This window comes from Hemiscyllium ocellatum, chromosome 34 (assembly GCF_020745735.1).
Source record: "Hemiscyllium ocellatum isolate sHemOce1 chromosome 34, sHemOce1.pat.X.cur, whole genome shotgun sequence".
NCBI lineage: Eukaryota > Metazoa > Chordata > Chondrichthyes > Orectolobiformes > Hemiscylliidae > Hemiscyllium > Hemiscyllium ocellatum.
Window position 1 is genome coordinate 10044031 of NC_083434.1, and position 60948 is coordinate 10104978.

At 41.2% G+C, this 60948-nt stretch overlaps 1 protein-coding gene across 2 annotated transcripts; it reads left to right on the forward strand.

Annotated features, from left to right (window-relative positions):
• Positions 1-13266: 13266 nt before the first annotated feature.
• Positions 13267-60043, forward strand: LOC132832268 (N-acetyllactosaminide beta-1,6-N-acetylglucosaminyl-transferase-like). 2 transcript variants are annotated; one of them, XM_060850116.1, is made up of 3 exons: positions 13267-14441; positions 35782-35871; positions 58179-60043. In XM_060850116.1, the coding sequence occupies exons 1-3, from the start codon at positions 13478-13480 to the stop codon at positions 58361-58363; spliced, it is 1239 nt and encodes a 412-aa protein (XP_060706099.1). In that variant the 5' UTR covers positions 13267-13477; the 3' UTR covers positions 58364-60043. The 2 variants fall into 2 exon arrangements, with proteins under 2 accessions (XP_060706099.1, XP_060706100.1); XM_060850117.1 differs by lacking the exon at positions 35782-35871.
• Positions 60044-60948: the final 905 nt, after the last annotated feature.

Below are 60948 nucleotides of genomic sequence, written 5' to 3' on the forward strand. Positions count from 1 at the left end.
CTCAAGGAGTCAAAGTGAAAGCATTGCCTTCTTGCAAAGTGAAACCTCCAGTGATGAGGCTCTCTCAAACCTTGTCCTGCCACCAATATCTGCTGTGGTCCTGGAACATACTTTTCTATAAACAATACTTCTCTTTGACCCCACTATCTTCAGAGGCTCCAAACTTCAGTGTCTCTTTTTGAAGACAGAAACTGCAGACAGCTTCACAGTACAGCTGTCAGTTCCTTCCATAACACAAATGCCACTCAGCTCTCTGGGTCTGAATCTCTGGGCATCCTGCGCATCATGCATAAAATTAGAAAATAGTTGGAAAATACCTCAGAATTTGTTGTTCAACGGACTAAATTAACTGCTGTCATCAATGTATCTGTCATTGATCAGTCTCATATTCAGGGAGGATCAGGGAGCTGAACTGATGCAAGCCATACCAGAGTATTCTCCATTCTGTCTCCATTCTTGTATCCATGGAGGCAGCAACATTCTGCTCTGTATCCTTCTCACAACTTGACTTCTTACATATACCTACAGAGGCAGAAAATTTGGCTATAATTCACTAAATCCTAACCTCTATGCTTAAGACAAACTGTAAATAATAGAGGCCCCAGCTCTGACCTCTTTGATACTCCAGAACTTTCATATTTTGAAAACTGTATGACTTATTTATCACAAGTCTCTTTTCTGGCAGCTAGCCAATTCTCTACCTGCACTAATACGTTACTAATAATACATGTACTTGTGCAGTAATTTTTTACGCAACACTTATAGGAAGATTATTATTAAACTGGAAAGGGTTCAGAAAAGATTTACCAGGATATTGCTGAGAATAGAGGGTTGAAAAGAAGACTGGGTAGACTGGGATTCTTTTCACTTGAGTGTAGGAAGTTGAGGGGTGACCTTATAGAGATTTATAAAATCATGAGGAACATAGATAAGGTGAATAGCAAAGGTATTTTCTCACTGGCTTAAAACAAGGGGGCATATTTTTAAGATGAGAGGGGGAAAATTGAAAAAGGACATGAGGGGCAACCTTTTTTCTAGAGAGGGTGATTAGTGCATGGAATGATCTGCCAGAGGAAGGTATTGGTCAGTGTCAGTAGTTGAATATAGGAGTTGGGAGGTGATGTTGCAGCTGTATAGGACACTGGTTAGGCCACTTTTGGAATGCTGCATTCAATTCTGGTCTCCCTGCTGTGGGAAAGATATTGTGAAACTTGAAAGGGTTTAGAAAAGTTTTACAAGGATATTCAGAGGGTTGGAGAGATTGAGCTATTGGGAGAGGCTGAATAGGCTGGAGTTATTCTCTCCAGAGAGTTAGGGATGACCTCATAGATGTTCATAAAATCATGAGGGGCATGGATAGGGTGAATAGCCAAGGTCTTTTCCCCAGGGTAGGGGAGTCCAAAACTAGAGGGCATAGCTTTACGGTGAGAGGGAAAGAATTTAAAAGGTACATAAGGGGCAACATTTTCACAGAGGGATGTGTGTGGAACTAATCACCAGAGGAAGAGGTGGAGGCTGGTACAATTACAACATTTTAAAGGCATCTAGACTGGTATATGAATAGGAAGACTTTGGAAGGATATGGACCAAATGCTGGCAAGTGAAACTAGATTAATTTAGGATATCTGGTCAGCATGGATGAATTGGACTAAAGAGTCTGTTTCCATGCTGTATAATTCTGTGACTCTATTTAAAAGGCATTTATAAAAGTACATGAAAAGGAAAAGTTTGGAGGGTTAAAGGCCAAATTCAGGCAGGTGGGATTAGTTTAGTTTTGGGAACATGGTTGGTGTGGACTGGTTGGACCGAAGGGTCTGTTTCCATGCTGCATGATTATGATTTTATCAATTACCTTTTGAGGGTGTGACAAGAAGGTAAATAAGGGGGTACCAGTGGATATGGTATGACTGGAGTTTCAAAAAGTATTCAGTAAGATCTCATAGAAGAGTTTTTTGTGCAAGAGGGGGAAGGTTCATAGGGCTGGGCAATACAATACAAGCATTGAGAACTAGACAGAGAATAGAGAGCAGGAATAAAAGTGCCATTTGCAGCATTGCAGTGTCTGAGATCAAATGAACTCTTCTTCTGCCAAGGGTACCTTCAGAGAAAAAGGAAGTGTCTACCTCAATTTTGTCAAGAGTTTCTCTTTGGTTTTCAGGGGCTCCTTTTTTCATTTTCACACGAGTTAAGGATCAATGTCCCCAATGATCCCTTGGCATTTTCTCAGATTTGGATTCTAAATACAACTCTCAATTTACAACAATAAGATCATATTCATCTTAAATTCCAACTATTTGATGCAATGGAACAGAAATATGATCGACATAAGAAACAATTGATGCCTGTTAGTAACAGACCAAATGAATTTCAGCATGGTTTGGTCATGGTACTACATACCATAATCTCTGGAGACTCGAGTAACGATGATGCAGCTTCACATAACTCATGGATGATGAAATCAAACATTTGTGGAAAGATGCAGAATATAGAATTTGGATATGGAGTACAATATCAGAAAAATAATCAGTGTAGCTGGCATGAATGAAATCAATCACAATTAGAATAAATTAATTATCCAGTAGCTTGTCTGTTGACTACACAAGCTATTCTAGAATTGGATCACAACATAAGCAAATGGATAGTGGTTTCTACAAGAGGAACTTGTTCAATATTTGGAGTTCCTTCACCAGCTGACTGTAGTGTACATTTACATTCTGTAGTATTTACATTTCAGCTTAAGAAAACTGTTTAAATTCAAGAAGGATTGATAGAGTAAACTGTTTCCAGTGACCTAAGGGTTGGTCAGCAGAAGACACAGACTTAAGATAATTTGAAAAATAATAAAGAATGGCGTGGAAAAAAAACCCCAGTAATTTATGATCTGAATGGAAGCAGAATAATTAGTTTTGAAAGGATATGATAAATATTAAAAAATAAAAGAATTGCAGGGCTCTAAGAAACGAACATGGGCGCAAGCCTAATTAGATAACTCTTTCAGGAGTTGAACAGGTTTAATGGGTCAAGTTAATTGCCTCAATCCATGAGGCTTTATTTTACCCTTGAATGTATTCAACTCATTTCTTCTGCACTTACCAGCGCACTTATCACATTTCTATTGAGGAGACTGAATGAATGACTTCCCAGTCATTACATTGATTTGTAATCTCACACAAGACGGCATCAATTGAAACAATGTATTCACATGCTGATTGACTTTTTTTCCCCTGTATTCTCAGTCAAAAAAAGTTACTCAGTTGCTTACTCTGTTTTTAAGTTAAACATATTCCAATAGGATACCAACAATGTTATGGCCCAATGTGTAAATATAGAAATAATACTGCCCCTGTCTTAGGGGAAAACTGGGCCTAGGGTGTGGTAGAGGGAGGCTGATGGAACCAGGAGTGCAGCCTCAGAATGAGGGATCATGTATTTATTAACTTCTTTACTCAAAAATTGAGCGTCTCTATAATTGTCTATTCAGGAGGGCTGTGGAAGCTTATTCATTGAACAGGCTCAAGACAGAAATTGATAGATTTCCAGATACTAATCTCATCACGAAAATGGGGATATATTAGTAAAAAGGGCATGCCCACTATTCACCTTGAGCTCTCCCGTTTTTACAAATATCTCGACCACTCCACCACCACCCCATATTCCCCACTTCAACACCCACACCCCTTCTGGCAGTGATCCCCATTGAGATGCAAAAGAGAATCTCAAAAAGGGCAACCCACTAACAAGCAAGGCATGACAAGTAGGTGCTAAGTGAGCCAGTAGGTAGGCAGCAAGTGAGTGAATCAGATGCAGCCTGATTCAATTTGTGAGCTGTCTGCATGTACAAAGTGGATATGCTGCAGCCTTTCTATCTTAGGCATCAGTTTTTTTTAATTCATTCATGGGATGAGGGCATCACTGTCTGGGCATTTATTGCCCCTCCCCAATATCCCAGACAGCAGTTAAGAATCAGCCACATTACTGTGGGTCTGGAGTCACATGTAGATCAGACCATGTAAGGATAGAAATTTCCTTCCCTCAAAGACATTAGTGAACCAGATGGGTTTTTCCAACAATCGATAATGGTCGCATGGTCATTATTGAATTCAAATTCCACCATCTGCCATAGCGGGATTTGAACCATTATCTGAGTCTTTGGGTTAACAGTCTGGCAATAATTCCACTAGGCCATCACCTCACCCTGAGTGCACCCTGCATTGCACGACTGCACATCATGAGTGGCCTGAAAGTGAGCTGAATCTGTCATGCATCCACCTGTCAAGTTGTCCTGGTGTCATCCTTACCTCAATCTCAAGGTGTCAAAGTAAGTAACTATGTAAATCTATAAAATCAGAAATTTTCAAGCCTCTAATGATAACATTGGTTAGAGACAAAAGAAACTCCAATGCTGGAATCCAAAGTAGACAAGCAGGAGGCTGGGAGAACACAACAAACCAGGCAGCATCAGGAGGCGGAGAAGTTGACGTTTTGGATGAGAAGGGAGTCAAGGAAAGGAAAGGGATTTTACTTGAAATTGGAGAACTCTATGTTGAATCCTCTGGGCTATAGGCTGCCCAGGTGGAAGATGACGTGTTGTTCCTTCAATTTGCAGTTGGTTTGTTGTAGCAATGGAGGAGGCCAAGGATCGTCATGTCAGAATGGGGGTGGGAAGGGGAATTAAAATGGATGGTGACTGGGAGGTCTAGTTGCCCCTGCGGGCCTGGCTGAAATGCTTGGCAAACCCTTCCCTAAGTTTACGTTTGGTCTTCCCGAAGTAGAGAAGACCACATCAGGAGCACCTGATACAGTAAACTAGGTTGGAGGAGAGGCAGGTGAACCTCTGTCTCACCTGGAAGGACTGTCTGGGGCCCTGGATGGAAGGGAGGGGGGTGGTGTGCCGGCAGGTCTTGCATCTTTTCCGTTTGCAGGGGTAGGTACCTGGGGGTTCAGGGAGTTGGTAGGAAGAGTGGCGCAAACCAAGGACTGTCAAAGGGAACAGTCCATGTGGAAGGTAGAGAAGGGTGGGGGAAGGGAAGATGTTCTTGGTAGTGGGGTCTATTGGAATTGGCGGAAATGTTTAAGGATGATGTGTTGGATACGGAGACTGGTGGGGTGGTACGTGAGGACAATAGGGATCCTGTCTTAAATGCGTTTGGGGGGTTATTTAGAGCAGTATAATGGGGAATGGAAGAGGTGCAGTGAGGGGCTGTCTGGATGACAGAGGGGGAAAAGCACATTGTTTGAATTAGGTGGACATCTGGGATACTTGGGAGTGGAACATCTCCTTGTCTAAGCAGATGCGATGAAAGCGGAAGAATTGGGTGGATGGGATGAAGTTCTTGAAGGATACTGTGAGGGAATTGTTACTTCCTCAAAAAAGCTCCAAAGGGTTAGTCAAACATGACTTCCCTTTCACACACTATGTTGACTCTGCCTGATTGCTATCAGATTTTCTTGTGCACCACTATATCTTCCTTAAGAAAAGATACCAGCATTTTCCCAATTGCAGATGTTAAAATAATTATCTTGTTGTTTTCTGCTTTGTCTTTTCCCCACTTCTTCAGTAAAGGAGTTACATTCATGCTTGCCAATCTGATGGGACCTTCACCAAATCCTGACAGCTTTGGAAAATTAAAAACCACAAATCTACTATTTCAGTAACCACATCTTTTAATACCCTATTTCAAAGTCCTTCAAGATCATGGGACTCATCAGCTTTTAGTTTTAATAATTTCCTCAATACTTTTTCCCTGGTGAATGTAATTTCTTAAATTTCTTAATTCCTTTTCCTCCCAGATTCACAATTATCTCCAGTATGTTGTTTATATTTTCCACAGTAACGTAAAGCTGAAGTTGCTATAGTCCCAGAGGACTAGTATCTCATTAGAGAGAGATCATTTAACCCAAGGGTCAGTGTGCATCAGGCAAGAGATGAGGGTGAGAAGACGGGACTGTCATGGTAACCTTAGCTGGTATGGGAATTGAACAGTTTGAAGATGGGAGGACATGGAGTTTTTGTTGAAACTGCAACTATGATGGGCTGAAAGGCTTCTGACTTTTCAGTAAATTGTATAGTCATTATTTTCTTTTATTGATTTGCTGACAACTATACAACTCCCTCTGTGTGCAAGTTCAAGGAATTTTCTGTACAGCATTAGAAGATTCTGCTAGAAAATCCAGAAAATAATTGTCCAAGATGGCAGTGCCAGCAAAGTAGGCAACATTTGGGCTCCTGGACCTGTCTGCTCCAGACCAACCACTTCCTCCCTTCTTTCCTTATCCTTGTTGTCTTCTTTTTGGTTTTTCATCATCTTCCTGTTGGTGTCAGTGGAAAAGGTGACAGCACAGAGGAGGGTGGCCAGAGCAGGACTCTCGACGAGGTGTTGGCTTGGTCTGGCAGTGGAGGCAGGACTCCTGGCTGCAGTAGGCCCAGACCAGGGCTCCTGGTTATCAGTGAGGCGGTAGCAACAGCAGAGCAAGGGGGTCCTGGTTGCGGGACAAGTGTGGGTCCAGCACAAGACCTGGCATCAGCAGCCTGTTGGCGATGTGGGCCCAGTGACAAAAAGATGGCACCTGAGGAGTAATGACTCTGACATTGGTAGATTGGGCACAGGCAACAGAGGGATAGTGGTGCAGGTTTCATTGGTGATCCAATTTAGGGCTTACGGTCGAGGCAGCAGACGGATGATGGACTTTCTTTCAGCTATAGCTTTCAATATTTTCCATAGAATCCCTGCAGATTGGAAGCAGGCCATTCAGCCCATCGAGTCCACAACCACCCTCCAAAGAGCATTCCACCCGGAACCACCCACTTATGCTATCCCTGGACACGGTGGGTAATTTAGCATGGCCAATCCACCTAACATGTACATCTTTGGTTAGAGTACTGCTGGAAAAGCACAGCAGGTCAGGCAGCATCCGAGGTGCAGGAAAATCGACGTTTCGGGCCAAAGCCCTTCATCAGGAATTTCAGGCTTTGTCCCAAAACATTGATTTTCCTGCTCCTTGGAAGCTGCCTGACCTGCTGTGCTTTTCCAGCACCACTCTAATCTTGAGTCGAATCTCCAGCATCTGCAGTGAGCTGAACTAAAAAGTTGTTCTTTTTAAAACATCTTTCATGTGCAAATTATAAACCAAAATCTGTTCTAGCTCCATCCAGAATTAAATTATTCAGAGTGAACTATTAATTGCAGCTTATAATTGTATTTATTGATGAAGAACTGGGTAATTAGTATCATCCTATCATAATTATTCTGTGAATGAATACACATGTATGCCTTAGAAATCACATCACCTCTAACATTTATATCTTCCTGAATTTATTTTTTGTATGCACAACAAAAACCTAAAGTTTTTAGTGTTGCAAACTCTAAACAAAGGATGATAATACTTGGTAGCTAAAGCACATGTGCTTGCTGCTTAGAGATTTGGTCACAATAGCTGAGGTTGACAACACACCCATGGAATGAAATCTAGAGCAGAGGCAATTTTAACATTTCTTTTAAATTGGGCATCTCTATCCTTCGCTTCATCCTCCCACGTGACTCTGCCTCATTTCTGATGACTCCTTGCATTAGAACGAATGGCCACAATCTACAAATTACAGTTCATTATTGGCAGCAACAGCCCCACACGATCACTTTAGTGACTTCTTTAAAAACATGTCTCCTCCATCATGCTGGCCTCCCCTAAACATGTATCCACCTGGAAAACCTTCTGACCAATGTAGTAATTATCTGCTAATATGTTAATCAGAAAGTAAATTCACCATAGCCCCAGAGGACCATTGGGTTGCTCTTTCATTAGAGAGATGACTAGTGGTGTTTTAACCAGAGGGTCACCATCCGTCAGGCTAGGGGAGAGGTTCAGAAGGACTCCTTTATGGTAAGCTCAGCAGGAATTGAACCTAGACTACCACAATGCCTCTGATCGCAAATCAAACATCCAGCCAACTGCTGTTGAGATGTATTCCCTATCAGAATGATGAGCAAAATGTAAACAGAAGACAAATATTATTCGAATATCGCAGGTGAGCAACTGGAGGAGACGTGTGCGCATAAATATTGTGCTCATAGTTGGGATTGTATATGGTTGATAGAAGACATATGATTGGAGGTAAACACGTGGGTTTTATTTAATGGCAGCGATGGAGATCTTATCTTTGGCTGGACAGCAGTGACAGTTCTTCATTCTCTCTTTTTTACAGGATGTAGCATATTAAATTAACTGGACAGCAGCAGCTGTTCCCTAGGACCTAGAGTTTGACTGCAGCCTGTTTGATCTTCCCTGCATGCCATTGGCAATGACTGGTTTCTCACAGGCATAGCACTTCAAGATTGGGATCCTACCAAGCTGTGAACTATTTTATAAATGTACTTGGAATACAAAGTATAATTCAAATTATCACAGTCCAGAGAGCAATTAAAACTTTTGAAAGGATATGGAAACAAGCAACCAGAATGATTAAAAGGATAGAGGGATTGGATTACACAGGAAAATTATTTATATTGGGTATATTTTCATCAAAATACAGAGAATAAGTGATGAAATTATTCCTGTTTTTAGGATTCAGATAAGACAGGATTACGTAAACCAGAACATAAAGGCAAACTTAAATAAAAACACAAAATGCTGGAAATACTGTTCCGATCACTGATGTGAAACACTAACTATTTTTTCTCTAGACGCATCAGCAAGGGGCAACATCCATCTGGTCATGCCCTATAAGAATTTTGTAGGTTTGAATGAGATTAACTCTCAATCTCCATGCTGGATCCATTCTCCTCATAAAAAATCCTACCATCCAGGGATTAATCTAGTGAACCTGTATTAGACTGCCTCAATTGCAAAAGTATCCTTCCTTAGATAAGGAAACAAGAACTGTACACTATACTGTAAAGTGAGGTCTCACCAACATACTTTACAATTGCAGCAAGACATCCTTACTCTGTAATCAAATGCTTTGAAAAGAACACCAATGGATAGTTTGCCTTTGTAATTGCTTGCCTCAGCAACATACTAGTTTTTGATGACTCATGAATAAGGTTCCAGACCACTTTGGATACCCATATTTCCTAATCCCTCATCATTTAAGCAGTTTTATTCTGATTCTCTATTCTTACTAAATAAATAACTTTATGTTTATTTACATTATATTCCATCACGAGAATGTGGTGCTGGAAAAGCACAGCAGGTAAGGCAGCATCTGAAGTGCAGGAGAATCGACGTTTTGGGCATAAGCCCTTCATCAGGAAGGCTCTGATCTCCAGCATCTGCAGTCCTCACTTTCTCCTATTATATTCCATCTGCCATATTCCAGCCCATTCATTAACTTGTCTAAATCTTATTGAAGCCTCCGTGCACCCTGTCACATTCCTACCTAGTTTGGTGACATTAGCAAATTTGGAAATATTAAATTGGTTCCCACACACAAATCATTGACATTGATTATAATAGTTGTAAATCTAGGACTGATCCTTGCAATACCTCATTAGAAAAAAGCTATCCATACAAATATATCCCAAGCCCCCACACCATTCAACCCCACCCCACCTTCTTTATATACACACACTCTTACATTTTCCTTCTAGGACATCAAGTTAAAAGGTCTGTCGTATTACAAGTTCCCTCCTTTCTTGAGTATTGTGGCTACATTTGCTATCTTCTGGTCAGAAGGACCTTGCGAAAAGCCACAGAATTGCAAAAGATAATCACCAAGCATTCATTATCTCTATTGCTACTTCTTTTAATACTTCAAGATAAAACTCATTTGGTGCAGAAGATTTATCAATTCTTAATCCAGTTAATTTTGCAATTATCACCTCTTTAACAATATTATTTTCTTTTCATTCTTCAGTTACACAGGTCTCTTGGTCACCTAGTATTTATGGCAGATTTTCTGTCCCTTGTTCTGTGATTTCCCTGCTCACTGTAAATTTTCTTGTTTTCCACCTGTAACAGACCAAACATATACTTGCTAATTGTTTTCCCTTTCACATATAATACTTGCTCTTACAGTACACCTTTATGTTCCTTGCTAACATTAATTCCCTTCACTTATCAATTTCTTGACTTTCCTTTGCTGGGTCCTAAATTGCTCCGAATCGTTGTGGTTCTGTTCGTTGAGCTGGGAATTTGTGTTGCAGACATTTCGTCCCCTGTCTAGGTGACATCCTCAGTGCTTGGGAGCCTCCTGTGAAGCGCTTCTGTGATGTTTCCTCCGGCATTTATAGTGATTTGTATCTGCCGCTTCCAGTTGTCAGTTCCAGCTGTCCGCTGCAGTGGCTGGGTCGATGTGCTTATTGATTGAATCTGTGGATGAGTGAAGTGGTAATGCAAAGGTTACAACAAACAGTCTTACCGCAAATTCAATCCAAACTCTGGGTCAAATATGTAGATGATACCTTTGTAATCATTAAAAACACAGAAATAGAGAACACACCGGATCATCAATGCCACACTCACAGGAATCTGATTCACAAGAGAGGAATAAAAGGACAACCAACTCCCATTCCTGGACGTGATGGTACAGAGAACACCTAACGGAGAATTCACCACAAAGGTATACAGGAAAGCCACACACACAGACCAAGTCCTAAACTCCAAAAGCAACCACCCCAACACACACAAAAGAAGTTGCATCAAGACACTGTTCAAAGGGCCACAACACACTGCAGTACACCAGAACTGCAAAAAGAGGAAGAAGAAGACCTATACAATGTATTTGCCAAAAACAGATACCCCCGCAATTTCATCAACAGATGCCTAAGGGAAAGACAACGGAATGAGGACATGCTGCAACCCAAAGGACTACCACACTACCATACATCAAAAATATTTCTGAACTGACAGCCAGACTACTGCGACCACTAGGACTCATAACAGCACACAAACCAACAGCCACTCTCGGACAACAACTCACCAGAATGAAGGACCCGATACCCAGCATGAGCAAAACCAATGTAGTGTACAAAATTCCATGCAAGGACTGCACAAAACACTACATAGGACAAACAGGAAAACAGCTAACGATCCACATCCATGAACACCAACTAGCCACGAAACGACACGACCAGCTATCCTTAGTAGCCACACACTCAGATGGCAAGCAACATAAGTTCAACTGGGACAACACTACTATTATAGGACAAGCCAAACTGAGAACAGCCAGGGAATTCCTAAAGGCATGGCACTCATCCACAGATGAGCACATCGACCTGGACCCAATATACCGGCCACTGCAGCGGACAGCTGGAACTGACAACCGGAAGCGGCAGATTCAAACCACTATAAATGCCGGAGGAAACATCACAGAAGCACTTCACAGGAGGCTCCCAATCACTGAGGATGTCACCGAGACAGGGGACGAAACGTCTGCAACACAAATTCCCAGCTCGGCGAACAGAACCACAACAACGAGCACCCGAGCTACAAATCTTCTCCCAAACTTTGCTCTGAACCTTCAGGCTTAACACTATTTAATATTTTATAAGCTATTTTCACCAATTCCCAATAATACTTGCTTCTCCTTGCTGTTTCATAACTCCATTCAAACTGCTTCTACATCTTAATCCTTTAAAGTTCCTCTCTTTCTAATGTAACGATGTCGTCCTGTATTAGAAATACAAAATCATGAGGGGCATGGATAAGATAAATAGATGAAGTCTCTTCCCTGGGGTGGGGGGGTCCAGAACTAGAGGGCAGAGATTTAGGGTGAGAGGGGAAAGATATAAAAGAGACCTAAGGGACAAGTTTTTCACGCAGGGGGTGGAATGAACTGCCAGAGGAAGTGGTGGAGACTGGTACAATTGCAACATTTAAAAGGCATCTGGATGGGTGTATGAATAGGAAACGTTTGGAGGGATATGGGCCGGGTGCTGGCAGGTGGGACTAGATTGGGTTGGGATATCTGGTCAGCATGGACTGAAGGATGTGTTTCCAGGCTGTAAGTCTCAATGACTCTAAATCGTCCACTTTTTTGTGAATGTATTCAAATAAAGTAACTAATTCAATCTTTTGCCATCATTTTCCATTTTATCTTGTTTTTTTGCTTGTAATTACATCTTTATTTTTGCTTGCTGCACTTCTGCTTTTGTTTACCAATTATGCTTCCTTTGAAGCAGAGCTGCCTCTTGGGTTCAAACCCACCTCCAGCGCAAACATGGAGAAAATGGCTTCCAGGTGCAAGCTCCAATGCATGATCAAAATGGGCAGAAGTTCAGGCACAATGGGCCGAACAGCCTCATCCTGCTTCAAATTCTTATCTTCCTAGACTATTTTACTTTGCCCAGAACAGCTGAACCAGAATAGAAAGTGAAAATTCAAAAACAATATTTCAGTGATTTAGTGAGCAGTTTCTGTTGGGGGGGGGGGGGGGCTGGGAGTGGGGGTGGTGTTGAAGAGATGGTGGAACTTGACAATATTGGATGTATTCCAATGCAAACGAGATAGATTGAAAATAAATTCAACATTTCGTGAGTAGATTGCGATAAACGCCTTGCTCTTCGGAGGAAAACTGCGCCCTGTCTTTCCACACGAGGAGTTTCCTCATATGGTATTTATGTTTTCCCCAACCGACCTGTTCAGACTGTTATTCGACAATAAAGTAGGTGGGACATGAACTCGGTCACCCAACTCGGATAGTAGGACACGATAACCGGCTGGAAAAACACAGCCGGTCAGACAGCATCCAAGGAGCAGGAAAATCGACGTTTCAGGTATAAGCCCTTCTTTAGGGAGCCGGATGAACTGTTCTTATACCGCCTGCTTTGTGATTGATTAATTATCAATTTCATTAAATCGTGTGACTAACAGGAAATGGAAAACTGGAGATTTTTTTCTCCAAGAGCGTTTCCTGATTCTCAATTTGGGCATTTGTTCTGTCCTGTGATTACTAATGTTTCTAAATCGAAATTCCCGTTTATGAGTCTCTCAAACAACTGTTACTCCTCCTTATTCCTAAATGACATCAACAATAATAATTTTTCGTCCGTCGCCAGCAATGTTTTCCTATTACCCATTGTCCCTCAGAAGATAAAGCACCTGTTCAGGAACCGAGCTGATGTTTTGCCTGGAATGTGTGAAATACAAATTAACCATTTCACGGATGGTGTTTATATTAAAAGTCAGTGGTTCATTTCTGAGCCTGAATGGATTAAACCGTCACTAAACAAATATGGTCAAGGTTATATTTCTTCCAGCCCCTCGGTGTCTGATGTTAAAAATTTGTTCAGCTACATTGATTAGTTCCAGCGGGTTTAAGAATAACTCCAGCGAATTGTTCCTGAGCGGAAAGTGTTAAACTGTTAGCATTGACAAGCAGTAAGCGTTAGTGCTGGCTCATTGGGAGGGACCAGTGTGGCTTATCTTCCAGACCTGGGTCGGTCCAAATGCAGAAAGGGCAGATGTACGAAGGGGCTTCCTTCGTCAGACGTTGCCCCCTCGGGATAATTAGGTACTAGCCGAAAGAGAGGGACTCTGAGGAATGCAAGTGATGCGGAGGATCCAGATCGGTTTCTTGGCGATGGTGCTGTTCATGGTCTTGAGTTCCTACTGGTTTAATCGGATTCAGTCCGATAGGAAATCGCACAAATCGAAGAAGCGCGGTGGACTTGCACAGCGAGAGCTTTCCAATTGGGAGTCAGTCTGCGAGACTCTCTTCAGGGGGGAGAAACTCTTCCTTTGGAAGGAACGACCCTCGGCGGTCCTCCGGCCCTCGGACGCTGCAGAGCCCGAGGATTACTGTAGTAACCTGGAAGCACAGCTTCACTACTCCCAGAGCCCGCTGACTGCCGAGGAGATCAGCTTTCCCCTGGCCTTTATCATGACTGTGCATAAAGAGTTCGAGACCTTTGAGAGCCTCTTCAAGGCGATTTACCGACCTCACAACCTCTACTGTATCCACGTGGATGAGAAGTCTCCTGCACAGTTCCACTCGGATGTACAACGCCTGCAGGGCTGTTTCGGTAATGTTTTCCTCGCTACCAGGATGGAGCCCATTATCTACGGTGGGATGTCCCGGTTGGAAGCGGACATCAGGTGCCTGACGGATCTCCTACATCTCCGGACTAACTGGAAGTACGTCCTCAACCTGTGCGGTCAGGACTATCCTCTCAAAACCAACCTGGAGATCATTCGACACCTCAAAACGTTTAAAGGCAAAAACATTACCCCTGGCGTTCTGCCTCCAAACCACGCCAAAGTCCGCACCAAATTTGTATTCAGGCAGGTGCTGTTACCAAATCGATCCTATGTAGCCAAAACCAAAAAGGAAAAATCCCCACCTCCACACAACATAACTATTTACTTTGGGTCTGCCTACTATGCTTTGACAATCGAATTCGTCAAATTTATTTTTAAGGACCAGCGAGCTTTGGATTTGTTACAGTGGTCTAAAGATACTTACAGTCCTGATGAACACTACTGGGTAACACTAAACAGAATACCAGGTATGTACAACATCTTCACTTTCCATACCCACTGTGTGGTAACGGGACTGTACCTTAGATTATGCTTTCAAAGCTTGTTAAAGCAGGGATCTCCCATTTTAGGCCAAACTGATAAAATGGAGTCTTACTGAATGTCAGCCTGTGGAAAGTGCATAGCGATGTTACTTCTGCAGAAAGCACAAGGCTGAATCATGAAGGTATGTACATACTAAGGATTGACTGCAAAGTAATGTGGTGAACTGATAAAACTATAAATGCTTGCACATTGCATCTTGCTCTTGCAGAAATCGCCAAGAACTAACAGAAAAGGAAAGTGGTTGACTGTTAGAACCAGAAGTTAATGGGCGGCACAGTGGTTAGCACTGCTGCCTCAAAGCACCAGAGACCTTGGTTCAATTCTTGCCTTAGGTGTCTGTACGTCTGTACATCTGTACATTCTCCCGGTGTCTGCGTGGGTTTCCTCTGGGTGCTCCAGTTTCCTCCCACAGTCCAAAAATGTGCAGGTTAAGTGAATTTGGCCATACTAAATTGCCCATAGTGTTAGGTGAAGGGGTAAGTGTTGGGGAATGGGTCACGCTTTGGCGGGTCGGTGTGGACTTGTTGGGCCGAAGGGCCTGTTTCCACACTAAGTAATCTAATCTAAAGTATCTGCATGACGGTGGCAATTAGCACATACACAAGGAGCTTGCATGGACACCGATAACCAAATAAGACATAAAATAAACATGAGTAGACGGGCAATAGAATTAGAGGAATGGGAGAAGTAAACAGGTGGAGTGAAGCTAGGACTTGTGATAGGTTTGATGCTTTACGTGCTATGCCAATGAAGTAAAAGGGGAGTACTGAGAGACTCCACTTAACTGTATAAGTTGCAATGTAACATACAGACTGGTGTGCCTACTTTGGGTTCCCCACTCTTGCAAGAACGTATGAATAAAAGCTGCTTTTGGAATTTGATTAAAATTATTTGGCGGTGAGCTTTGTTTCTCACAAGCCATAGCTCACCTGTGGCCCCTCACTCAGAAGATTGTGGATTTAAGTTCCAGTCCAAAGATTTAAGCATATAGTCTTGACTTCATTGCCCTATTAAGAGGGGGATGTGATGTCCTGACTCTTCCTTTTGATATCTGGGTGGGAGGTGAGATGTAATACTGAGATCTGATCCACACTTAGGTGGGCATAAGATGCCAGGACACTTCCAAAGAAGAACAGTTCTTCCTGGTGTCCCTGGGAGTTTTTCACTCCCATCAATTTTAACGTCTAGATTATTATCATAACTATTATTTGATTGTGGAAGTATACATGTTGACTGCCATGTTTCCTGTATTATAACATATTCTTCAAAATGTATTTCAAAGACTGAAAAGCACATTTTTCTTAAGTTCCTTTTATAAACGCATGGAATTCATTTTTATTTTGCTCCATCTGTTGCATGCTTAGGGGTGCAGTGCAAAATGGGACCATGCAATTTCATTTTGGGTTTGATTTTGTGTGTGTGGACCTAGTCTATAAAACTCTACTCTTATTCTTCCCAAAAGACCCTAGGATGGGGTGGAGTGGAAAGAGGAGAAAGGTCACACTGGCAGAGTAAGGTTGGGCATCATGCATGTTTGACAACTTAAATAATAATTTTGCTCTGTTTCTGATATTGCTTGATACTGAAGCCAACATTTAGGAATAAAAATTCTATTCTAAGCACTAACATTTTAAGTTCACAATATTTTAAAAAGTGAGTGGGTGGAACAAGAACTTTGGCAATGAGCTCATTTGTTTTCTTAACTCAAAAGTCAAGCGCAGTGGGTGCTTTCACACAAGACCCTCTTTGTAAGGTTACATTTTCAAGTTAGTAATTGGATTTACTTGCCAGCTATTAGATATATTCTGGAAGAGTTTTAAAAAGCCCTCTAATTCCAGAGTCATGATTCCAAGGTGAACAATGAAAAGGCATAATAGTATAGTAATAATTTTACTAGATAGTAATCTGGAACCCAAGTTAATATTTTGGGACACGGTTCAGTGGACTCCAGAAGAAATCTGAAACTGAAAAATGGATTAACAATTTTTTTGTTGCTGTAAAAGCCTATCTGCTTTAATATCCTTTTTTCTGATCTGTCCTAAATGCAATTCCACACCCATAGTAATGTGGCTATTTAACTGCCCTCTGAAATAGTCTTGCAAGTCTCTCGGTTGTATCAAATCTTCAGAAATCCTAAAGAAAGGAATGAAACTGGATGGACCACTGGCATCCACCAAGGTGCCTGAAATAATAACAGCAAGCCTAGTCCTGTTAACCCAATAACATCTTTTCAAACACTTGACAGCTTGTACCAAAACTGGAAGGGCTGTCGCACAAAGCCTGATATTGTTGTTTGCACAAAATTACACCTTTGCAAACCACACATCTGATGCCAGCACCAAAGGTGGTGACGCAGTGATGTATAGTTGGCAGAATGTTGCTCGTAGAGTCCTCAGCATTGGCTTCAGATTCCATGAAGTCTCATGATATCTGGTCAAAAACGAGCAAAGCAGTCTTCTCTGATTTAACCATGTTTTACCTCCCCACACTTTCAGTAGGAGTGACTACCGCTAGTCATTGTGGAGATGAAAATCCCTCTTCCCATTGAGAAGCCCTCTACTGTGTCGTGTGGCACTACTACTGTGCTAAATGAAACTTTTTTTGAACAAATCTGGCAACTCAAAACTGGGCATCCATGAGGCATCGTGGGCTATCGGGAGCTGACTTGTTTTCAACACCTTCCTGTATGGCCCAGCATAAACCCCAATCTACCATTACAGGCGATTAACTCTGGTTCAAACAAGAGTATGGGGTAATAATTAAAACATGCACTAGATTATTATAATTACTGCCATTCATGTTGGGCTCCTTTCCTATTTCTCTTGCATAGATTTTCTAAACATTTTTCATTCTGCTTCAAACTGAAATGGGCAGACTATCGGAACCATAAACACTTACAGAATTCAAGGAGGCAATTTACCTTGATGGATTATATTGATCTCCTTGGTGTTTGGGAGTAACACATATGGAATCATGGAATGGTTACAGCACAAAGCAGGCCTTCCAGCTTATTGTGTCTATGCTGATCATAGCTAATCCCACTTCCATGCCCTTCCATCACAGCCCTGAAAATCGTTTCTCGTTTGGTAATTAGTGTTCCTCAGTCTTGCCTTGATCTGTGTCCACCATACTCTGGAAGTGCATTTCTAAATCATAGTTGTATGAAAGTGGATCAGAACTAGATCGTTTAATCTTGAACGATTTCTCTCCTTCGATAAGAACTCACCTAGTCTGTTTGTGGCCTTCATTTCACTTTTCCTGTCTGCCCCACATCTGCATAAACACTTATTCCCCTGTTGACCAAAAATCTATCTACTTAAAGCTTGGTTCTGAGAGCAGAATAAGCACAGCATTAAAAGTATCAAATGAAATTAGGAAAGCAAAAACAGGATATTAAAACATGGGCAAAGATAACACAAAGTTTTGTGTAAATATTGAGGGAATAACCAAAGAAAGATTAGGTGCCAAGAAATTTCAGAGGTGGATGATGTGGACATGGTTCTTCTTGAATACCTTACAAAAGACCTCTCAAAGGGTCTCCTACCCTGGGGAGAGAGGCTTTCACTATTCACCCTATCCATGCCCCCTGTGATTTTTATAAGTTTTTTTTAATTAAGGTGTTACAATGCAGATGTCAAACCCCTCTGCTAATTAAACTAAAACACCCAGAGAAAATCATCTCCCCTCATAATCTGTTAATGTGAAAGAAAAAAGATCCCTGATGTCTACTGTATAAATAAAAGGTAACAATTTATTTAACCTTTAACAGTGAACACTAAACCGAACACTCTTCCCCTGAACTAACCACTAGCCCTTAGCTGACCCCCATTCTATTACTATTCTGTTCCAGTAACACAACTAATATTCATGGTAAATTAGCCCTTAATCGCTTAAAGTCCACACAGATGGCCTTCTCCTCTTCCTTCAGTCAGCATCCCCCTTTTATTTTACCTGGAGCTGCTGTCTTCTCCTGGATCATCCTCTTAATTTTTACTGTGAATATTTTTATCTATCAAATGCCTTGGTACCTTTTTTAAGTAGAGAGCTTTTCATGTTAAATGGGCAGTTAGCTCTGAGCAATTTTTAAAATGCCTTTCTTTATGAACGCCATTATTCCTGCCATTCATTGGTCCAATGTTGTCAATACGATGAAATTTAAATTCAATTGAACGTAGAATATTACAGTACAGGCCCTTCAGCCCTCGATGGTCCTACAGGTCAGTGCAACAATCTGAAGCCCATCTAACCTACACTATTCCATTCTTGTCCATGTGCCTATTCAATGACCATTTAAATGCCCTTAAAGTTGGCGATTCTACTACTGTTGCAGGCAGTGTGTTCCACGCCTCTACTACTCTGAGTAAAGAAACTAACTCTGACATCTGTCCTATATCTATCACACCTCCATTTTAAAGCTGTCCCCTCATGGTAGCCATCATCATCCAAGGAAAAAGGCTGTCACTGTCCAACCTATCTAATCCTCTGATTATCTTATGTCTCAATTAAGTCACCTCTCAAACAGCGTCAAATCCCTCAGCCTTGCCTCCATACCAGGCAACATCCTCGTAAATCTCATCTGAACCCTTTCCAAAGCTTCCACATCTTTCCTACATTGCTAAAAATCACAACAGCTTTATTTGGAAGCACACCTTTTCAGAGCACTGCTCCTTCTTCAGGTGGTTGTGGAGTATAAGATTGTAAGACACAATTTATAGCAAAAGTTTACAGTGCAGTGTAACTGAAATTATATATTGAAAAAGACCTGGATTGTTTAAGTCTTTCATTATTTAGAATGAACATGTTGGTTTCAGTTCTTCCATATGTAAATTGCATTCTCAAGTGAATTTTAACACTTGGTGTCATGTTGGCCCAGATAATGCCTTTAAGATGTGAGCTGCCTATAATGCGGTGACCAGAACTGTACGGAATACTCCAAATGTGGCCGCACCAGAGTTTTGTACAGCTGTAGCATGATCTCATGGTTCTGAAACTCCATCCTTCTACCAATAAAAGCTAACACACTATATGCCTTGCCACCCCTATCAACCTGGGTGGCAACTTTCAAGGATCTATACATCTGGACACCAAGAATCTTACCAATTATTTCCAGTGTGATCTAAGTTTTTTTTTGTTTTGTAGTGAAGGATCTCCTCCTCTTCCAACTTCTGTCCCTCCTGGAAAGAAATTCTTGTCAGAAGCTAAATTCCAACTTGTGCACCAATGCACGTTCATCTGCCATCTTTGCTGCTCTTCTCATGTCTTGGACTTCCTGTTTGTCCACAATTCTTATCTCTAGAAGTGACTTTAAACTCCTCCAGCAGAATAATCTGAGTCCCTCTATTTTTAAGGCCCACACCCATCTATCAAAATTACTGGTTAATTCTTTCAAATTCAACAGAAGTCTGACCTGGTTCCTTCTTTATTTCTGAATCGCTGTCTATACATTTCTGGTACCAATTCATATGCACTCAAAATATCCTGTTTTACATCTGCATAATCTCTTGACCCCTCACTTAATAGTGCTGCAAACATCTCACTAGTCCTGCCTACCAGCTTAGTCTAAATTAACATTACCCACAAGTTCTCTGGCCAATCTATCTGCCAAGCCAATTTTTCAAATGAAATAAAGTCTTTACCTTTTTCATTGAAATGTGGTAGTGTTTTAATGTATTTGCATATATCCCATCTTCTCTCTTCATCTCATCCTTTTTTTTTAAAATTGACTTTCCTGACTACTTTACAACTTCTGAAGTTCAAACTTTGTTTTTTGCCTTTTTGCTCAGCTAAGAATCTTCCCTTGCTTTCCATATCCTCAGCTTGTAAATATAATTGAAACCATTTTGCTTTTTTTTTCCTTTTCCTTCTTTTTGCCTCTAACTCCAGCTTTTCACTTCCTCAGATTCTGAATTTTCCAGCATGTTTTAAATGTCAAGCTATTTCTGTAATTACTATGTATGTCTTCATGGACACAAGCAACCCCAACCCCAGCTTGTCTGTCAATTCCAGCAGCTTTTCCTTGCTTTACCTTTTTGTAAAGCTCACAAAGTCACGTGTGTGTCTCTCTCACTCACTCACTCACGCTGGAGACCAAAGTGGACAGTGTGGTACTGGAAAAGCACAGCAGGTCAGGCAGCATCCGAGGAGCAGGCGAATCGATGTTTCAGGCGTAAGCCCTTCATCAGGAAATCACATTATTCCTGATGGAAGGCTTAAGCCCAAGACATCCTTTCTCCTGCTCCTTAGATGCTGCCTGACCTGCTGTGCATTTCCAGCACTGATCTCCATTTATGTAACATGAGCATGAACAAAATTCTTAATAAACTAAACACAGTTTTCCCCTAACTGATCACAGATCTATTAGTATTCTATTTCAGTAACACACATAATAATGATAAATTAGCATTTAATTTCTTTAAGTCCACACAGATGGCCTTCTCTTCCTTCAGCCTTTTTTGTCCTTCTCTCCTCCTTCTTCCTTTCCCGCCCCCCCCCCCCCCCCGAATCTGCTGTCATCGTAATTTTTACTGTGAATATTTTTAGCTATCAGATGCCTTGGTACCTCTTTAAATAAATTGTGCTGCCTTAGATTTCTTTTTTGAGAGCTTTTTGATGTTAAATGGGCAGTTAGCTCTGAGCAATTTTCAAAAGTCCCTCTTTATAAATTCCATTATTCCTGTCATCACATTGAATTGGCACCATTTGGACCAATCAAATTTTAAATTCAGTTGGTTTTTGGGTGTCCTGGGTATATTTTACATTGATTTGGTTAAATTCAACTCTTACCTACTGCCAATTATTACATACTTTTCAATTCTTAGTACTCTGGTCAACTAGAGAATGTGGCACTGGAAAAGCACAGCAGGTCAAGCAGCATCCAAGGAGCAAGAGATTCGATGATATGGGCATAAGTCCTTCATCCAGAATAACGTGATTCTCTGAAGGGCTTACACCCAAAACATTAACTCTTCTGCTCCTCGAATGCTGTCTGACCTGCTGCACTTTTCCAGCGCCCCACTCTCGCGCGCTAATCTCCAGCATCTGCAGTCCTCATTTTCTCCGACTGTCAGCTAATCTCTCACACATACTGCATGAAATTGCTCTGTTGGAAAAATGCCCTCTCTCTCTTAAAGGGACCGTACGTGCTTTGGATTTCATAACAAAGGTCACCCCTCAGCCAGTGGGGGGAAAAGGCTCCAGCAAATTCAACCCCTCCATATTAGCTCAAATCCTCCAATCCTGGCATCATCCCTTGTAAATCTTTTCTGAACTCTCTTCAATTTTAACAACATCTTCCCTATAATAGGGGGACCAGAATTGAATGCAGTAGTCCAAAAGTGGCTTCACCAGCTTCCTGTACAGCTGCAACATGACCTCTCAACTCCTATACTCAATGTATTGGCCAATAACGACAAGCATGCCACACTTTTGCCACCTGTCTACCTGCAGCTCCACTTTTAATGAGCTATGGACTTGCATCCTTGAGTCTCTTTGTTCAGCAACACCTCTCAGGGAAATAAGGTTTTATATTCCATCTTTATTTTAAGAGTTTAGATTTTTGAAGAAGAGGCGAGTGTCTGGTCTGTCTGTCTGAAGGGGTTTAAGGACTAACTAGTTAAGTATAGTGATTTTCTTTCCAACAGTGAAACAATAAAACTGCTGTCTCTCTTCCACAATCTAATTAAACAAAACGCAATTCCTTTGTGCAAGCATGTACAGGAAAACACTACTGTCCCACTGAGGGCTGTGTATAAATAATTTCCAAACATTCCAGGGTTGGTACCATTAACTAATCACATGGTTCTACTCACACTACTCTAATATACTACCCAATCATAATTTACTTGACCTGAATCATTTATATCACTACTTAAGGTTCTGGCTACATTCATGTAATCATTTAACCTCTCTTTTGCCATTCAAATAGTGATAACATACTGGTCTTAAACAAAATTAGAAATTGCTGGAAAAGCTCAGCAGGTCTGGCAGCATCTGTGGAGAGAAATCAGCTAATGTTTCTGGTCATGTGACCCTTCCTCAGAACAGATCTGGTTTTAGCTTGTATCGGAAATGTTTCCGAACCTTGCTTATTTTCCCATTTCAGTTCCCCCTGTAGGCATTGGCAAAGCCCAGTCAAGCTGTAATACATTTGAGAACTGCTCCTGTTGCTTCAGATGGCCGATCTTTCTTTTGGATATTGAGAGGAATTCTAAACTATCATCCTCTGATAGCAACACAAATGAATAGCAGAATAACTGCAGGAGCTGTTGTAGTTCCCTGCTCATAATTCCTAGCCAAGTTATTCATTCTCCAGTAGCCAATGCCATCAGTGATTTCTTGCTGCTGTTTCACCTTTCCCATTGTAGCCCAAGTTCTTTTCAGGTCACTATCTTTTTGTGGTGATCTATGTGTGGCTGTTGATGTGGCTAATTAAACCATTTTGCTAAGAGTGTGGTCTGTGGAAAACTTTATTACCCTACTGACTTTCCAAGTAGATGGAAGTTTCCAATTGTAAAGGAGTGATCCACCTGGATGCAGAAATCTACATTAGTCACACATCCAGATTACCAGAAGTGTTTCAAGACTTGTTTTTTTTTAAATTCTCTGGCATATTTCTGATTTCTTAACCCCCAGTTGCACTTCCCTAACCATTTTATGTATCCACCCAGGTAGCACTGTTATTAATAGAGAACATTCTAAAAGTTTTAGGGCAGAATTGGTATTAAATCCCAAAACAACATCTGTTACTTCAAATGTGATCATGGTAAATAATAATCATATACTAATAACCTGAGCTCCCCTACCCTAACTATTCCATTTGGTGTTAGATTTACAATTGTCAGGTTGTGTGGGGTTCTGAGAGAACAAAGATGATGATATATCCTTACAGTCCTGTTGATGTATTACATGTTTTTGGTGTCCTTGGCAATACTACCCCTTTATATCCTCAATTAATAAACCCAACTGATTTAAGACCAGTTTTTCAGATTTAAATTAATTAGTCATGTTATTTTTCTGCCTGGGTCTGAAGACTGGGTTATCACCTTGTCTGAAAATCAAGATCTGCTCTCCAGTTTCTTCTTCATTGCAGTTAGACATACTGCACCAGGTCTTTCTGGGCTGCCAATCTAATCGCACTCCCTTGGCTACTCCCTGAAACCTCCAGAATGCCCTCTTCTATTTGCAGATCTTTTACTGCTGCTACAAACTCCTGTCCTTCATTGTTGATCATAGCCAGTTAAGGCTTTGGTGGATATTTCCCAACCGTTTGGATGTATCAATGTTAAATATTCACCCTTGTCTCAAACTTTTAAAGAACACTTCACCGGTATGGATCAAGAATATACAAACATTTGGTCTTTTTGTGAAAATGCAAAAATGTATATTTTTTTGGAGATCCTGACTCCTAGAATCTTGGCAATGCTGTAATAGCAAGGTCAATGCAATTTAATAATATTTAAATAATTTTAAAGTCTCCTGTTGCTTTAAGTTCTGAATAAAGTATTTGGCAGTTTTTAGGGAGGACAAAAGACTGCTTAATGACTTGTCAGAAGTGCCTGTCCAAAAATTTAGTTTTGTCCCACATTAACATACTTGTACAATAGAAGGTGGCGGGGGGGAAGACTTTAAATCCAATCCGATCTCACTTGAGCGGTTGAACTAGCATTGGAGGTTGTGGTTCTGACTTTGCCTGTATATTTATACACACATACTTCCTACACTGCTTACCTTTACCCAATAAGCTAGCATTCATTTCCTTGTTCTGATAATGTCATTGAACTGCAATCACTTTTTATATCATAAATATCGATGCACGTGATTAAAATCTATTCTTCCATGCAATATTTCCCATCCTTTTTGAACAAGTCTATTTTTAAATAACTGTCCATTGTGAAAATTGAGTACTGCTGGATATTGACTTTGATATTAGTGTGTTGCTAAGATGCTAAGCATCAGGATCTCCAAAAATACTATTTACATTTTCACAAAAAGACCAAATGTTTGCATATTCTTGGAAATTAATGCAATAGTGAGGAAGGATATTGGCTCCAATATAGAGGAACCTACTGGAGTAGAGCTGAGAAACTGTAATGGTATCGTTGGGGAAGGCATTAAACCTGACTTAGATGTAAGCAATAAAAGCTCAGTTGTGATTGTGGGTGACTCTAATATACGTGTGGATTGGGCAAATTGCTAACAATAGCACAGAGGAGTAATTCCTGGAATTTGTACGAGATGTTTTCTCGATCAATACATTAAGGAACCAACTAGACAACAAGCCATCCTGAACTAGCTATTGTGTAAGCAGATAAAATAATTGACAATTATCATTCCAAGAGAATGGCCATAATATGATAATTAATCATACCATTGTAGTTCCCTTTTTAAGTTACTTAAAAGGAAATGGGAACTGAAATTGTTTTCTGCTTCATGTTTCTCAACTCTACTCCAGAAGGTTCCTCTGTACTAGAGCTAATATTGCATTAATTTTGACTTTTTAACTAGCAATGTTATCCCACCACCTTTTTTGTTCTTTTACTCCCTGGATGTTCAGACCCTATCTCTGGTCACCCTGCAGTCAGTCTTCATTTATCCCAAACGTATCATACTGGTTTCTATCTGTGACTAATTAATCCATTTCCTTAGTCTTTTTCACGTTTTGTAGACACATTGGCATTACTTTACACTAACTTGTTTTAATTGAAGCCCTTGGGCAGTGAATCTATCATGTTTTTTTTTCTCTCATATTTCTGTCTTTTTGTTTTTGCCTTTGTTACCCCTCTCTTCTGTCTCCTCGATGTAGTTCCCAACCCCCGACCCTTTAGATTAAACTCTCCCCAATTACACTAGCAAATACTAACCCGAGGGTGACAATTTCAGTCTTGCCTGGATGCAACCGGTCTGGTTTGTATTGCCTCACTTCCTCGGAACTGGTCCCAAAACCTCCAATATCTGAAACCCTGCCTCTTGCGCCATATCTCCAGCCACCTGCTCATGTGCTTTTGCCTGCTATTTCTATTCTGACTAGCATGTGTCACTGTAGTAATTCTGAGATCACTGTTTTTAAGGTCCTACATTTAACTTGCTTCCCAAGTCCCCACCTTCTACTTCTGGGACCTCTTCCTTTTTAAAGAAAACCCATTCCCTCCTTGCCTGTGGAATGAACACCATCTGTGTAGCTATAATCCCCTCAGCCTAGTGGATGCTACTATGTTCTGTCACTACTTCAGATCCAAAACTCCCTTTTCAGGAGCTGTTGCTGGAGATGCTTCCTGCACTTATCTGGTACTGGACACTACAACTGTACCCGTCTCTCGTAGAGCAGGAGCAGCACATCTTGGCATAAGCTGTATTTGACTTTCCCCTCTAAATAAACCCTTGCATTGCTCCTGATGTTTCGGGGCAGTTAATTGCTCCAGAGCCCTTCTCGGTGATCTTACAAACTAAAGGAGTATAAATCTCACCTGACTGTAAACTCAACCAGCTGCTTTTTTTTTCAAAATATAATATACTTTATTTATAAGTCATCCATAGGTATATAAGTTCTAAATCATCTTGGTAGTTGTATAGAGAAACAAAAACATTGAAATTTTAACATTTCTCAGCTTCTCTAGAGTTTGCTGAAGAAAAAAAAAACATTTCTGACTTATGCAATAAACTATTTATGTTTTTTTTTGAAGCAGCAAGAGGGTCTGACAACTAAAGGGACCCTCGCTAAACTTTGGCAGAAAGAACTCAACAGGGATCTCCACCACTACACCTTGACAGCAGCTGCCCAGTCTCTCTGTTGCTCAGCTTGGAATGTGCCAAGTCTGCAGCACTTGGTTGAGGTCAACCCTTTACTCTGGCCTGTCTGAAATGGTGTCTTCCAATGAGTGTCTTTTACAGAGTTGATAGTCCTCCAGGTACAGTTGATGGTTATTTGTTTGTCTTTAGTGCGCGCTGTGGGGAATGGACCATAGACGATAGTGCTCCATCACGGAGTTCCTTAGGAGGAACCTGGGCACAAAACAACTGTATCTCTCTTCAGACCTCGTTGTAAAGTCACATTCCAGAAGAAGATGTGTGAAAGTCTCTTTTCCAATGCACCTGGTTCAAGGGCACCATGTGGTGCTGCAGTGAAGCCAAATGTGTATGAAGGATATGTCTGGCTATGCCCTTCTCACCATGGCCAAGTGATGGCTTGGTGCTTGTTGGAAAATTCTGATGATGAGGCATTGACAGTCTGCTCAGGAATCTTCCAACAGGATCCACCATTTCCTTTTTCTGCAGAGTTTTGGATGTTACGCAATGAGCATTGTCTGGACTTGTTTCTCCTTTGCAAATTTTTCCATAAGGGACAGATTGCATGTATGAAACAGTCTAACAACTTGCAGTATTCCACAGCAGCTAGGCCTGGTCCATCCTTTCATAACACTGGGGACAGATAGATTCTTATAGTGACACTTGGTGTTTGCTTACCAAGAGACTGCACTCGGCTTGCTGCAGCTGCACACAAAGTGGCCATCAGGATGAAAGCAGCATTGGGTACTTCCTTCCCATAAGCTCAGTGCTCCCATCTGTCCAGTTTCTGACTCATCATGGTGATGCACTCCATCTATGTTTTGGCGCACACTCTGGACACTCCAAGTTTATTCCCAACACCTTCAGATAATCTGCCCTGACAGTGAAGGGGATAACCGATCAGTTGGTCATCTTTCCAAAGAACATAGCCTCACACTTGCCTTGGTTTATGTTGACTAGGTAAAAACAAGGACTACAGATGCTGGGAACTAGATTTTGGATTAGTGGTGCTGGAAAAGCACAGCAGTTCAGGCAGCATCCGAGGAACAGTAAAATCGACATTTCAGGCAAAAGTCCTTCATCAGGAATACAGGCAAAGTGCCAGAAGGGTGGAGAGATAAATGAGGAGCGTGGGGGTGGAGAGAAAGTAGTATAGAGTACAACGGGTGGATGGGGGTGGAATGAAGGTGATAGGTCAGAGGAGGGTGGAGTGGATCGGTGGAAAAGAAGATAGGCCGGTAGGACAAGTCACAGTGCTGAGCTGGAAGTTTGGAACTGGGGCGAGGTGGGGGAAGGGGAAATGAGGAAAGTGTTGAAGTCCACATTGATGCCCTGGGGTTGAAGTGTTCCAAGGCGGAAGATGAGGTGTTCTTCCAGGCGTCTGGTGGTGAGGGAGCGGCGGTGAAGGAGGCCCAGGACCTCCATGTTCTCGGCAGAGTGGGAGGGGGAGTTGAAATGTTGGGCCACAGGGCGGTGTGGTTAATTTGATGTGGGTATCCCAGAGATGTTCCCTAAAGCGCTCTGCTAGGAGGTGTCCAGTCTCCCTAATATAGAGGAGACCGCATTGGGAGCAACGAATACAATAAATTATATTGGTGGATGTGCAGGTAAAACTTTGGATGTGGAAGGCTCCTTTTAGGGCCTTGGATGGAGGTGAGGGAGGAGATGTGGGCGCAGGATTCGCAATTCCTGTGGTGGTAGGGGAGGGTGGGTTGTGGGGGGGGGGTGTGGACCTGACCAGGTAGTCACCGAGGGAACAGTCTTTTTGGAAGGTGGAAAGGGGTGGGGAGGGAAATATATCCCTAGTGGTGGGGTCTGTTTGGAGGTGGTGGAAATGTTGGCAGATGATTTGGTTTATGCGAAGGTTGGTGGGGTGGGTGAGCACCAGGGGCATTCTGTCCTTGTTACGGTTGGATGGGTGGGGTCTGAGGGCGGAGATGCGTTGGAGGGACGTGGGTGAGATGTGTTGGAGGGCATCTTTAACCATGTGCGAAGGGAAATTGCAGTCTCGAAAGGAGGAGGCCTTCTGTGGTGGAACTGCTCCTCCTGGGAGCAGATATGGCAGAGTTGGAGGAATTGGGAATACAGGATGGCATTTTTGCAGGAGGTAGGGTAGGAAGAGGTGTAATCCAGGTAGCTGTGGGACTCAGTGGGTTGTAAAAAATGTCGGTGTCGAGACAGTTGTCATTAATGGAGATGGAGAGGTCCAGGAAGGGGAGGAAGGTGTCAGATGGTCCCGGTAAATTTTAAGGTCCGAGTGGAATGTGTTGAAGTTAATGAATTGCTCAACCTCCTCGCGGGAGCACGAGGTGGCACCAATGCAGTCATCAATGTAGGGGAGGAAGAGGTGGGGAGTGATGCTGGTGTAATTACGGAAGATGGACTGTTCTACGTAGCCAACAAAGAGACAGGCATAGCTGGGGCCCATATGTGTGCCCATGGCTACTCCTTTGGTCTGGAGGAAGTGGGAGGATTCAAAGGAGAAATTAAGGGTGTGGACCAGTTCGGCCAAATGAATGCGTGTCGGTGGAAGGGTACTGTTGGGGATGTCTGGAGAGGAAAAAAGAGGGCTTGGAGGCCTTGGTCATGCCAGATGGAGATGTAGAGGGACTGGATATCCATGGTGAAGATGAGGCATTGGGGGCCGGGGAACCTGAAGTCTTGGAGGAGGTGTAGGGCATGGGTGGTGTCCCGAACGTATATGGGGAGTTCTTGGACTGGGGGGATAGGACAGTGTCGAAGTAGGTAGAAATGTGATCAGTGGGCCAGGAGCATGCTGAGACCATGGATCGGTCAGGGTGGTCAAGCTTGTGGATCTTGGGAAGGAGGTAGAACTGGGCAGTGCGAGGTTCCCAGATTGAGGTTGGAAGTTGAGTCGGAGATCTCCTGAGGTGATGAGGTTCTGTATGGTCTGGGAGATGGTTTGTTGATGGGTGGTAGAGTCATGGTCGAGGGGACGGTAGGAGGAGGCGTCCTCAAGTTGGCGTCTGGTTTCAGCAGTGTAGAGGTCAGTGACCAGACTAACACTGCGCCCCCTTGATTTGCTGGCTTGACGGTGAGGTCAGGATTGGAGGGCTGCGTGTTGATGGTGAGAGGTTGGAGGCGGGGGGGGGGGGGGTAGACAGGTTGAGGCAGTTAATGTCCCAGCGGCAGTTGGAAATGAAAAGGTCAAGGGCAGGTGTGTCTAGGTGGATGGAGTGTGTTGGAGGTGGGTGAAGGGGTCCTCGGAAGGTGGGCGGGAATCCAGATTGTGAAAGTAAACTCGGAGACAGAGGTGGCAGAAGAAGTGTTCGACATCACGGCGTGTATTCAATTCATTGAGTGGGTGGAGGGGGATGATGGTGAGTCCTTTGCTGAGGACTGATTGTTCGTCCTCAGTGAGGGGGAAGTCTGGAGGGATGGTGAAAACTCAGCAGGGCTGGGCTCTGGTGTGGGTGTGGTGGTGGGAGGGAATGGGGGTAGAGTCGAGAGCGGGGTGGTGTTCCCCTCAGGGTTCTGTGGGGCGGGGATGGTGACAGTGGGATCTGTGGGGGGCATGTCAGCAGAATGCAGGTGAGTGGCGTTGGTGGGGGCGGAAATGGTGGCAAACATGGCAGTGGGGGGCGCGGGGGCGGAAGTTACTGAGTGACATCAGCGATGGTGAGGGGTGGAGGTGATGTCACGTGTGGTGTATGAAGAATTGAAGGACGGAAGTGGCTGTGGAAGCGGCCATGATAGGCGGAAGTGACGTCATCAATCAGCTAGTTCGAACTAATTGCAGATGTTCAGGAGTCTGTGCACTGACCAGTGAAACCTAGCAGAGATGGGCAACGTCATTCAGTGTACAAGGAGGTTTTGACCTCCAGTCCTCCATTGCATGGAATAGTAACCTCTGTCAGGCTTGTATCTTTTCTGATGAACTCAGCAAAAGAGCTTATGAAACACAGAAGCAAGGCAGGAGAGCGTGGGCAGCCCTGCCTGATTCCTGATCTGTTTGGGAACTTTTTATTCCCATCAGTTGATTGAGACTGCACTACTGGTCTTGGTGTAGAGCAGTCTGATTCAATTGAAGATTCCTTCCCTAAAGCACATACCACATGAAGGTGTGTGCTGTCCTGTTAAACGACTTCTCCTGGTCCAGGCTGATCAGGCAGTCATCCATTTCCCTGTCCTGCACGTAGGTGATCGTGTATCTGAGGAGTGAGGCTCTGAGATCATCCTGCCTGGTACAGCACAAGTTTGGTTGGTGCGAATCACTGGTCCCAGAGCAGACCTAACCCTGTTGGTGATGACTTTGGACAGAATTTTATAATCCACATTCAATGAAATTGGTCACCCAATTTCTAATTTCCTCCCTTCTGCTTGCACATGATGCCCTTTTTTTTCATGGATTCACATGTTTCAAACCAGAAGCATTATGTTGTAAACCTCCAGCACATCCTGGCCAATCATGTTCAGCAGAGTTAGAACATAGAACAATACAGCAAAGAATAGGCCCTAGAGCCCTCATTGTTGTGACCTGTGAACTAATCTAAGCCCATCACCCTAGACTATTCCTTCATTATTCATATGGTTATCCAAGGTATGGCATACTAGTCTGAGTGAAGAACATTCCTCAAACATGTCTTATATCCACCTCCCCTCAATTTGCAGCTATGCCCCCTTGTACAAGCAGATGTCATCAGCCTAGGAAAAAGGTTGTCACTGTCCACCCTATCTAATCCTCTGATCATCTTGTATGCCTCGACTAAATCGCCACTTAGCTCCAATGAGAACAGACCCAAGTCCCTCAGCTTTTCCTCATAAGACCTCCCTTCCAGAGCAGGCAACATCCTGGTAAATCTCCTCTGCACCTTTTCCAATCCTTCCACATCCTCCTGTAGTGGGACGACCAGAACTGCACACAATATTCCAAGTGTTTTGTACAGTTACAGCATGTCATCATGGTTCCGGAACTCCATCCCTCTACCAATAAAACCTAACACACTTTATGCTGTCTTACTAGGACTATCAACCTGGGTGACAACTTTCAGGAATCTATGTACATGGACACCAAGATCCCTCTACACATCCACACTACCAAGAATCTTTCCATTGACCCAGTATTCTGCCTTCCTGTTATTCTTCCCAAAATGAATCACCTCACATTAATCTGCATTGAACTCCATTTGCCACCTCTTCAGCCCAGTTCTGCAGTTTATCCAAGTCTCCCTGCAACATTCTTCCACACTGTCCACCACTCCACCGACTTTAGTATCCTCTGCAAATTTACTACCTGTTCACTTATGCCTGCATCCATGTCGTTCATAAAAATAACAAACAGCAGTGGTCCCAAAACAGATCCTTGTGGCATGCCACTAGTAAATGGCCTCCAGGCTGAATGTTTTCCATCAACCACCACTCGTTGCCTTCTTACAGAAAGTCAGCTTTTAATCCAAACTGCTAAAACACCTTCAGTCTCATGCCTCCACATTTTCTCCATAACTGTATGTGGAACCTTATCAAAGACTTTACTGAAGTCCACGTACATCACGTCAACTGCCTGATCCTCATCCACATGCATAGTCACCATCTGCAAAAACTCAGGTTTGTGAGACACGACCTGCCCTTGACTAATCCATGTTGACTATTTCCAATCAAATTGTTGTTTGCTAGATGATAAATCCTTTCCAAATTTCTTACAATCCTTTCCAAAACTTTTCCTACAACAGATGTAAGGCTCACTAGTCTATAGTTACCTTGTTTATCTCTACTGCCTTTTCTTGAACAAGGTTGCAACATTTGCAATCCTCCAGTCCTCTGGTACTAAACTGTGGACAATGATGACTCAAAGAACAAGGCCAAAGGCTTGGCCATCTCCTTCCCAGAGAGTTCAGAAAAATCCCATCTGACCCAGGGAACTTGTTTACTTTCACAATACCTCCTTACTAACATCAGTCCTTTCAAGGCTAATAGCCCATATCTCAGTCTTCTCCTCTACAATATTCTCCTTTTTTTTTGCTGAGTGAAAACAGATGAGAAATATTTGTTTCGCACCTCCAATTTCCACAGGGTCCCTACTCAACTTCCCACTTCTTCTGTCTTTGACAGGCCCAATTCCTACCTTCAATCCTTGTATTTCCTCACATATCTATAGAAAGCTTTAGGGATCTCCTTTATTCTACCTGCTGAAGACTGCTCATGTCCCCTCCTTGCTCCTCTTAATTCTCTTTAAATCCATCCTAGCTACTCTGTAACTCTCTCCATCGCCTCATCTAAACTATCTCACCTCAACGTCACAAAGCCTTCCTTTTCTGCTTAACAAGAGATATAATTTCTTTAGTTAACCACGGTTCCCTTATCTTAATACTTCCTCCTTGCCTGACCAGGACATACCTATCAGAGATGCAATATCCGTTCCATAAACCAGCTTCGCATTTTGATTGTCCATGCTATGCCCCCTAAGTCTTGCCTAATTGCATTAAAATAGTTTCCCACCCCACCTATAACTCTTTCCCTGTGGCATGTACCTATCTCTTTCTATTGCTAAACTAAACATAACCGAATTATGTAGGAGAAAATAAGGACTGCAGATGCTGGAGATCAGAGCTTAAAAATGTGTTGCTGGAAAAGTGTAGCAGGTCGTGCAGAAGGGCTTATGCTCGAAACATCGATTTCCCCTGTTCCTTTGATTCTGCCTGACCTGCTACGCTTTTTCCAGCAACGCATTTTTAAGCTAATAACCGAATGATGGTCACTCTCTTCCCCCAAGTGCTCATCTATCACTAAATCAAGCACCAGGCCTGATTTGTTACCAAGTACCAGATCCAATGTGGCCTCCCCTCTTGTTGGCCCTTTGACATACTGTGTCAGGAAACCCCCTTGCACAAAATGGACAAAATCTGATCCATCCAACATAATAGAGTTGAATACAACTTGGCCAATAAGCCATTACGTCTTGGAGTTTTACCCATCTCAAAGGATTTGGGCCTTGGTTGGCTCATCCAGAGATGGTGGCAGGTCCCGTGTATTATCATTTAAGTCCCTCCTGATAGAGGACAGGAATGTATGGGAGGCTTGCTGTTCTGTCAGCTTTGTGTCATACAGTCTGGCATAAAAGGATTTGCTGATCCTCAGGATATCGGACTGAAATGAAGGAGGTCTCTAAGGCAAAGAGTGAGGCTTGCTGTGTCGTCTTCTGGAAATCCTCTGACACCTGTGTATGCCTGTATGTCTGCTGTGATAGCTAATGTTAATTAGTCTATATCTTGGTGTGATTGGTAGTAAGTGAAGTTGTATATAGGGATCTTGGATATCCACAGCTGTCCAAAAGGTAGCAGGACAAGTAGTTAAAAATGCTTTCCTGAATGAACTGCGGCTAAACTGTGCCAAGGACAAGGCGTGTGGAATGTGACTAGAACAGTTCTAAAATGGATGCTGTTTATGGAGCAAGTATTTGTAATCGTGACAGTAGTTAACTGCAACTAGAATACTTTATTCTTCATTCTTTATTATGGGTGTCACCATTAATATTGGCATTTGTCGTCCATCTTTAATTGCCTTTCAACTTGAATGCTATGGCGAAACAAAAAGGGTGTCTCCACAATTGTTGATAATTGTCATGGTCAGTGATACTGGCTTTAAATTCCAGGTTTATTTTCTACCTTTTTTTATAATTAACTTACTCAGAGGTGTTATGACCTGCCTCTGAAGTAGTTCTGCCTGGCCCAGACGTGGAGGTTAGTACCACTCTGCTACAAGAGACCCTAGCCTGTTCCTGATTTGTGTTAGCTAATTTTTAAATATCACTGCAATGATGGGGTGTGAATCAATGTTCTGCTGGGCTTTAGTCTGGGCCTGTGAATTACTGAAAGAACAAAAATAAAAATTGCTGCAAAAGATCAGGTGTGGCAGCAGCTGTGAAGAGAAATCAAAGGTAACATTTCAGGTCACATGACCCTTCCTCAGAACCCAGAACCTAAAACGTTAACTTTGATTTCTCTTCACAGATGCTGCCAGACCTGCTGAACTTGTTCAGCAACTTCTGTTTTTAGTTTCTGTGAATTATTTTTGGTCCAGTTAACATTTGTCTCCCCCGAAAGTGTAATCATTTTTTCCAAAATTGAAATACACTCTCATTGAAACAAAGCAGTTTATTTCCAATCTGAGAGTGTTATAGGTCAGGCCCCCCTCAAACACTTCAAGAAGGGAGCTCTGATGCTCTGAAAGCTGTTTTAAGCAGGTGTAAGGTGGATACTCCAGCAATGATGCAGCTGGCCTGACCACTCAATTGTAAACAAAGCAGAATTTATTTGCAGACTACTGAATGAAACACGAACAAAAGCGAACCCAATTTAGAATAACTCTAACCCCCCCCCTCTGAAAATTCAGTCGACTCTTGAAATTTAATGGTCCTGTTCCAAATACTTGCAACATCCTCGTAAGTACCCTCTTGGCCAAAAAAGGTAAAATCAAACGCTGGGCTTTTACGAGAGAGAGGATCAGCATGGACCTGCTCCTTGACTAGCAGCTTCAAACAAACTGCTGGCTAAAACCAAGCCAAATCAAACCAGACCAAACCCAGAACGGGCCACTCCCCATTTCATTATACAAATGTTTTCAAAAAAAAACTGAAGTCTTTTCAAGTAGATATTTTCAGACATATCACAACTCCAACCTTTTATGACTCCTCGTGAAAGAAACTAAAGACACTATAACCTTGTTAGAGAGGCAGTATCATCACAAGAGGAGCTTCTGGTGAAGGTCACAATCCTTTAATGTTTTTACCACAGAAAAGTGTCAGAAGAGGGTCACTTAATACATTAAGGATAAGTTAGACAGGTTATTGATGTTGCTTTCTTATCTGCAAGGAAATAGTTATTGGGCTGGGTAGGGGAAAAGAGGAGGAGCAAGGGGATGGTGAGGGTTGCAATTGTCAAGCAATATCTTCCAATCCTTATTACTATCGTATCAGCCATGATTTAATTGACTTGTAAAGCAGGATCAAAGGGCCAAGTGACCACCACCTTCTCATTTGTGTTGTGGAGAAACACAACTTCTGAATTTCCTATGTGAAAATGTAAATGTGGCTTGCAGACTATTTCTGCTGCCTGCAAGTAAAACCACAGACTTGTCGCCAGATTTGAACTGCCATCAGGAAAGAACAATTTTATTATTGGTTGTTTTATCTGTTGTGGGCGGTTTCCTCTTGAACAGCAACAATGGCTCCTGCCTCATTTTAGTTCTGAGACTGGGCCACTGTTCCCCCTCCCCCAGGATTCGAGAGCTTGATCTTTGAGACACAAGGTATTTTGAGGAAATTTCAATTATGAAAACTGCACATTTACAAGTAATTGCCACTAATCTGTGCTTATCATTTAAACTTTGTGGAAATTTTTAACCTAAGGAGTTTAGTAATTTCCTACCTTATTTAAAACAACACAAAATGCAAGATTTGTTCCTAAATAGTTTTCAGTTTTTGTAATTGCTGCAAATGATGATTAATGTTGGATATCCATCCTTCAGGTGTACCTGGTTCAATGCCATCTGCAGGCTGGCAAGGAAATTTGCGTGCCGTAAAATGGAGTGATCAAAAACACCATGATGGTTGCCACGGTAACTTATTCCAAATTTAACTCTCATTATTTGACTATTTGGGTAGAATTTACCCTTAAACTTTGTCATCTTGCATTATTGGTAACAGCAGTTTAATCACTAAATATAGATGTGATACTGCATCTGTTAATTTTTAATGAAACACTGTTATTTCTGTGTTCTTGTTCTTTGTCATAGAGTTGAAAGCAGCCTTTTATTTTCAGTTAACTTTGTATATTACATATTCCTGGTGCTTTTTCCCATCTGATTTCTGTCATGAGATGTGAAACATTGACCAGGTGAGCACTTGTACTGAGAGCTGTATTTGCATGGAAATCCTAGTGCAGGTTCTGATCAGTTCGTCTGATGTGTGCCTTGGTGTAATTTGTTTTTTTTTCCCCTGCATTAATCAGCATGAAATGTTTGATAAGATTCTTGAATAGGTGGCTTAGTTCTTTTATTACATAGTATGTGCAGTTGTTGCTAAATATATACTTAACCCACAGTACTTAATAACCTTGTAAACGGAGATTGGGTTTTATTGAGTTCATGCATGTTGCAATTTTCAGTTCTGTCTCCTAAGCCTTTATGAATCTAAAGTACTCGTTACAAATTGTAACGGACCAGGCCAGACCCACTCAATGTTTTTAAGGTAGCATCGACCCTAACTTTTTTTTTCTTAAAAAGTAGATGTGAAGTGGGTGTTCCAGGTGTGATGCAGCTGGTCAAACCACTTGGCTTTAAGCCAAACAGAATTTATTTAAACACTACAGTTGAAACCCTAACAAAAGAAATTGGAATTTAGAATAACAACTATTGGAAAATGTAACTGACTTGATAGAGCAACTTAACTGTTCCAATATAGTAATATCCCATAAACACACCCCTATACAAAAAAAAATGTGAATTCAAACAGCTCTTGCAGGAGGGAACAGCATCCAGGAAAATTTCAGAAGGAAGTCAGGAACACTTTACTGAAATTTACAAATCCCCTGAATTCTGTTTGTCTCTTTCCGCACCTCCTCCTAAAACAAGCTAGCAAAAGCCTGAATTGGCTACTCCTTTCATTTTAATCTAGACACTTCAGTACCTCTGCCTTTACAACCTCCTTTTTCAAAAAAAAACACCAAGGATAAAGTAACAGCATTGTCACACCTTCCCAACCCACCCCTTTAAAAAATACATAAAGAGATGGCTTCATTTAAAACCCTTCAGTCTTATTCTGTTCATACACACTATAATACATTCATTGATTGTAAGCATCCAAATATTCACTCCTATCTTCTATTTCAGTCCATTTACTTGTACCACCGAACCCCTCCATCTTTTCTTTATCCAACTCTCGACAATGGGTTAGTAATTACGTTTTCTTATCCTGCCACATGTATAATTGTCAAATTGAATGGCTGCAGTATCTAAAGCAGTTGTATCTAAACAGTTGGGAATTTTTGTCCTTGAATTACTCCAAAAACTTCAATGGATTATGATATCGGACACATTGTGGGCAGCACATTAGCACAGTAGTTAGCACTGCTCCCTCTCAGCGCCAGAGACCCGGGTTCAATTTCCGCCTCAATGGAGTTTGCACATTCTCCCTATATCTGTGTGGGTTTCTTTTCGGGTGCTCTGGTTTCCTCCCACGGTCCAAAAATGTGCAGGTTGGGTGAATTGGCCATGCTAAATTGCCCATAGTGTTAGGTGTATTAGCCAGGGATAAATGTAGAAGAATGGGTCTCGGTGGGTTGCTCTTCGGAGAGTCAGTGTGGACTTGTTGGGCCAAAGGGCCTGTTTCCACATTGTAAGTAATCTAATCGAACGTTACTGACACATTACTGGCAATATAAATGTTGAAATATTGTAACGCAGTCACCAAGCTAAAGGTCTCCTCCATTATGGAATATTTCTGTTGATGAATATTCAGTTTCCTGTAGAAATATTCGATAGGCCTTTCTATCTTTTCATCTTGTGAGAGTACAGCACTGACACCCACATGCTGCTTATCGATAGCCACCTTGAATGGCTTTGCATAATTAGGTGTGGCTAATACTGGAGCAATGGTTAACACAGCTTTCAGGCTGTCAAATGCCTTCTGGCATTCATCTGTCCATTGAAATTTTGTGTTTTAAGTCAGTCAGTGAAACAACCACACCACTAACATTTGGCATGAATTTCAGATTTAAAAACCTATTCAATTCCAAGAATCGTAGTACTGCTGTCTTTGGTATGGGAAACTCCCCAGAAATGTTTGTTTTCATATTCTGTGGGCTATCTATCCATGTCTGATAAAATGGCCCAGGAATGTGGCTCAGAGTTTGGCAAATTCGCTCTTAGCCAGATTTATCACCAAGCCTGCCTCCCAAAAACCTGTCCAATAATTTGTAAAGTATTACAAATGTTCCTTGCATGTGTGACTAAAGATTGCCAAGTCATCAATTTCGTCTACTACACGATTCGGTAATCCAAAAATAATATTATTGGTTAGCCTTTGAAATGCGGCTGGTGCATTTTTCAAACAAAAATGGTAGACTTTAAATAGATACAGTCCCTTTTTGGGGTTACGCAAGTTGAAATTGTCTTCACTCCTTTTTCCTTTGGATAAAGGTACCTGCCAGTATCAACTCGGTAAGTCCAACTTTAAAATAGAAGTTGCTTGTTCCACCTTCTCAATACAATCTTCCAAATGTGGAAACGGATATGAATCCAACTTTGTAACTGCATTGACTTTTTGAAATAATCTACACACAACCATTTTGGAATCATTACTATGGGTGAGCTCCAATCACGGCAACTAGTTTTGAATGCCTACTCAAAAACTACACAATCGGTCTTTTTTGACCTGTCCCAACTCTCCTGATGAAAGGCTTATGCCCGATATGTCAATTCTGCTTCTCGAATGCTGCCTGACCTGCTGTGCTTTTCCAGTACTACAGTCTTGACCCCAACTTTGAGAGTTAAGTCTAAGAATGTTGGATAATTGAATTGAATTTATTATCACATGTACTGAGGCACAGTGAAAAGCTTTGCAGTACAGGCAGATCAGAGTAAAGTAGCAAAGATAAGTAAATAGGCAAACAGCGGCAAAAACAAAAACACAGGTACAGATGAATACTAAGAGTTTGAGTCAATTCAGTATTCTAACAGTAGGGTAGAAACTGTTATGAAACCATCTGGTGCGTGTGTTCAGGTTTCTGTACCTTCTCCCCGATGGTAGAGATTGTAGGAAAAACGTTGCCAGAGTGGGATTGATCTTTGAGAATGCTGGCGGCCTTTCCTTGACAGCAGGCTTGGTAGATGGATTCTATAGATGGGAGGTTGGCCTTGTGATTGTTCGGGCAGAGTTCACCACTCTCTGTAACCATCTCCGCTCTTGAATGGTATAGTTGCCATACCAGGTAGTGATATATCTAGACAGAATGCTCTCTGGCGCACCGATGAAAGTTGGCAAGAGTATTTGCCGTCATGCCAAATTTCCTCAGCTGCCTGAAAAAGAGATGTTGTGCAGTGCGTCCACATGAAAAGTCCAAGAAAGTTTGTTGTGGATGACCACTCCCAGGAGCTTGACATTCTCCACTTGCTCCACCGCTGTGCTGTTAATATGTAGGGGGCATTAGTAACATTCTGTCGAAAGTCAATGAGCTCCTAGGTTTTGCTGGCATTGAGAGCTAGTTTGTTCTCGGTGCATCATTTTTCCAGGTCTTCCACTTGCCGTCTGTAGTCTGTTTTGTCGCCATCTGAGATTCAACCAATTATGGTGGTGTCAGTGAACTTCTAAATGGCATTAGACTGGTATTTGGCAATGCAGTCATGGGTGTATAGTGAGTACAGCAGGGGGCTGAGTACACACCCCTGGGGGCACGAGTGTTATTGTGAATGAAATATTTTCCCTAATCTTAACTGACTGTGGCCTATGGGTCAGAACAGCATTTCTTATATCTACATTATACATAATTAGATGAGTACTTTCCAGCTTTATTCCCACATTTATCTCCCCATGTGATTAGTAATAACTGTTTCAGATCATTGGAAGGTAACTCTGTTTATCCCAATTTTTAAGAACTTCCTCATCCTCAATTCAATTTGTGGAATGTCCAATTCAGAATTCTCTGAACTAGGTTCTTCACTCTGTCTTGTAACCAGTACCACATTCTCCTTTTTTGCTTTCCTTCACTATCAAAATTACCTTTTTTAAGCATATTCACATATAGTCTCTGAATTCTGACTTGCTAATTTCTTTTTAATTTTCAGTGAGCCTCTCACTTCCTGCCCACAGCCCAATTCAAATGGACTGAATTAGGTTGATTCAAGTGGTGTATCCCTCATGGCAAAAAAAAACAAAAGGAATTCCTTTTTCCCCAATCTGGATCGTCTTTATTTTACTTTAAGCCCTCAACACTGCCTTTTAATGCTGATCTCTTTTTAACACTCCTTGAGATTCCAAATGGTATTTAGTGGATTTGAATTGTTTTTGTTCCTAAGCTATCCAGAGCTTCCTTGAATAATTTTCATGTAAAATTTTGACCCTTTATCTGATTGTATCTAATGAAAAATCGGGTCAATTCCTCTACAATCCTTTTTAGCTGTGAATGTTGTGTAATGGAATGACCTCTGGAAATCTGGTAGTATTGTTGTCAACAAAAACTGATGCCTACTTTTTTTGTTTTAGGTAGGGGTCCTATGCAATCAATTAAGACTCTTGTATAAGTTTCCTCATATGCAGGAATAAGTATTAAAAATGTGGGTTGTATTACTGCCTGTGGCTTTCCAATTACCTGACATGCCTGGCAAAATTCAATTGCATCTATATGCAGTTTTGGCCAATATATAAAAAAAATTGTATTTTAGCTTGAGTTATTCTTACCCCTAAATGATGACCTACTGGTAATTCATGTGCTTCCCACAACATCCAGTTTCTATAACCCACTTGTAACATAACTTGATGAACTTTTGCCCATTTCTCATCTGCCTGAATATGTGATGGTCTCCATTTCCTCAAGGCATCATTTTTAAGATGATAACATTTCAGGAATACACTCGGATTCTTCTTTGATGCAATTGCTTCAGTTTTTTCATCTTTCTGTTGTAACTCAGTTTATTTCTCTGAGCTGAAAATATCCACTTTGTCCTCCACCTGTTCCTGTTTTGGCTCAACCATTCAATCAAACGTGGTCTCTGATAATTCTACTTCAACTTCCTTATTTGTATTATTTGATTTCTCCTTCTGCTTCAACTTTGTGCTCTTGTTATCACACGGTTAGGAAAAATCTCGGTATACTAGCTGTAATGCCTCAGTTGCCTAATTTTCAACTGTAATAGGCAGCACTGTTACTTATGATCCAACTATATTTTTTTTTACCAAGGACAAATTGTATTCCTAAAGCCAAAGGTTTCTCCAGTACTCCTACCGCCACTTCTCTTTTCAGCAGACACTCCAACCTCATTCTATATAGTAGTGCACTTTTTTTAGGCAATAGTCCTCCACATCTCTCAACATCAAAGATTTGACATAATCCCATGTTTCTTAATACTGTAACTTGTTTAACTGCTGCTCCTTGCCTATGCCAGTAAACCTTACCTTCGCACGTGCCGGTTGTTCTGTGATAATGCGATAGTTGTATTCCTTTGCAACTTCACATGATAGCAGTTTTCCATAGCATGATTTGCCATAGGAAATTATTCTATAAAAGATTGCTAATAGAAAGTCGCTATAACCAATGTCCATGATTCATCAATTGTCATTACCAATTCACACTTCATGTGTTTATATCAGAAGGACCTGTAAATGGTTTAAGATCTGGCACTTCCTTCTCAACCAACCTTCAACCAGGTTTTATGTTCTGGTGCAGCTTTTTAGCCACCACTGAGCTTTCCTTTAACAAAATTTACTGGCTTTTCATGTTTTCCAACATCTGTCTTCCCAGTATGTCTTTTGTTTTCTAACCTACCTACACTGTGTGTGACTTCATGTGACCCACTTTACTGCAGTAAAAACACCTGAGCTTTTTAATTTTTCTTTACTCTTCATGGGTTTCCTTTTTACCCTGTGGTAAGCTACTTTTATTATCTTCAGAGATCTACTTAGCACGGGAGGATTTTTTTTCCCCAATTACTAACCCCCTCTGATTGAAATTGATGTTGAAAGCCAAACTTTGATTTATGAATCGATTCCTAATCATCAGCCATTTCAGCTACTAATCTTGCAGTTTTAACTCTCTGCTCTTCCACATGAGTTCTCAATACCTCGGGAAGTGAATTTTTGAATGTCTACAAAATAATCACCCGAGTGTCATATTTGCTCAATATTTAATGCCCTTATCCACCTACCAAAATTATTTTGAGTTTGACAGAATCCATCTGTTTGACCAGAGTGTCTCCTTGGATTGTCTGTAGGTTTCTGGCACAAACTCATGTGCACTTAAGATGGCTTTCTTTGCCATCTCATGCCCCAGATACCACCACCTAATAGTAATGCAAATACCTCACTAGCTCTACCTAGAAGCCTTGTTTGGATCAATAAAACCTACATGGTTACTGGCCAGTGCATCTGTTCAGCCACTTTCTCAAAAAAGATGAAAAAGGCTTTTTTGAATGCTTCTCGTCAAACTTTAACAATGCTTGGATATATTTACACAGATGCCCACCCAGCTTTGGTTATGATGGGATTGCTCATCATCACTATCCTTCTCTCTAAGCCTACCTTCTACCTTCACTTCCATCTTTTTTAAGCTAACTTTCCTGTCTAATTGCCAACTTCTGAAGTTTGTACACACACTTTCTCCCTTTTGTCTGCTTTTTACCATAACTTAAACTGTTTCAGTTCCTTTTCACGTTCAATCTGCTTCATCTGCAATTAAATTCTTTAAAGGTACCAGTGGTGTCTCCAGCAAATTAATTACAGCAATAGCTCAAAATTTACCTCCTTTTCTCACAGATGAAGGCAATCCCAATTCCAACAACTTTTTTGCCTAGCTCACCACCTTTTTGTAAAAACCCCCAAAGTCACTTCTTCCATGCCAGTCACTTCTTAGTAAATGAAAGAACCATTACTAAACACAGCACGGTTTTAAACCAACTGAATTCAACACCCGGACACAACACTAACACCTACCACTCACTGCCTTTGAGTCCAACAACCCTAAACCCAAACTGGAATTATTGAACAAATCCTGACAAAAGCCTCTGATCTGTTATGAACCAGGTCAGACCCCCTCAAAATATTTTAAGGTAGCTTAGACCCTAACTTTTTTTCTTTATTTTAAAGGCAGGTGTGATGCAGCTGGTCAAACCACTTGGCTTTAAGCAAAACAGAATTTATTTAAACACTACAGTTTAAACACAAGCAAAAGAATGGAATTTTAAAAATTTAACTGTTGCAAGACTTAACCAACCTGATATAGCTACTTGACTGTCCCAATATAGTAATATCCCATAAACCCGTCCCTTGACAAAAAGGTATATTCAAACAGTTTCTTACAGACAGAATGGAACAATATCCAGGGAGAGAGTTCAGAAGAAAGTCAGGAATTTTTTACTGAAGTTTGCAACTCCCCTGGATTGTCTTTTGAATGCTACAGCTACAGCAAACTAGAAAAGACCTGAACTGGGAGAACTGGCCATTCCTCTTCCATCATTAAATTAGACACTTTGGAGCCTCTGCCTTGAGGACCCCTGTTTGAAAACAACTACCAAGGACAAAATAACCTTTTTAAAGTGAGAGCATCATCACAAAATGCATGGCTTTGATACATGTGTCTGAGTCCCTTTTATGTGCTGCCCATACAATTGTGCTAAGTGACAATATAGAAAATAAATTTTAACTCCATCTGAGAGCTTAACTAACGTCTTTTATTAATGGTAACTCGCTGAATTGCTGGTATGTGATGGAGTGACACCCACAGTGCAGGTTCAATTCCCATACCAGCTGAGACACCATGGAATGATTGCCTCTTCAATCTTGCTCCTTGCCTGACTGACCCTCCAGTTAAACTCCTCACCAGTTGACTTTCTCTCTCTTAAGAGAGCAGCCCATAGTGCTCTGGGACTTTGATGATTTTCACCACTTGTTACATAAGTAAAATAGTACTTGATAGCTAGTGAAGCTATATAGTTATGGCAGGGAAACTATTATCAAATTTTCTGAAGGAAAGAATATCTATCAATGCCGTGATGTCCCAGGTCATTGAGGGCCAGAAGCCACAACTGACTGAATTAAGGGACTGGATTGGTGGCCAAAAATGGGTAAAGATTTAAAACATTATGTCGAGAATTGTATCATTTACACCCAGAATAATTCAGACATTTATGTCAATAAAGGAGAGTTAAAGCACTAGGCCAGCAGCTAGGACCATGAACTAGCCTTCAAATAGACTACACTATCTCCCAATCATCCTGAAGAGGGCACTTAAGGATATTGGGTCAGCATGGACACTTCTTATCGAATGGGTAAAGGACTGTCCACTCTAACACTGCTGATGTTTCATTGAAGACATCTTTATTAGAAATTTTCATTGGATGGGATCATCCCCATAGTATAAATTTGGACAAGGGAACTTACTTCACAGTCCAGGAATGCAGGTATGATGAATATGCTTGGTATCTGACACAAGGTCCACCGCCTACTATTGCCAATTCAAAGGGATTGTCAAGAGGATGAATCACACCTGCAAAAGAATGCTGCAAAAGATTGTCCAAATAAATAACTGGACCCGGAACATAGGGTAAGACTATGTCTTCATCCTCTAAGAAAATCACTCTCTAGTTCAACTGGATTGCTTAGACCATAGGAGACTGAGGGGGTGACCTTTTTTGTAGCGGTTGGTAAAATTGAGAGGCATACATCAGGTAGATAGCCAACAGCGTTTGCCCATGGTAGGGGAGTCTAAAACTTGATGGCATAGGTGTGAGGGGAGAGATACAAAAGAGTCCAGAAGGGCAATTATTTTTCACTTCTAGTGTCTGGAATGGGCTGCCAGATGTTGTGGTGAAAGTGAGTACGCTTTCATCATTTTAAGAAATGTTTCGACAGATACATGGATGGGATATGGACCAAACACAGGCATATAGGGCTAGATTAATAGTGAAAACTGGGCGGCATGGACAAGTTGGGCTAAAGGCCTGTTTCCATGTTGTAGACCTCTGACTCTAACCTCCATTAAAAGGCAAGGTTTGATCAGGGATAGTCTCTAGTTCCAGAGATCTACAGCACGGAGAAAGGCCCTTCAGCCCATGTTCATGCCAGTCAAAAGCAACTATTCTAAACAAAAATTCAAAAGGCCTGCAGATGCTGGAAATCCAACAAAAGCAGAAGTTGCTGGGGGGGGTTAAAAAAAAAACTCAGCATGTCTCGCAGCAGGATGTGAAGAAAGGACTCTGGACCAAAAACATTAACCCTTGCTCTCCACAGAGGATGTGTGACTTGTAGAATTTGCCTAACTAATCTGAACCCATTTTCCTGGCCTTAGCTCATAGCCATGTATGCATTGATATGACAAGTGCATATCTAAATATGTCTTCAATGTTGAGGTTTTCTGCCTCTACCACCCTTTGCAGGCAGAAAGTTCCAGATTCTGTGGATGCAAAAGGTTTTTTTTCCTCATTCCCTCTAAATCTCCAGTCCCATGTCTTGAATCTGTGCTCCAAGGGGAGACGTTCATTCCTGACTGCCCTATCTTCATACCTCCGTTTTATACATCGGTCATGGCCTTTTTTGATCTCCCTGCTCTAAGGAAAACAACTCCAGTCTGTCCTGGAGCTCCAAATATTTTCTACGGAGGTGTTCACTAGATCACTTTGGTGTCCAGAAGCTGCTACATGCTGCAGCAGCAACATATCACCTGCTCTGCCATCACTCTCAAATCTTATTTAACTATTTTTAATTACTCTAGTTACCATGCTCTTCATTTTATTAAAGTTGTTGATTGTAGAAACCCAAAAATAAACCAGACTTCTTTGTTTACTTAAGACTAGAAATATTCACTAATCCTACTGATCAATAAGCTGTTTTTCCTGTATTTGCCATGCAGTGGTTTGTGATGTCACGCTGCTGGTTTTGCTGTAGATCAGCCCCTCAATTCACACATTTTATTTTCTCCCACTTGCCCCTTGTGCTGAAGAGTTTACTTTTAACAGTAAACCCTAGTTAAAGCATCTACAGCCCCTCCACATCAAATGACTACTCTGAAACAAATTCCTGGCTATCTGCACTCTCCTTTTATCTCAGTCAGACAGTTTCCAGTCATTAAAGTGACCATGTTGTTGTCACTGCTTAGCTGCAATAAGCAGCACCTCCTTTAGAGAAGCTATTTCAGGTTCTTGAATACTAACACACTGTCATGCATTTGTTTCCTTTAACTGCAAACACTTAGTACAGATATGTCCTTGATCACAATGGTATCCTTGAGCTCTTGCACACTAAAGTTTTGACACCTATCTGTGCTGCTATTCAGTTTTTTAATTTAGTTGTTAGAATATTCACTTTTATGTTGCTTTTTCTGCATTATAACTCCAATGCCAGTGTGTACATTGTTTAAAACTTCAGGTTTAATAGGCTTTAACCAAACAAGTCTCCCTTAAGAGTCTTTGAGTCAATCCACATCCAACAATCTGCTCTCAAAGCTCTGTTCAAATGAATTTCTCCTGTTTTGGTAGTGGAGGCAATAAGGAGCAAACATCAGAACCCATTATGCTTTGAACAATACTCTCTCTCCTTTCCTTATGATCTTTTCTCCTCTCAGGAAAACAATCCCAGCACCTACAATCTCTCCCATTTGCCTGATTTTAAAATCATGGATGGATTGCAGGGAGTTGAATAAATAATGGACACCCTCCCTTCAGTACCATTCTGAGGGATTATTAGTTTTTGTTTTACATGAAATTGCACTCAGCTGGATGCAAAGAATTCTATGACAGAATTTAGAGTGGGCGAGTTCTCCCCAGTGCACTACCCAAAGGTTAATCCTTACATAATATCTGTCTTTAACCAATCATCCAGTCATATCTCATTGTTACTGATGGCATCCTGACATTGGGTGGTTTACATTTTGTTTTCTGCACTGACTGCATTTCAAAAGGCAATACTATTGTATTGTACATTGGCTTAATCTGCAGTATTAAGTTGGCTTCAAAGCATTTTGGGATTTCCTGAGGATGGTGCTATTAAATACTCATTTGCTGTTTAATATCAGATAAATGTGGAATCTCTTATTGGAAAAGAACTATTTCCAAAAATTGCATTATGGTATTTTGTCCAAGATATGGCCAAACCATTATTTAGGATTCTTTTAACTATTCAGAAATCATTAGGGAAAGGTATTGTTGCTTCATTCAATAGTTTGTTCATTCCAGTATTGCAAGTAGGACTATAGGAAAAGAACAGCACGTTTGGCCTTTGAGCCTGTTCCACCTTTCAACTAGATCATGGCTGGTCTTCTACTTCAACACCATTTCCCTGCTTCCTTCCTGGAGATCTATCAATCTTTTGTCTTGAATATACTGAATGAACTAAGCCTGCAGCAGCCCTCTGGCTGCTATTCCTTCTGGAATTCCCTAGGCCAAAATGAAGTAATATTTCCTAATCTCTGTCCCTGGTTCTAAATTCTCCATCCAGGGAAACCTAAGCTTGGTTTGATTTTGTTTATGAAACACATTTGTTATTGCAGCATAGTCACAAGGCAATTGCAATAAGTCCCCACTATGTTAACCAATTGCAATAGTTAGACACTAGCTATCAAACCAGGTTTCATCCTAGAGTCAGTTGTACAGCATAGAAACAGATCCTTCAGTCCAACCAGTCTGTGCTGATTTATAATGCCAAACTAAACTAGACCCATATGTCTGTTGGCCTATATATCTCCAAACACCACTAATTTATGTACTAATCCAAATTTCTTTTCAACATTGTAACTCCTACCTGCATCTATCAGTTCCTCTGGAAGTTCATTGCACACATGAACCACTCTGTTAAAAATTGTCCAATGTTATCATTAGGGGGTCATAATATTAGATTCTGGATTAGTGGTGCTGGAAAAGCACAGCAGCATAGCATCCAAAGTGCAGCGAAATTGACGTTTCGGGCAAAAGCCCTTAGTATCAAGATTAACCAAAAACGCAAGGATTAGTAGAAGCTAAAGGATTATTTCAAAAAATTTCCCAAAGAATGGCTTAAAAGATAGAAATTAGAGTATGAGAGAAAATAAAAACTTTTAAACACATGCTAACATTTAGCACATTTCCCAACATTATCCTTTTTTACAAATACGCCATCCCTGAGAACATTCATTCCTATCTCAGCCGTTCTAGTGGTATAAACTTTCTCAGACCTAACAGGCCTAAAGATTTTTGTCTGTACTTGGAAGTTACAGACTTGAGCGGAGAACTGTTTCCTCTCAACTGAGAACTTGATTCTCTTGCTGGGAGGAACAAGTAGTTCAATTTTTGTTTCTCTGAACTAAAACATTTACCATTCTGTTCTGAAATCAAAATTGAATGAATGGGCTTGACTGATCATAAACTCAACAGTATGAAAATTTTTATCCGTTAGCATAACCAGGATTTTCCTAGGCATTTGATTGCGGTTGCATGCTTTCTTGGAATTGATGCATTTTGGTTTCTGTTCCAAAATACTCAAGTTTGTTTTTAGGATGAAAAGACTTCACAGGCTTACCACACATCCAGTGGCTTTATTTTGAAACTTAAATACCAAAATGTGTTGTCCACCTTTTTTATCAACATTCTTATGTTCCTTTGTTAGGCCTGAATGGTGTGTCCTTATTGTTTTGCACAAAATAGGAGCTATAAAATTTCTCCTAATATTTTTCACTGCTTCTCTACTTTTCAACTCCTTTTCCCAGTCTATTATTGGCCATTTTTTTTTTAAACCCTTTATATATCTGATCATCTCTCTCACTTTTTAATATGTAGATAAGAGTCACAACTTGAATTGTTTCTGTTAGTTCAGCTTGTCAGTTGAGAATTCATTTAAATCTTTCTCGTGCACTTTTTCAGAGCCTCCTTTTTTTACATTTTCGAGACAATAACTGTGTGTGCACAGATTGTTGACTTGGAACTTTATCTCCATTCCTTCATTGCTGATTCAAATGGAAGAGCTGCATTGTGGGTGTACCTATATCACATGGACTACAATGGTTGAAGAAGGCAACTCGACATCATTTTTAGTGGATCAGTGTATAGAACTAGGGCTGGAGGTGTCGCCACTCCACAGGCAGAGATTTTATATTCTTCTCCCACCTGCACAGGTGCCACACCAGGTTTGATTTCTTTCTTACTCCTGCAGCACACCTGGATTTGGTGGCATCCTGCACAATTGGGAATATTACCACTTCTGATCATACAGCAGTATACTTCTTAAGATTAAGAGCAATGTAACTGGTCTGGGACACTGGCAAAAGGATCCCTTCCTTCTTAAGGATAGTAAGTTCACTGAGCATTTTTCCAATGAATTCAGGCTCCCTAGCCATTAACTCAAACTCAGCCAGCAATCTATCCATTCTCTGGGAAACTGCTGAAGCTTATGCCAGGGGGATGATTATTTCCTACTCTGCCAGTAAGAAGCAGCAGAGGAAGAGACAGCAACACTTGTTTGAAATATGGTTGAAGGTAGGTGAGAAGGCATGGCTAAGCTACAGAGGATCACAGAGCTTAGGTCAACACTGAACTCCATGCTCTCAGACAGCCAAGAAGGAACTCACTTTTGCAAAACAAAGGCTTTTTGGTGATCAAAACTGGGCAAGTAGTTAGCATATCCTGCCAGGAAAAAAGTGCCCACCCCCACCCCCAAGCCATTATCTCTTGGGAAGAGACTGGAACCCTTATTTGTGACTCTCTTAAAAAGATTAAAACAGCATTTTGAAGATTTTACTCCAGATTTATACCAGTCTGAATCTTTTTTTTTTAAAAAAAGAACCTGGAGCTTCCAGGTGTACCCCTGAGCAAGAGTCAATTGCTTAGATTGTAAAGAGGGTGTGGTGGTGGGGAGGAGGCTTTGAGCATTCTGTCTACTGTGGGATCCAGTAAGACCATTGAAATCCCCCTATGATAATGTGTGGGGATTTAAGGTTAATGAGGTTGGAAAATGCATCTACCAGGAATTTAAGTGGGTAGGCTGGGGAAAGAGTAAACTTTTAAAATACAATGTTCTTCTTCTTATATTGAGGTTTTGAAAATTATGAATCTCCTGTACATGTCTTGAATACAATCCAGTAACTTAAATGGGAGATTCTTCCTCACAAGTAAGGTTTAGTAAGGAATTGGAGTCCCTTGTGAAAGGGAAGAAGGCGGCATATGTAAAGATGAGGCGTGAAGGTTCAGTAGGGGCGATTGAGAGTTATAAGGTAGCCAGGAAGGAGCTAAAGAGGGAGCTAAGAGAAGCGAGAAGGGGACATGAAAAGTCTTTAGCTGGTAGGATTAGGGAAAACCCAAAGGCTTTCTATAGGTATGTCAAGAATAAAAGGATGACTAGGGTAGGTATCGGTCCAGTCAAGGATAGTAGTGGGAAGTTGTGTGTGGAGGCGGAGGAGATTGGAGAGACATTAAATCAGTACTTTTCATCAGTATTCACTCAGGAACAGGACACTGTTGCTGATGTGAATATGGAATCACAAATAATTAGAATGGATGCCCTGGAAATATGCAGGGAAGAGGTTTTGGGAATATTGGAAAGGATGAATATAGATAAGTCTCCTGGGCCTGATGGCATTTACCCCAGGATCCTATGGGAAGCTAGGGAGGAGATAGCAGAGCCATTGGCCTGGATTTTTATGTCGTCATTGTCAACAGGAATAGTACCAGAGGACTGGAGGATAGCGAATGTGGTCCCATTGTTCAAGAAAGGGAGTAGGGATAGCCCTAGTAACTATAGGCCAGTGAGTCTGACTTCAGTGGTGGGCAAAGTCTTAGAGAGAATGGTAAGGGATAAGATTTATGAACATCTGGGTAGGAATAACGTCATCAGGGATAGCCAGCATGGTTTTGTGAAGGGCAGGTCGTGCCTCACAAACCTTATTGAGTTCTTTGAGAAGGTGACTAAGGAAGTGGATGAGGGTAAAGCAGTAGATGTTGTGTATATGGATTTTAGTAAGGCGTTCGATAAGGTTCCCCATGGTAGGCTAATGCTAAAACTTCGGAGGTATGGCATTGAGGATACATTAGAGGTTTGGATTAGGAATTGGCTGGCTGGAAGGAGACAGAGGGTAGTAGTTGATGGATTATGTTCATCTTGGAGCGCAGTTACTAGCGGTGTACCTCAAGGATCTGTTTTGGGACCATTGCTTTTTGTTATCTTTATAAATGATCTAGAGGAAGGACTTGAAAGCTGGGTAAGCAAGTTTGCGGATGACACAAAAGTCGGTGGAGTGTGGATAGTGAGGAAGGAAGTGGTAGGTTACAGCGGGATATAGATAAGTTGCAGAGCTGGGCGGAAATGTGGCAAATGGAATTCAATGTAGCTAAGTGCGAAGTCGTTCACTTTGGTAGGAATAACAAGATGATGGATTACTGGGCTAATGGTAGGCTACTTGGTAGTGTGGATGAGCAGAGGGATCTTGGTGTCCATGTACACAGATCTCTGAAAGTTGCCACCCAGGTAAATAGTGCTGTGAGGAAGGCATATGGTGTACTGGGCTTTATTGGCAGAGGAATTGAGTTCCGGAGTCCTGAGGTCATGTTGCAGTTGTATAAGACTCTGGTGAGGCCTCATCTGGAGTATTGTGTGCAGTTTTGGTCGCCATACTATAGGAAGGATGTGGAAGCTTTAGAACGAGTGCAGAGGAGGTTTACCAGGATGTTGCCTGGAATGGTAGGAAAATCTTATGAGGAAAGGCTGAGGCACTTGGGGCTGTTCTCATTGGAGAAGAGAAGGTTTAGGGGAGATCTGATAGAAGTGTATAAGATGATTAGGGGTTTAGATAGGGTAGATACTAAGAACCTTTTACCGCTAATGGAGTCAGGTGTTACTAGGGGACATAGCTTTAAATTAAGGGGTGGTAGGTATAGGACAGATGTTAGGGGTAGATTCTTCACACAGCGGGTTGTGAGTTCATGGAATGCCCTGCCCGTATCAGTGGTGAACTCTCCTTCTTTATGGTCATTTAAGCGGGCATTGGATAGGCATTTGGAAGTTATTGGGCTAGTATAGGTTAGGTAGGATTCGGTCGGCGCAACATCGAGGGCCGAAGGGCCTGTACTGCGCTGTATCCTTCTATGTTCTATGTTCTATGTAAGTATGGCCACTCTCCTCCTCCCTAGTGTTGAAAGATGAGAAATAACACCAATCAAACCCACTCTATTGTAATTTCAAATGCACCTTATCATCCAGGTGTGTCTTCTGCCATAGGGCAATATCCATCCTCTCCCTTTTTAAGGCTTGAAAGTACCTTTCCTCCTGACTGACGAATGGCTTCTCTTGATGTTCCAGGTACACATTTAAGTGTGTCATTAGCCATAACACTATAGAAACATTTGGATTCGAGAGAGGTAGAACTCTAATCATAAATCGCTGAGCCTCAATGAAAGTAAATCCACAAAACAAAAGTTATAAAGACTAAAACAACTACAATTACCAAACCTTCATAACTTACAAAAACTATATACAACAGGAACCCAAAAAATATAAAGTTCCAATAGTGCTGGAAAGGGGAGCTTACCTTCCACCCAAAGGGGCTACCTAAACATCCCAAAAGCATGCCTTCTGCCCTGTTTCCAACATGGTAACTAGGACATTTGAATACAAAAACTGGGATTGAACTGCCTGTAAATAGGCACCTAGCCATCGTAAACACCTTCCTAACTCCTCCTAGCTAGAACTGCACCACAGAAACACCAGCAAAAAGGGGGGGAAAATGGTAAAGTTAGCAAAGGAATTAAGTGAATACTCTGCACATCCCCAAGTATAATTTAATGCTGATTAGTACCAGAGAATAGAGGAACAATTGAAAAGCGAGAAGTTAAGTGAAACCAAACAAGACTTTTATTTTAAGAATTGCCTGTATCCATTAAATCATCCAGTCTAATGTGTCAGCAAAATGCTTTGCTCTCTCTGGAGAGTCGAGTGAATGTGTGGAGCCATTGAAAGTAAACCGAAGCACTGCTGGGTACCTTTTTTTTAAAAAAAAGTGTATTTGATCCTGAGCTGCCTTAATCTTTCATATTGTAAGATTTTCCTTTCCTGACCACCGCTGCTGAGAAGTCTTCACAAAACCTGATCCTGGAGCCGTTGTGAGTTCAAGGCTTGGGATCTTTTTCCTGGGTTCCAAAGGCTTCCGTGATTCTTTGTCCCCATAGCTGTGAATCCACACGGGGACAGGGCGAAGCTGCTGGCCCAGACCTGACGTTTGCGCCATAAGCCAGTGAGCTATTTTAATTTTCACCCGCCCTGTTTGCTAATTTGAGGAATCGCGGCAGCCTGTCCTCGCAAAACTTTGCTAGTTGATTGCCTTCCATCTCTCCCCCCCCCCCCCCCCCCCCCAGTACACAGACGATGCAAACGTTTTTTTTCTCTCCTGCCTCTGTTCTCGATCATTAACTTGATCAGTTTAAAATCTTGTAATCATTCAAAAGGCTCTGCCAACTGTGCCATTCCATTTCCCTTTTGGTCTAAGCATATTGCTCAAACACAGTATGACTTTACCTCCTTCATCTTTTATTCCTGGCCCTGAAGGGAAAGAGCACAAGGACACGAGTGCTCAGACTTCTCTTGAACAGCAGATTCACAATAAATTATATAGTCATTTTATAGGGAGGAGCATCCAGATAAGGTGACACTGGCTGATTGTAACGGTTCCCAATCAATATGAGAGTGTCAAAGATTAAACCATCTGCTACTACACAACAAATTATCGTAACCTTAACTGGCTTCACGTAATGAATACTTTTCACCTTGTTAAACTGACCTTGCATACTGAATGGTTGCAATATTGTTAAATGGCTCCACTTAATGAATGCTTTTCCACCTTGTTAATCCATTACCCTTGCCTCCAGCACCCAGTTGTTAACTGCAAGTTCTCATCTGATCTGAGTCATGCTCAGCTGAACCTCTTTCACAAAACTCAAAACTTAACTCTTTTTTTTTCCTGCCTGCTTATACTGTTTTTCAACTGTACCATGTGATCTTTTGAGGACTCACTAAAGATGACTACATCATCCAGGTAAATTGCACAATTTGTTATCCAGCCACAATTCTGTTCGTGAATGCTTGGAATGTGGTTGGTGCTTTCTTCATTCCAAAGGGCATTACTTCAAATTGATATAGCCCATTTAAGATTGAAAATGCAGAAACTCCTTTTTGCTTTCTCTGCTAAAGGTACCTCCAATAACCATGAATTAAAACCAACATGGTGATGCAAGTGGCTTGACCAACTTTCTCTTATACAGTCCTCCAATCTAGTATTGGATAGTAGTCTGATCTTTGTTACAGCAATGACCTTCTAATAGTCCACACAATCATAGATTTCCATCAGGTTTGGAAACTAACACCATCGGTGAACTCCATTCACTGACTGTTTGCAGGTTTTGAGAAGACAAAAATAAGATAATAACTTTATGACAATTCAATTAATGATCACCCTACTGTCACTGACCAAATTAAGCCACATCAAGTGTCAAATATTTTCAAGTCACCTGCAATCTGTGAATTTCCTGTCTTTCCACCTGAAATTGAGCCACAGATTTGCCAGTTATCTCCAGGAATAGATGTTCTGTATTAGTGAGTTGGACTATCAGTGTGGTCTGCCTCTAGTCTTCGCCCTCCACCGTTGCTTTTTGCACTTCCTTCTAGGAAGAGTTTTTAAATAAAACTCCCTTGAGAGTAACTGAAAGACGATAATTCATTTAGTGGATGCAGTGCATTTGATGGAAGGCAGAGGTAAATGCAGTTTATAGGTTAAGGGTCAAGTGACCCTTTGTGGGCGGCACGGTGGCACAGTGGTTAGCACTGCTGCCTCACAGCGCCTGAGACCCGGGTTCAATTCCCGACTCAGGCGACTGACTGTGTGGAGTTTGCACGTTCTCCCCGTGTCTGCGTGGGTTTCCTCCGGGTGCTCCGGTTTCCTCCCACAGTCACAAAGATGTGCGGGTCAGGTGAATTGGCCATGCTAAAAAATTGCCCGTAGTGTTAGGTAAGGGGTAAATGTAGGGGTATGGGTGGGTTGCGCTTCGGCGGGTCGGTGTGGACTTGTTGGGCCGAAGGGCCTGTTTCCACACTGTAAGTAATCTAATCTGAATGTGAGTTGAGTGAATACGTTATGTGGTAAGGAATTGCACAGGAGTTGTAAAGTGGAGGTTGCTTAATTTGTACGGTATAAAGATTGATACAATGGAGTATACTTGATGAGACCGGCCGAGGGAAGCTAGTGGGGATTACACATTGGATCGAGGCAAATGAACTATCTACTGACTTGTTCTAGATTGGTGAAATTATAAAAACTGAACTCGACCAGTGATCAGTATTTTTGCTGTTTCCCTCCTTAGACACTCTCACCAAGCATACCCTTTTCACAGTTGTTGTCATGTTGCTGGGGGAAAATTACTTTTTCTCTTCCCAACTCCTGATTCCAGTGAGTCATTAATGAGTGTTGCCCTTGCTCTGTTCTGAATTTGCCTTCTACATCTCCTGCCTTCTCAGTGCACTCCACATCACATCATGCACATTCACTGCACAGTACACTACATAGTGTACTGCTTGCAGATGCAGAGTCAAATTTCTTCCCTGTGGGAGCAATAGGGGATTTAAAAACTTTGCTTTGACTGAATTTAAAATATTTATAGCAGGCAAACAATCTTACATTCGGTTCTACTTGCATAGCAGCTCTTGTATAATCTCGGCTATCCTACAAGGAGAAATAGCTCTATGCGTGCATACTTTAGAATAATGAAGAGTTCCTTTTTGAGAGACCTGCCAATTGCTGTTTCTCTGAATTTAAGTTGTTTTTTGAACAAACTGCTGAGTAGGGTTCGGCATTGAATGAAAACTTTCAAGATTTAAAGTTGAACTCTGGTTGCCCTAAGTCACTGATTTCCTCTTGTAGAGGTATTTTGCTTGTCTGTTGAGAGTTGAGGCACAGAACAAAACCACTCTTTAAATTAAAGAAAATATTCTGTCCACCCTGAGCTCACCAGTCGTTTTGTCGAGATGGCCAATCCCTAACACATCCCCATGGCAACATCCTGACCAATCAAGGTTTATTTTTTTTTTCAGTTTAAATAATGTTTATTAAAAAACATAATTATATTAAATACAGACCATATTCTAACAGAATATTCATTTCATTTAAGGAAAAATAATCATATGACTTTTTAGTAACATGAAAGCTTTTTTTTAAAAGAACAAAGTCTTTTTTAAAATTTTATAGAAAGTTTTACCCGTGAAGGCTAGTTTCCTGTTTCAGACCTGCAGAACAAGACATTTCAAAATATGTAGTATCATACACTAATTTTTTTTATACATAAGAGCACAAAGTCTGTCAGGATCAAATTGGTCACAGGCAGTTTTTAAATAGTCAAGTGGAGATTCCCTGATTCCTTTCTGAAGTGCCTTTTCCTTGGGAACTGTAGTGCAGATTTCTTGGGAATTAAAAAAAACTCCCAGTTTTTCAGGGAGCTGGAAGAATATGTGGCAGGATAGAGCTGTAACATCTGGGCTGAAGAAAGCCCCCTTTCTCAACCTAAACCGGCAGCAGAACTCACAGCTCTAGAACACAGGCAATCCATGTCTACTGCCAATTGCTCGGAGGTCTCCCAATCAAGGTTTACTGGTTGGGGCTGTGAATTAAGATTGGTTAATTGTGATCGCTGCCATCTCCAGCCAATTGCACCCTCCTCTGTGTCAAATAGTCTCTTCTCCATCTCTTTGTTTTTCCCCGCCCAGTTCTCTTTATTTCTTAGCGCTGATCTGTGCAAAAATTTCAACTTGCCGTCTTTTAGTAGCGTTTTAAATTCTGTACTACCTAGTATTTTTATTTTTCAACATTTAAATGTGTTTTTGTTTGAGGTGGTGTGTAGTTGATCCTTAAGACTTAGAAGTTTATAGGTGCTAAACTGGTGGCACGGTTGCTCAGTGGTTAGCATTGTTGCCTCAGTGCCAGGGAGCTGGGTTCAATTCCAGCTTGTGGTGATTGTCTGTCTGTCTGTCTGTCTGTCTGTCTGTCTGTCTGTCTGGAGTTTACACATTCTCTTCCCATTGTCTGTGTGGGTTTCCTCCGGGTGCCCCGATTTTCCTCCCACAATCCAAAAGATATGCAGGTTAGATGAATTGGCCATGCTAAATTGCCTATTGTGTTCAGGGATGTGTAGGTTAGGTGCATTAGTTAAGGAAAATCCTAAAAGTAATAGGTTAGGGGAATGGGTTTGGGTGGAATACTCTTCACGGATCAGTATGGACCTGTTGGGCCAAATAGCCTGTTTCTGCACTGTAGGAATTTTCAGTTTACAAAGAGATTTTGATCAATTGGGCCAAGGAGTGATAGATGGAGTTTAATTTTGGTAAAGGTGAAATCTTGCATTTTGGTAAGACTAACAAGGGCAGAACTTACTATTAATTGTGCAAGGCCCTGGGGAATGGTGTAGAACAGCAATCTATGGGTTCAGATACATAGTTCCTTGAAAGGCGCATCATTGGTAGATAGGGTGACAAAGAAGGCATTTAGCATGCTCTCCTATATTGCTCAGACATTTAGAATATAGGAGTTAGGATGTCATAGTGGTTATACAAGAAGCTAGGCCACTTTTGGAGCACGGTGTACAGTTCTGGTCACCCTGCTACAGGAAGGATATTATTAAATTGGAGAGGGTGCAGAAAAGATTTACCAGGACTGGAGGATTTGAGTTATAAGCAAAAGCTGGGCCTTTTTTCACAGGAGCATAGGAGATTGAAAGGTGATCTTGTAGAGGTTTTTAAAATCATGAAGAGCATAGATAAAGTGAACAGCATGGGTCTTTTCAAGGTGAAAGGAGAAGATTTAAAAGGGGCCTGAGGGGCAACTTTTTAATGCAGAGTGTGGTTCATATGTAGAATGAACTGCCTCAGGAAGTGGTAGATACAATTACAGTTGCAACATTGAAAATTTGGACAGGTTCATGAATAGGGAAAGTTTTTAAAGGGATATGGGTCAATTTATGGCAAATGGGACTAGTTCAATTTACAAAACTTTATTAGTATAGATGAGCTGGGCTAAATGATCTGTTTCCATGCTGTACAACTCTGATTCTAACTGCAAGAGCCTGGACTTTCTATTGAGATATGGCACAATTGAGTAATTGAGGGTTTTCTAATGCTATGTAACTTATGGTCTGACAGTTTATCTTGGAAATCTTATGTCTTGCAGGTCATTATGTCAGAAATATTTGTATCTATGGAGTTGGGGATTTGAAGTGGTTGGATCAAATTGACTGCTTGTTCGCCAATAAATTTGAACTTCATTCCCATCCACCAACTCTACAATGCCTTGAATACCGGATCCTCAAACGAGCTTGGAATCAGAATACCATTGCTCTGCAATCAACCTCCTGAAAGTGAATGCAAAAGGATTCTAAACATCACGGGACATGAAAACAAGAACATAAACTGATAAACATTCTGGGATGTACTTGATATTTTTCTTGTTTTTTAAGCTGTTTGAATGTCGTTTTTGTTTTATTTCATCCAGTCTGTTTTTGACACCATGAATATGTTGAATATACCCTTTTTTTTAAAAAAAAAGTCCATGGATGCACAATTTCAAAAGTATGAGAGCCTTCTCTACCATCTCCTTTTTGGGGAGGAAAATTTCACTTTAGAACAGTGAGGAAAGTTTTTTTTTTAGGGTAGTAGAAGCAGAGAAGTAACTAGTTAACATTTGGTTATATGGGAACTTGAATACATTTTATGTACTGTAAGAGACAAGTCATTCATGCACAAGCCGTGTTTGCACTTTCCATGAACAGCTGCTCAATAACTAGGAAAATGTTGAACTTTTGTTCATGACATTTTATTTGGATGTCACCTATTGTTCTAAAATAAGGTGATCACTTATGTTTATCTGAAGTTGACCACATAAGCATTGAGGGATTGAAGTGCTACTAGGAAATGGGGCTTGAGCTATGCCCAGCCTTGATTCCCTCTGAAGCTTGTACCAAAAGTGGGATTTATGAAGTACTGTGACAAATGAAAGCGTCTGGAACGACTCGCAAATGTTCTACAAATGAAGGTGACTACCCTGACTATTGCAAATCCTAGACATTTTAAAAACTGGCTTGTTTGAGTGAATCCTTTTAAAAAGGGGCTGTGGAATTCTTGGAAACATTCTCACGTTTAGTATTCTAGAAGAATTCTCTCAAAGGTAAATGAAGGTAAAGATCAATGAAGCTGAAAATACACTTAATCTCAAGACGGTAATAAGAGCACTATATTGCAGATACTGGAAATCACACAAACAAAATGCTGGAGAAATTCAGCAGGTCTGGCAATATCTGAGGAGAGGAACCAAAGTTAATGTTTTGAGTCTGGTATGATCCTCTTCTGAACTGCTTGTCAGATTCCCAATATGTATTCTTCCTGAAGAATTTGCCAGCCTACTGTTAAAGATACTGATTTGACTGCAGTGAAATCGATCATCACTAAATTAAAGCCTTTTTTCAGTTTTTTTTTAAATTTTACTGTAATTTTCACCTGTGCAGTGACAGCACTGGTTGCAAAGAGATTGTCCTGGTGTTTAGTGCAAGACAAATAATTTCTTGAAGGAGAATAGTATAAGCACTGAAATAAACAGCAGCAGCAACTAGTACTTTGCTCATTTCATCAGCATATTGCAGTTGTTAATGGTTTTTTTTTTCCCCTAGACATTTGTAATGCTTTAAGATTGCAAATCAGACAGTCTTGAAGCTTTCTTTTTGTCTTCGTCACCTTACTGACCTAACTGATTTAAGGAGCTGATTACACTATGATAGATCATTTGTTTCATGTGGGTGCAATATTCATCATTCACACTTCGATGCAGTGATTACTGTGGTCCCTTTTTTTTAAGAAATAAAATTGTCTCTGGAGTTTTGGTTTAGCTTTAAATATGTATATTAAATACTAGCTCATTCTTCCAGCAATTGTTTTCCTCTCCCAAGACACACCTTTTTGTTAATTTGTGGGAAGGCAGTTTTAAGTTGTTTTATAAAGTAATCATCCATAAATAATTCTCCAATGTTTGGGGTCACTGTTTGTTTGTCCATCTTTTATTTTAAAATAAGAATAAATTTAAAATAAAAGTTGTGGAAGTTTCTGGAAGAATGTAAGGTTTTGACCAAACTGCTTGAACAAGTTGTGCAGTACTTTGCAACTACAGAATTGGCTTGGAAAGCTTTCTAGGCTTCCCTAATAGGTGCTTTCCTGCTGTCCTTGGACTGAATTAAGAGTTCGGTATCCGTTTGATCTCTAGTTATAATTTGGCTCTTTTATTGATGATGAGGCTTTGACATCCATGACCTTATTTTGGATGACTCCACTTATGCTGGGATTTTTAAAGATTGACCTTCTATAGCACAATCACTTAGTCTTACTCCTACCCACATGATTTTGTTAATGTATTACACACCAACCACAACTGCTGACACTCTCCTTCAAGCTCATTTTAGTTTCTTTATCCACACCCAGATCTTAATCTTGGACATCTCCCCTGTGGGCCAAACAAGTCTTTAAAATTTCTGCATTTTTTAACTTATCCTTTTAAAATCTACTTTTGTGAATCATGTTGACAACATTCCTCATATACCTTGCAATGTTTCCAAACTGTAATGCAGACAAAGTACATTGGGCTACTAAGTCTGTGGGAATACTTTCAGAGAATGGTTATGTCGCTTCTACACGGCTCTTCCCCCAATATCCTTCAATTTTTTTTTCCCAAATACCAAGAACTTTTCCTTTTCAAAGTTACCATTACATCTGTATCCACCCCTCTCCCCCCGCCCAAAAAACAGCCAGTACATTCCAAACCTTAAACATTTATTGAATAAGACAACTTTTCTTATTAGTTCATTTGCCAGAGAAAATCAACTTAACTTTTTTTGGTCACAGACTCTACAGCCATTGCACACCATTTCTCTTTATTTACTCTATGGCACGGTTTGATA

What these genes read in the sequence shown, in the direction of transcription:
- LOC132832268 (XM_060850116.1), top strand. Translation starts at nt 13,478, where the DNA reads ATGCAAGTGATGCGGAGGATCCAGATCGGTTTCTTGGCGATGGTGCTG. An exon ending in AACACTAAACAGAATACCAG is followed by an intron (nt 14,442 to 35,781) that starts GTATGTACAACA and finishes TCCATCCTTCAG; the next exon opens with GTGTACCTGGTTCAATGCCA. An exon ending in ACACCATGATGGTTGCCACG is followed by an intron (nt 35,872 to 58,178) that starts GTAACTTATTCC and finishes TATGTCTTGCAG; the next exon opens with GTCATTATGTCAGAAATATT.